Here is a 72,089-nt window from a genome sequence, read left to right as displayed (position 1 = left end):
AATCTGTCGCTGCGGGTGTGCGCGATTTTGGCGCCGTTTAGAGGGGGGCGGGTTTAAAACGCGATTTTCTCTAGGCTGTTCCAATCGAAGATGTTCAGCCTAGATAATTATTAACGAAAAATCGCTGGAAGACCCCGTCGCAAAAGCTATTATTAGTTTTAAAGGCCTTGTATAATAGTTATAATAGTTTAAAAATCAATCTCTAAACCCGCGACCACCGGCAGCTGTCAGGGTCTCATAGAGCAAACAATTGAAGGTATGCTGCTTATTTTTACATTAAAAAGGGCTTCTTAAGATCCCTTTATACAAAGTTTAATATTGCGAGTAGCTCATTTTGGGCCCCATTATATCCCGCAGTATTTTTCTGGGCATTTGAGGGCACAAATCTACCGCAATGTGAACGTTCTAAACCAGCGCGTTCACAGGATCCCACTAGAAAGCTGATTTAAAATGGACTTTAATTTGCAGCAATTGAACACTAAATTCCTTCCATTTGGCCTATAAATTAATGTAAATGAGATTTTAAAATCATGTTTTATTGTGAATTATTTATGAATATTATTTGGACACTTAGGCTATTTAAAAATGTTAATCATTTATTAAGAAATGGATAGATGTTTAGATCTAGTCATTGAAGTTTGAAATTAGCTACACTTGGGTAACTAACTAATTATATGCTTTAATTTCAGGTAATCCAAGTAAGATTATTTTATATTTGTTTCAGAATGGTTCAATCTACGATAACTGAAAATTTCATTCAGTTCTCTTAATTTTTAAGAAGGTTATGGGCTTTTGACTGTCCACGATCACAGCTTTTTTGTTATGTCCATAGAAAATCAATAGGGAACAAGATGCTAATTTCCGAGTATGAAAATGGCCATAACTTTTTAAATACTTGAGATATGAAAGTGAATTAGGTGTCAAATTAAACTTATTTTTATGCTTTATCTGATGGGATAAATTACAGACTTGATTTTTTTAATCTCAAAATTTTGTGACATTGCTAATCTAATCCTCTCATGATATTATACACCTCTATAAGATCACCATTTATCCTCCTGTGCCTCAAGGAATAAAGTCCTAGCCTGCTCAACCTCTCCATTAACCATGTTGCTGCCAACGTTGGAGGGCTTTAGTTATGAGGAGAGAATGGTTAGGCAGGGTTTCATTCCCCTGAAGTGAAGAAAACTGAGTGGTGCCCTGATAGTGGCGTATAAAATGACGAGGCATCGATGAAGAAGATAGTCAGAATTGTTTTACCATGAGAAGGGTATCAAAAACAGGAGGCCATAGGTTTAAGATAGGAGGACATAGTTTTAAAAGTGATGTGAGAAGAAACTTTTGTACAAAGCGAATGGTTAACATCTGGAATGTGGTGCTAAAGAGGTTCATAAGTGATAGTAGCAAAATCTATCTATCTATCTATCTATCTATCTATCTATCTATCTATCTATCTATCTATCTATCTATCTATCTATCTATCTAACAATAATCTACTATCATCTATCTATCTATCTATCTAACAATAATCTACTATCATCTATCTATCTATCTAACAATAACCTACTATCATCTATCTATCTAATAAGAATTTATCTATCTCTACCTTAAACATATTCACTGACTTGGCCTCAGCCTTGTGTGGCAATGAGTCCCAAAGATTCACTCTGACTAAGAAATTCCTCTTCATCTCCTTCCTGAAGGTCTGTCCTTTGATTTTGAGGCTATGAGGTGGTGAAATCCGATCCAATCACTTAAAATGTCTGGCTCCCTCCTGTTCTCTGGATGTTACCAGCCTTGTGTGTTTAAACTTCTTCCTGGGTGGACTATCCTCCAGACTTCCACAAAATCAATGCTGGAAGTGCTATCATCTCCAGGTTCCCCCTTCAAACGTGGAAGTAATATTCTTTATATTGCTGAATCAAAAACCTTGTAAGCCAGTTGCCTGTCAGCACACTGGAAATACCTGCAGTGCTGACTTTTAGTTGTCCAATTAGACTGCTCAACGTTACCTTATTAAGAGCAACTAGAGATGGGGAATAAATGATACCTCAGTCACTGCTGCCAATAGCCCGAGAATAAACAGAGACGTGATTACACCTGGGAAATAAATAACTTGCAGTATAATACACCTTCGTTCATGACTTGGGGGCATTCTAATTCTTGACAGGCAATGAAGCACACATGAAGCGTAGACTGTCTAATGTAGGAAACACTGCAACCAATTTGTGCAAACTGTCCCACGGACAGCAGTGTGATGATGGCAGATAATCTGTTTCAGTGACATTAGTTGAAGGTAATTATTGGCCAGGCACCAGGGATAATCTCCCACCCCATGATTTGCTGCTCATTCAACTATTGTGTGCAATGTTACATTTGGAGCTCTTAAAATTAGGAAAGTTCCATTCTCCAGCAGTGTGTTATTGCTTCTAAAAAAGTACTTTAAAAAAAAAAGATAGCTGTAAGGCATCGACTCAAGATTTTCTTTCTTAATTAGCTGCTGTCAGAAAGGATTAATTCTATCTGCAACGCAATGTCCTGTAAAAGATCATCCTATTGGAAAGTGGATTAATGCTGTGAGTGAGTAGGTACCCCAGCTGATCTCAGGATAGTATTAATGGAATTTCCACAGATAGTGCAAGCACCTCTTATATGAATAGCTTAAGGGGATAACTTTTCCACTTCTGTTGCTGCTTGCAGTTAATCATGGATTTTACTGAGAGCACTCAAGTGGTTCTACTGATTTAAAGGGAAAGACTGATGAATCCAGCCATTGCAATGTCTCCCAAAGCGTGATGAAGTTATTAATATATGAGAAAAATAGAATGAACTAATTTTGAAGATGACTTGTATGTTTGAGTTTGCAAGTGACAGATTTATAACACGATGAGGTAATGTGTGTAGGTATACTCAGTTAAAATCATTTCCCGCGTTCTCTGCTGTTTGTGCACATGAGAGTGGTTTAGTTATTTATTTTGCTCTCCTATATTTTAATTGTTTTTTCTCTATCTACATACAGTACATCTGTTCTGTGCTGACCGAACCAAAAACACTTTCCTTAGTAGACATGGTAGCTTGGGTGGCCTTACATGTAGCTAATCACACTCCACAGATAGCACCATATACTTCTCCATCACAGTCATATACAGATACTAAAGAAATCTGGCAGGTCAAAATTGGGCACTCAGGAGGAGCTATTGACCATCAAAGTGGCTGAAATATGCAGCAGCACATCTGTAACTGCACAGATCGGCATAGGCCTCACCCATTCGATGATAAAAAGCCATGGGACCAACCATGAGGCTCAATGAGGAGTGCTGAATGGCATACAGGAACCTACAGATGAGGTGCCAGGTTGGCACCTAATGCCCCTGTCCCACTTAGGAAACCTGAATGGAAACCTCTGGAGACTTTGCGCCCCACCCAAGGTTTCCGTGCGGTTCCCGGAGGTTCCCGGAGATTTTTGTCAGTCTCCCTAATGGTCGAAAGTGGTTTCCGCTGCTTCTATGTTCCGGCGATTATTTCAAAAAATTCAAAACCGTCCGCGACTAAAAATAGGTTGCCGTTTTAAAAATCGGTAATTTTTTAGTCGAAGCCGGTTGCGATGCTAGTTGAAGGTGGTTACCGGAGGTTGCAGGTGGTGGAAGGTAAGACCTTTTTTTCACCCAGTTTTATTCCACCTTCTTACCTTCCACTACCTACAACATCCGGCAACCACCTTCAACTAGCATCGCAACCGGCTTCGACTAAAAAATTACCGATTTTTAAAACGGCAACTTATTTTTAGTCGCGGCCGGTTTTGAATTTTTTGAAATAATCGCCGGAATATAGAAGAAGCGGAAACCACTTTCGACCATTAGGGAGACTGACAAAAACCTCCGGGAACCACACGGAAACCTTGGGTGGGGCGCAAAGTCTCCAGATGTTTCCGTTCAGGTTTCCTAAGTGGGACAGGGGCATAAGCACCTACATCCTAAGCAGCAAGAACAGCATGTAATTTACAGAGCTTAGCAATCTAGTAACTGCTCCCCATCGCATCTGAACAATAAGTATGATAACTCCATACAGACAGCAGATGGCAGACCGTGGAGAAGCCTATCTGGGTCGGTGGACATCGTGGTGGACGATAAAGCCTCGGCGGTGGTGGAGCCCCGAGGCCAACAGAGTCTCACGCCAGACGGAGCCTTGCCGCGTCATTGGAACCTCAGCAGCCGATGGAGTCTCGCAGGTCGAACCACAGTCGGCGGTGCAGCGGTCGACGAGGGCGTGGGGGAATAACTGTGAGGAAGGGTGGGGGAGCTGCACGGGATACTTTGTCAGCATTGTTTATGTGGTGATATTTGCATACCTTGGGTACGCAGCAAAGAATATCCTGTGCCTTTTCACCAGTGACAATAAAGTATTCCATTCCATTCCATTCCATGGATCAGATCAAAAATGTTACATTTAGCAGTGGACAGTTAATCAGTTAATGATGTAGTTTTAGTTTAGTTCAGTTTATTGTCACGTGTATCGAGGTACACTGAAAGGCTTTTTTGGTGCATGCTGTCCAGTCAGTGGAGAGACTATATATGATTATTAACAAGCCATCCACATTGAACAGAAACAGGACAAAGGGAATAATTTTTAGTGCAAAATAAAGTCCAGTAAAGTCCGATTTAAAGATAATCCAATGGTTTCCACTGATGTATACCAGACCTAGGAGCTATAGGAGGATGTTGTTCCAAGAACATTCCCATCTTTAACGACAGCAGAGTCCAACATCTGCGTACTTGAAGGCAAGGCTGAAGCATTTGCATCTATGCTCATGCAGAAGTGCCATATGGCCGATCCATCTCTGCTTTCTCCTGAGATCTCCCCCATCATCACATAAGCCAGTCCTCTGCCAATTCTAATCCCTTCAAGTGATATGAAGAAACAGCTGAGGTCACTGGATGCAGGTAAGAATTCAAGGCTTGGCAACATCTTTGTTGTAATACTGAAAACCTGCATCTTAGAATTACAAAAAGCCATTATCTAAGCTCGTTCAATACAATCATAATAATGGCAACTACCCAATGATATGGAAAATTGTCCAGCTCCCAAAATAACAGGACAAATCCAATCTAATTAACTACTGCCCAATCAGCCTACTCTCAATTATCCACAGTGATAGATGATGGTGTTGTTGGTAATGCCATCAATTGGTGCTTACTCGATTATAATCTGCCCACTGATATCTTTTGGGGTTTGCCTGGACCACTTGGCTCCAGATTTCAATGCAGCCTTGGTCTAAATATGGATTGAAACTTGAACTTGAGAGGTGAGGTGAGGTGACTTCCTTGAATTCAACTCGGCATCAAAGAACACTAATAAAACTGAAGCGATTTGCTAGAGTTATATTTTTGCCTGCAAGAAGACAGTTTTGGATGTTTAAAATCGTTAATCCAACATAACATCAAAGCAATTCATCAGAGCAGTGTCCAGAACCCAACCATTTTCAGCTACTTTATCAATAATCTTCTTTCCTTTGAACACCAATTGATAACTGTTCAATTTAAAATTTCATGTGTAACTTCTAAGGAAATGAAGCAGTCTATGATTCATCAAGATTGAGAGAGAATTCTGACAGGATCCGATAAGTGGCAAGTAGCTTTCACCATCTACAACTGGAAATTGTTTAATTACCTTACCCTTAACATTCCATTTCATTACCATTATTACTGAGTTATTCGCCACCAATTTACAGTGAACCTTAATTTTAACAGACTCCTTTTTAATGGATTTTGATTATAGCGGACCGACCCCCGACTCCTAACACCACTTAAATTGCAGGCTTCCAGGGGTCCCTGTCCTGACTTGCTAGGTGCATCAGTGAGCCCTTCTTCACTCACTGCACAGACCATTGCCATTGGCTGTTGTTGTGGCCCACATTGTAGCTTTTGGGGACAGCGCTTTCTTCAGGCCGCTGACACTGACGGGACATGCCCAGTCACCTTGGGGCTCCACACTTTGTGTCCATGTGTGTATTATCATTATCTGCCATTCTTTGTTTCAACTACATACAATGATAATACCTTAAGGGCCTGTCCCGCTTAGGCGACTTTTTAGGCAAGTGCAGGAGACTGCACTCGCCTCATGATCGCCACATGGTTGCCACATGTTCGCTGGTGGTCTATGGTGAGTCTCCTTCATGGTTGCGAGGAATTCCCGCATTCTGGGAAATAGTCGCGGAATCATATGGTCGCCGCAAATGTTTCAACATGTCAAAAAAATTTCTGCGACCAAAAATTGATGACCATGGAAAAAATCGATAATCCTATGGTCGTAGGTGCAGTTGTAGTGTGGTCGCCATGTAGTTATGGGTGTTCGAGGTAGTCGTAGGTAGTTTTAGTTAATCGCCTTTGCTGACCGGGCATTTTCATTGGTTCATTGGCGGGAAAAAACGTAAGCACGAGTTTTCAGAACCAAGAATGCCTGCCAAACTTCACAACTGTTTATCTCTGGCTTATTAAAAGTTGTCTGGCTTCTTAAAAATGTCTCACTCTCCTCGTGGCAACATGCTGTAAAGGTTGCAAATTCATTTGCTCCCTTAACTTTTAACCTTTACTTACCACTCTTTCAATGTTACATGTTATTACTTGACTTCAAGGCACGGTCTAACTTTTCATAAAGTGTTGATAACACTTTTATACGCCTTAATCGTGAAAAGGATGGAGACAAGAGGGAAAGGAGGCTCCCCAAGGAAGGAACGTGGGAAAGCCACAGCTTCTGACTCTAGTTTATAGAAGCAATATCGAAAATGAACGATGAACTTAAAAATGAAATGAAAACAAGATTTTGCAGTTTGGAAGAAATGGTGAAAGGGGTTTCGAGCAAATTGAAGGAAGTTCAAGATAAGCTGATTGTGTTACAAGATGAATCTCGTGAATAGAAGGAACAAACTGATAACTTGCGAACCCTGGGCCAGGAGAGAGATTTGAAGAATGAAAAACTGAAACGGAGAATGAATGAAAATACTTGAGCACTCCAGCAATACAAGATCAAAAATATGGATCTGAAAAACAGAAGCCGTCGACTGAATTTGCGAATTGTTGGTTTGCCGGAAGGTCAAGAAGGATATAATGTTATAAAATATGCTTCTAAAATGATAAATGAGAATTTAAAAATTGAGCACTATGAAAATCTTCCAGTTTTGGATAACGCACACAGGATTGGGAAGAAATCTGGTAATAAACCGAGACATTTGATTGTTCAGTTTCACTTCCTGCAAATGAAGGAGAATATTCTCCAGGCAGCAAAAAAGTTGGGCGTGGATGAATATGAAGGATGCAAGTTTTGGTTTGTTCCTGATTATAGTTACGAGCTTTTGGAAATAAGAAAATCTTTCCATAATCTAATGTCTGATTTGTTTAAGAAAAAGTTGCGCCCAGCCTTACTTTATCCAGTTAGACTGCGTATACGACTTTTTAATGGTAAGCTTCAGCTCCACTGCCAACATGGCCTTTTTTTTTCAAACCACAACATTGACTGTGTTTTGACTATTGAGTGGCAAATATGCTTTTCTTTTACGCTGGGTGCTGTTGTTAGAAGAGACGGGGATAGGGAAGGGACTGCCTGTCTATTGGTCAGTTTTGGGCTTTACATGGGTGGGTGGGTGGGTGGTGGGGGGGGGGGGGGTCTTTTGTTTCTTACTTAGTGTTTTTCATTTGTGCAGAATCTGAACTACAAAAATGTCTGAAATGTCGTAACTTCTGGCTCCACCCTAGATTTTTCTTCTTCCAGTATCATGAACTATTAGGCTATTACAAACAATATGGATAAAGTTATTAACTTCCTTTCATGGAATGTGAATGGCTTGAACCATCCCATTAAGAGGATTTAAAAAATAAAGTTCTTTGTAGACTAAATGCTCAGATTATTTTTGTTCAAGAAACTCATGTAAGGCAAGATGACAATCAACGATTTTTCAAGTTTTGAAGAGGACAGCAGTTTCATTCAAATTCACAGGCTAGAGTGAAAGGAGTCTCTATTTTTATTGACTCCTCAATTCCGTTTGTTCATTATGAAACAATTTCTGATCCATATGGTAGATTTTTGGTGATTACTGGTGTTCTTTATAACCAAAATGTTGCTATGGTGAATGTTTATGCACCAAATATTGATCACCCTGAGTTTTTTAATCAGTTAATTGCATCCTTACCTAATTTAAATGAACACTTTTTAATAATGGGTGGAGATTTCAACTGTTGTTTGAACCCCTTGATTGACAGATCTACATCTGATCATGTGCTTCCAAATAAATCAGCTAGTTTTATCAATTCAGTTTACTTGACTGGAATGTTAGAAGTTTGGAGATTCTTACACCCAAATGACAAAGAATTTTCTTTTTTTTTCTTGTGTATATCATAGTTATTCTAGGATTGACTACTTTATAATAGATTCTCGGCTAGCTTCTTCGGTCACTGCATGTGAGTATGATGCAATTGCTATTTCTGATCACGCACCATTGAAACTATCAATCAAACTACCTGATTCCAAGTTTAGTGCTAAACAATGGCGATTTAGTGCTACTTTGCTTCAAGATTTAAATTTTGTTAATTTTATTAAAGATCAGATTGCTTTCTTCTTCTTGGCAAACTCTACTGAAGAAATATCCAATGGTGTAGTCTGGGATGCTTTTAAGGAATATATTGGTGGACAAATTTATTCATACTCTGCGGGATTAAAAAAAACAAACTCAAAAAGAAATACGTATATTGGCTGACGAGATCAAAGAAATTGATTAAAAATATTCAAAAGCTCCTAGTTTAGAGCTCTATGAGAATAGTTGAACTTCAATTGAGATATGATTTGTTATTAGTATCATAGATTGAGAACCAGCTACTTAAAACCAAAAGTTATTTTTGTATACATGGCGAAAAATCTGGTAAATTACTCGCTAATCAGTTGAAAGCGGTGTCGGCCAAACGTCAGATTACTAAAGTGAGTAAACGGGATAGAAACATAGAAACATAGAAAATAGGTGCAGGAGTGGGCCATTCGGCCCTTCATGGCTGATCATATTGAATGGCACTAACTGTAGACCATGACAAAATTAATAAATCCTTTCAGGAATTTTAATCCTCCCTATACTAATCAGAATTTCCTACTGATTCCAATATGCATGAGTTTTTAAAGAAACTGAACTTGCCAAATTTACCACATAATGAGTCTCTGTTGATAGATGAACCCATCACGGAGGAAGAAATACAGAAAGCAATCCTTTCAATGAATTCTGGTAAAGCTCCAGGTTTAGATGGGTTTACATTAGAATTTTTAAAGTATTTTTCAAGTTTATTGTCTCCCTGGCTATGCAAGGTTTTTAAAGAAGGCTTTTTAAGGAATAGATTACCACAATCCTTTTATGAAGCATCTATTTCTTTAATTCTTAAAAAAGATAAAGACCCTACTGAAGTGACATCATATAGACTTATATCACTGTTAAATGTAGATTCCAAAATTATTTCCAAAATATTAGCTATGAGATTGGAAAATATTTTACTACAAATTATTTCTGAAGATCAGACAGGTTTTATTAAAAATCGTTACTCATACTTTAACGTTAGGAGATTAATGAATATCGTATATACAGCGTCAAATAAAACCCCAGAATGTGTCATTTCACTTAATGCCGAGAAGGCGTTTGATAGAGTAGTTTGGGAATACTTATTCAATACACGTGAAAATTTTAAGTTTGGTCCAAAATGTATTTATTGGATCAAGTTGATATATCATATACCTCAGGCTTCTGTACTTACCAATAATCAGAGATCCCCCTTTTTCAAACTCTTTCGAGGTACTAGACAGGGCTGTCCTTTAAGTCCTTTACTGTTTAATATTGCTTTGGAACGTTTGGCCACCGCTATTAGGGAATCCCCTAATATTTTTGGTATTGTCCGCGGGAATAAGACACATAAGCTATCTCTTTATGCAGATGATCTGTTATTATTCATTTCTAACCCTGAGAAATCTACTCTGGCAATAGTAGCACTACTTAATTCTAGTGGATAACAAGGGAAATCAGGGATAGTATCAAAGCGAAGGATGATGCGTACAAATTAGCCAGAAAAAGCAGCATACCGGAGGACTGGGAGAAATTCAGAGACCAGCAGAGGAGGACAAAGGGCTTAATTAGGAAAGGAAAAATAGATTATGAAAGAAAACTGGCAGGGAACATAAAAACTGACTGCAAAAGTTTTTATAGATATGTGAAAAGAAAGAGATTAGTTAAAACAAATGTAGGTCCCTTGCAGTCAGAAACAGGTGAGTTGATCATGGGGAACAAGGATATGGCGGACCAATTGAATAACTACTTTGGTTCCGTCTTCACTAAGGAAGACATAAATAATCTGCCGGAAATAGCAGGGGATCGCGGGTCAAAGGAGTTGGAGGAATTGAGTGAAATCCCGGTTAGCCGGGAAGTGGTGTTGGGTAAATTAAATGGATTAAAGGCCGATAAATCCCCAGAGCCAGATAGGCTGCATCCCAGAGTACTTAAGGAAGTAGCTCCAGAAATAGTGGATGCATTAGTAATAATCTTTCAAAACTCTTTAGATTCTGGAGTAGTTCCTGAGGATTGGCGGGTAGCAAACGTAACCCCACTTTTTAAGAAGGGAGGGAGAGAGAAAACGGGGAATTACAGACCAGTTAGTCTAACATTGGTAGTGGGGAAACTGCTAGAGTCAGTAATTAAAGATGGGATAGCAGCACATTTGGAAAGTGGTGAAATCATTGGACAAAGTCAGCATGGATTTACAAAAGGTAAATCATGTCTGACGAATCTTATAGAATTTTTCGAGGATGTAACTAGTAGCGTGGATAGGGGAGAACCAGTGGATGTGGTACATCTGGACTTCCAGAAGGCTTTCGACAAGGTCCCACATAAGAGATTAGTTTACAAACTTAAAGCACATGGCATTGGGGGTTCAGTATTGATGTGGATGGAGAACTGGCTGGCAAACAGGAAGCAAAGAGTAGGAGTAAACGGGTCCTTTTCACAATGGCAGGCAGTGACTAGTGGGGTACCGCAAGGCTCAGTGCTGGGACCCCAGCTATTTACAATATATATTAATGATCTGGATGAGGGAATTGAAGGCAATATCTCCAAGTTTGCGGATGACACTAAGCTGGGGGGCAGTGTTAGCTGTGAGGAGGATGCTAGGAGACTGCAAGGTGACTTGGATAGGCTGGGTGAGTGGGCAAATGTTTGGCAGATGCAGTATAATGTGGATAAATGTGAGGTTCTCCATTTTGGTGGCAAAAACAGGAAAGCAGACTATTATCTAAATGGTGGCCGACTAGGAAAAGGGGAGATGCAGCGAGACCTGGGTGTCATGGTACACCAGTCATTGAAAGTGGGCATGCAGGTGCAGCAGGCAGTGAAGAAAGCGAATGGTATGTTAGCTTTCATAGCAAAAGGATTTGAGTATAGGAGCAGGGAGGTTCTACTGCAGTTGTACAGGGTCTTGGTGAGACCACACCTGGAGTATTGCGTACAGTTTTGGTCTCCAAATCTGAGGAAGGACATTATTGCCATAGAGGGAGTGCAGAGAAGGTTCACCAGACTGATTCCTGGGATGTCAGGACTGTCTTATGAAGAAAGACTGGATAGACTTGGTTTATACTCTCTAGAATTTAGGAGATTGAGAGGGGATCTTATAGAAACTTACAAAATTCTTAAGGGGTTGGACAGGCTAGATGCAGGAAGATTGCTCCCGATGTTGGGGAAGTCCAGGACAAGGGGTCACAGCTTAAGGATAAGGGGGAAATCCTTTAAAACCGAGATGAGAAGAACTTTTTTCACACAAAGAGTGGTGAATCTCTGGAACTCCCTGCCACAGAGGGTAGTCGAGGCCAGTTCATTGGCTGTATTTAAGAGGGAGTTAGATGTGGCCCTTGTGGCTAAGGGGATCAGAGGGTATGGAGAGAAGGCAGGTACGGGATACTGCGTTGGATGATCAGCCATGATCATATTGAATGGCGGTGCAGGCTCGAAGGGCCGAATGGCCTACTCCTGCACCTAATTTCTATGTTTCTATGTTTCTATGTTTAATCAATTTAGTAGTTTCTCTGGTTATAAACTAAATCTTAGTAAGAGTGAGCTTTTTCCATTAAACAATCTAGTTTCGAATTATGGACAGTTTATAGATTGACTACCGAATGTTTTACTTATTTAGGTATTAAGATTACCAAGAAACAAGGATTTATTTAAAGCTAATTTTACGCCTTTAATTGACCATATCAAACAACAGTTTACTAAATGGTCACAAATGTCCTTATCTTTAATCGGCTGAATCAATGCAATTAAAATGTTTATCTTACCTAAATTTTAGTATTTATTTCAGGCGATACCAATTTTTATTGCCAACTCTTTCTTTGATATTATTGATTCCAAAATTTCTTCATATATCTGGCTGAATAAAAATTCCAGACCAAGTAAAAAATACTTACAGAAATCAAAAAAAGACAGTGGTTTGGCACTGCCGAACCTTAGATTCGACTATTGGGCAGTTAATGTTCGTAATTTAACGTTTTGGACAAAAGATTTAGAAGATACCCAATGCCCAGGATGGATAAATCTTGAACGTATTCTAGGGGCCTCGTTACCTTTAACAATTACGAGATTGAATAAATATACGACTAACCCAATAATAAGACATACATTTCAAATATGGTTTCAATTTCATAGGTTTTTTGGACTGAATGATTTTATCTTATCGAGTTCTATCATACCTAATTTTCTCTTCCAACCTTCTAGTACTGATCAAGCCTTTCTGTTATGGAAGAGGAAGGGATTAGTAGTTTTTCGTGATTTGTTTTTGGATGGTTGTTTTATGTCTTTCGAACAACTCTCCAATAAATATAATTTAACTAATTCACACTTTTTTAGATATTTACAAATTAGACATTTTTTGAAGGCTATACCCTTTTTTCCGCTACCACATCAAACCAAAATCTTGGGGAAAAAATTACATTTGAACCCTTATTAGAAAGGATTAATAACGACAATTTATGAGTTGATTTTGAAATTACAAATAGATATATTTGAAAAAATTAAGAATGACTGGGAAAGAGAACTCCAAATTGCTCTATCTATAGAGAAATGGGAGAGGATTCCGCAATTAGTTAATACTTCCTCAATGTGTGCAAGACACGCTCTGATACAATTCAAGGTGGTTCACAGAGTTCATATGTCAAAAGATGTTAGCTCATTTTTATGGTCATATAAATCCTACCTGTGAGAGATGTAATTCTGAAGTGGCCTCACTGACCCATATGTTTTGGTCCTGCCCACTTTTGGAAAAATATTGGAAATAATTTTTTGATACTATTTCTGTAGTTTTAGGTATTGATTTACAACCTCATCCTATTACTGCAATTTTTGGGCTACCAATGTTAGATTCTATTCATTTGTCCCGTCCCGCCCATCGGCTGACTGCTTTTACCACATTAATCGCCAGAAGATCTATTTCATTTAAATGGAAAGACTCTAACACTCCGACCACGCTTCATTGGTACTCTGAAACGATATAATGTTTAAATTTAGAAAAAATCAGGAGTGACATTGTTGAACACTTGGTTAAATTTAATAAGACTTGGGGAAGGTTTATTCAACATTTTCACACAACATAAATTTCTCCCTCTCCAACCTTTATAAAAATTATTTAACCTTTTTATGGTGGAACGGACTTGACGACAAACAGGGACATAAATTGTTGGAATTCTCAGCTCAGATTCTGTTTTGCTTTTTTTTTCTAGTTTAGGGGGGTTTTGTTTCTTCCTTTTTTCTCTTTTTTTCTTTTTTTTTTCTTTTTTATTTGTTTTATTTCTACATATAAGTTTTCTTTTAAACATTTAACTATATTTACCTAGAGACCGGGAGGTCTATATTCAATGTGTATTTTGATACTGGACTCATATTTGGGTTATACTTGTTATTATGTAATCCTGATCCCTATGTATCAATATCATTGTTATGTTTATCATTATTCTTTTTGTTTTGTTTTTTTGTTTTGTTATTGTTTTTTGGAAAAAAACCGAATAATTAAGATTTATTATTTTAAGTGTCTCCACTCCTTCTCCCCCCTTCTTTCCCTCCCCCCCCTCCCCCCTCTTTTAAAGGAGTTACCGTACACTGTGCTAGCTGTCTTAACCTTCCTATTCATCGGTGTGTGTGTGTGTGTGTGCGTGTGTGCGTGTGTGCGCGTGTGCACGTGTGTGCGTGTGTGCGTGTGTGTGCGTGTGTCCGTGCCCGTGTCTGTCCGTCCGTCCCGGTTTTAGTAAGCGAGTGGCCCAAACTTGACAGTAGCCGCCAGTCGCCTAACAAATCGTGTTGACTCGGTTGTAATGGACAATCGGCAATAACGAACAGCATTCTTCCCCCCCCCCCCCCCCCAGTTGGACTGGATCCCTAAATGTCATTAAGTTGCCCAAGGACAGACGAATGACTTGATGCCGTTGAGTTTTCTCAGTTATTGTCAGAAAAAAAGGTGGCTTGATGAGGTTGATGCCTCAACTCTAAGGAATATTGACTGTTCAATTATTTGAGGAATAGGGATGTTAAACTCAAGGTCCTGGTGATAAGAGATCCAAGAAAACAGAATATACAACTGTCACTTTTCCACCGATAGTTCAGGCGTTGGGGCCGGACTGCTCGGAGCCTAGTTTCAGAGATGCGATGTCTGTTCTATCTAATCTCTTTTATCTTGTTGAGACCAGATTTTGATTTTAAGAATCTAATCTCAGGAGTGTCGACACAAGACCAATGTCACATTGTGATGAGTACAGATATATCTTCAAAAGTTTACATGATACACTACTTCAAAAGTTGCTTTGTGTTTGAAATGCAAATACTTACTCAGATGCTGCACCAACAGGATCTTGCAGTTCAATATACAATGCCAATTCCTCTAGTATTCCTTTTTATCTGCAACTGCCCTATCAATGCTGATCACGAGGTACCAAAAAATCTCTTTAGCCGTAAACTGTACACCTAAATGTCACTTCCATTTTAGTGTCTCCCAAATCCCTCCAACTGGTGCAGTTAGGCAAGTAATTAGGCTCCCTGTGTCACTGCTTTAATAAAGTGAAATCCTTCTGAAGAAGGGTCCCAACCTAATGTCACCCACCCATGTTCTCCAGGGATGCTGCCTGACCAGCTGAGTTACTCTAGCACTTTGTGCCTTTCAATGTAAAACGCACACTATACAGTCACATTAACCTTTCTTGAATGAATGAATACTTTATTGTATACTTTTATTATAGTCTTGCATACCCAAGGCATGCAAATAGTCGCCACATAGAGGGCGCTTACAAAGCTACAAAGTGCCCTTGCAACAGATCCCCCTTTCCTGAAGGCCGACCCGGCACTTCCAGCTGTGGGCAGGCGGACTTCATAATTGCTGAGCCTGCGATCCTTTGCCAAAGATCGCCTGTGAAGATCTCCAACCAGGGGGCTTTAACACCATGAAGCCTGCGATGTCCGGTAAGAGGCTGACTCGGGAGCTCCATGCCGCGGAGTGTTCCAATCCGTCCCGACGCCAGAGTTTTGATCATCCCGATGCGAGAGCTTTGGACATCGGACCGTCTGCAGCGACGACTGCGGAAGGTTCAACAGCTCCGGCCATGGTTGAACATGCGAGGAAGATGATTGAACGTTTTACCTTCTATCACAGTGAGGAATGTGGATTCTGCTGTGGTGGATGTTTATGTTACATTTCATTTTATGTGGCTGTGTGTCTTGTTACTTTTTACTTAGTATGGCTGTATGGTAACTCAAATATCACTGTACCTTAATTGATACGTGACAATAAATTCGAACTTGAACTTGAGCAATAGTGCCAATTCTCTGCCCTCTTTCCAGGAGTCTGCAAATGGGCAGCAAAGAGGCCCAGCTGGGGAACTCCAGTGACCTGAGTATAGTGCTATGTATGTGGAGTTTGTACGTTTTTCCTGTGAGTTGACACAAGCATGTAGGTGAGTGTTAGAGTCTGGTGATAATTGATGGCAATGTGGATAAAATATTTTAAAAGGATGAGTGTTGGATGAGTGTAAATTGATGCTTGATTAGCTGAAGGACCTTATTTTCATGCTGTAGGACTCTGAGACTCTATGAGATGTTTATGCAGATCCCTTTCAACTTGACAATTAAGTTTGCTTCCACTCCTATGCATAGCGGTGCATTCCAGATCCTAACTACTTGCTACATAAGAATGGCTTTGCACTAGTCACTTTTGTTTATTTTTCCAGTCACTTTCACTCCATGTGCCTTGATTTTTGATCCTTCTATCAACTTGGGGAAAAAATCAGTCTGCTTAAACCTACCTGATCTCCCAGTTGCTAAACACTTTAACTCCGCCTCCCATTCCCACACTGATCTTTCTGTCCTGGGCCTCCTCCATTGTCAGAGTGGGGTCCAGTGCAAACTGGAGGAACAGCACCTTATATCTTGCTTGGTCAGCTTACACCCCAACGGTATGAATATTGACTTATCTAACTTTGAGTAACCCATGCTTTCCCTCTCTCTCTTCCCAGTTCTCTGACCAGTCTGACTGTCCTCAATTACATTTTATCTCTGTTGCTTTGTTCTTACCTTTTCCAAGCTAACAATGATCTATTCTACATTCTCCTTGATCTCCATCCACATCTCGTTTTCACACCTTACGCTATCTTATCGCTGTATCTCCCTTTCCCCTGACTCAGCCTGAAGAAGGGTCTCGACCTGAAACATCATCTATTCCTCCTATCCAGAGATGCTGCCCGTCCCGCTGAGTTACTCCAGCATTTTGGGTCTATCTTGAAAAAAAATGTCTATGTCTACATCTACTGTGTTAATGATTGTAAACACATCTATCAATTTCTCCTGTGTAGGAAGGAACTGCAGATGCTGGTTTAAACTGAAGATAGACACAAAAGGCTGGAGTAAACATTCTTCTACTCAAAACGTTACTACTCCATTCTATCCACATAACTGAACCCTCATATTTTATCAAATGTCCTCTGTGCTATCTCTCAGGGCGTGACATTTTCCCAGGGTGCACAACGCAGATCTGTGCATGAGACTGCATTTGCACCAAACCAGCGATTTATAGAGCTTCATCATGACTTCCTTGCTCTGGCAACTCCTGCCTTTACAAATATAGCTCAAAGTCACATATGCTTTCTTTTAATCAGCCTGCCCTGCCACTTTCAATAATCATTGCCCATGCAGCTCCGGTTCTCTCTATATCTACAGAAATATTCTGGAAATGTGACTTCTGGTTTATACTGCCTTAAAGTAACCAATAACTAGTTGTGTATGCGTGACTTTCCAAGTCTTAGGCCGCATGGTTCATCCAACACAAGCTGTCCCAAAGCTTTGCAGTGATCTTACTTAAAAATCAGTAGGTCTGGAGAGGTTTGTGTCGTTGTCTCCTTGATACTAATGTTTCAGGAATGGACTAGGAATTCCCTACCCAGTGACACTGTGGGAGTGCTTTCACCAGAAACACTGCAGCAGTTCAAGAAGGCAGCTCACTCCAACCTTCTCAAAGGCAATTAAGGCATGGCAATGCCCAGGTCTTGAACATGAATGAGAAAAGCTTGTTAATGCTCCTGAATCTTATTTAATGGCAAGATTTTCCAGCATTTATTTTAAACTTGCTCACTCACATTGCCTTTTTTACAGGCTCAGGAACAACTGTCCACTACATATTTTCATAATCCACGAGCAATAGACAGACCTCTTTTCAAAGAGCTTTGAAGTTAGCATATTAATGAATGTATGCAGTCTAGTTTGTTGTATCTTTATGAATTGCTTGCTTTGAGCATTTTATATTTGCAGAACTTGCCGTCAAATTTTGATCACAACTACATGGACAAATCCCAGGTGAAGCTGCGTTCAGCACAGAGCAGAGTCACACACAAACCCCCCCTGAACTCCCACACAGCTTCAATAGAATAGACAATAGGTGCAGGAGTAGGCCATTCGGCCCTTCGAGCCAGCACTGCCATTCATTGTGATCATGGCTGATCATCCCCAATCTGTACATCGCTCCTGCCTGCTCCCCATATCCCCTGACTCCGCTATCTTTAAGAGCCCTATCTAGCTCTCTCTTGAAAGTATCCAGAGAACCAGCCTCCACCGCCCTCTGAGGCAGAGAATTCCACACTCACAACTCTCTGTGAGTAAAAGTGTTTCCTCGTCTCAGTTCTAAATGGCTTACCCTAATTCTTAAACTGTGACCCCTGGTTCTGGACTCTCCCAACATCGGGAACATGTTTCATGCCTCTAGTGTGTCCAAACCCTTAACAATCAGTCAGAAGAAGGGTTTCGGCCCTAAACGTTGCCTATTTTCTTTACTCCATAGATGCTGCTGCACCCGCATTTCTCCCGCATTTTTGTGTACCTTCGATTTTCCAGCATCTGCAGTTCCTCCTTAACAATCTTATATGTTTCAATTAGATTCCCTCTCATCCTTCTAAACTTCAGAGTGTACAAGCCCAGCCGCTCCATTTTCTTAGCATATGACAGTCCCGCCATCCCGGGAATTAACCTTGTAAACCTACGCTGCACTCCCTCAATAGCAAGAATGTCCTTCCTCAAATTAGGGGACCAAAACTGCACTTCAACATGGGCGCAATCCTGCTCAGGTTATTCAGTGTGGTGCCTCCAAGGTAAAGACCAAGGCCAATTGTCTTTGATCCTGACTCCAGATGCTGTCTGTGGGGAGTTTGCATGTTTTCCCTGTGACCTCTTGGGTTGCCTTCTGGTGCTCCACTTACTCCCCTATCCAAATGATGTACCGGTGCGTAGGTTAATTGGCCTCTGTAAAAAAATATTGTCTCTAATGTGTGGATGAGGATGATAATAGGGATAACATTAGTCTATGATAAAGTGGGATAACATAGAACTTAAATGCACAAGTGATCGTTGGTCAGCGTGGTCTCGGTCGACCGATGGCACCGTTTCTATGCATGCAGACTCCAAATCAAAGGCGGATAGTATCTGATTTTTTTTCTAGTGACCAGAAGCACCTGTTCCAATTGTCCAATTGTCTGGATTTCACCCAGGAACAATCATGCTCCAGTTAAAATCAACTTCTAAACACTTGCAGCCAAAAAAAGTGAAGTGATACAATTTCTGGATGAATGCACCTTCTACTATTTAATGTATTTTTGGGGATGTAGATTTTAGATCTTTGCAAAACTGAAACAAATTATAATTCATTCAAAATAGCTTCAATCGCTTGCATCGGAAGGAACTGCAGATGCTCGTTAACACAGGAGATAGACACAAAATGCTGGAGTAACACAGTGGGACAGGCAGCATCTCTGGAGAAGAGTGGGTGACGTTTTTCTGTTTGAAGAAGGGTCTCAATCCGAAACGCCACCCATTGTTTCTCTCCAGAGATGTTGCCCGTCTCACTGAGTTACTCCAGCATTTTGTGTCTTTCTTCAAGCTTTACTCACTAGGTCTTTTCTGAAGATATAATTCAACTAATGGTCAAATCCATGGGGCTAAAGATATGTTTACTGCTGAAATGAATTACCTTTGAGAAAATATTAAGCTTATTGACACGATTTTTCTACAAATATTTCTTCCCAAGATTTAATGGTATTGTGTTCAGTTCTGGGCACTATGTTATTGGAAAGATATTGTCATGCTTGAAAGGGTTCAGAAAAGTTTTACGAGGATGTTGCAAGGGCTAGAGGGTGTGAGCTATAGGGAGAGGTGGAGTAGGCTGGGTCTCTATTCCTTGGAGCACAGGAGGATGAGGGGTGATCTTATAAAGGTGTATAAAATCATGACAGGAATAAATCGGGTCGATGCACAGAATCTCGCCCAGAGTTAGGGAATTGAGGACCAGAGGACATAGGTTTAAGGTGAAGGGGAAAGGATTTAATAGGAATCTGAGGGGTAACATTTTCACTCAAAGGGTGGTGGGTGTAAAGAACGAGCTGCCAGAGGAGGTAATTGAGGCTGGGACTTTCTCAATGTTTAACAAACAGTTAGACAGTTACATGGATCGGACAAGTTTGGAGGCATATGGACCAAATGCAGGCAGGTGGGACTAGTGTAGCTGGGACATGTTCACCGGTGTGGGCAAGTTGGGCCAAAGGGCCTGTTTCCACACTGTATTACTCTATGTCTCTACGACTCTATGACATGTCTAAGTGTTCATATAATTTGCTTTTCATGCTCAGAATTGAAAGAGGATTGGATTTTTCTTCTAGAAATTCCCATTTTATTAACGATTGCTTAGATTTTTATATTCAGCAGATCGCTCAAAATAACTAAGATAATATAGTTTCACTTGCCACGTGTAGCTCAGTGACATTTTAAGATGTCAAGTGAATTGTCTGTGCTGCCTTGTGAGCAGGATCTCATTTAATATCTTTTGGAGAGATGCTGGAATTTTTGAGAACTCATCTATGTGACTTAGATCTCATGTCTCGCTAAGTAAATCAAATCTTTTTCTTGTTCCGAAGCAGGAGAAGTTTGTACAGATTGAGAGAAAAGACAGAATTTGGATCATATAAATGTCCACCATTACATCACAGGTCATGCAACTTCAAAGGCAATTTGATGGATTCTTGTTTATAAAGTTGTTAGGAAAAGAGATTTTATTATCAGAATACCAATATAACATTGGATACAATTGAGCAATCGGATTATTCTTGCATGTAGCTCTACAAGCTTCAAAATCAAAGAATGGAATTCAGTAATACCAATACAGTTAGTGTCTCTTCATGGATGTATTATACGTCAGGCAATAGTTACCCGGACGTGGCACCGACGGACGAGAAGCCAAAGCAAAGAGTTCGAAGCCAAAGAACCGAATGGAAAGGAGGCCGAAACGCCAAATAACTGAAAGAATATAAAGCCGAAATGCCAACAAACCGAAAGGATGGGACGCCTAAATGCAAACTAACCGAAAGGGCGGAACGCCTAACAGCTAACTAACTGAAAAGTTGCGTCGCCTAAAAGCAAACTCACCGAATGGCCGCTCTGTCGAAATGCCACCTACCCGAAAGGTGGCGTCGCCTACAAGCCAACGAACCGAATGCCGCTCAACAGAAAAGTCAAATAAAGGACATGAAGTTGCCAGGGTGCGGGACTTATCAGAGATTGGTCCAGACCCCCACGTCCTTCACATCACTGTGCAGGGATGGACATTGTCCCACGCCTCCGCTCCACCCGACCCACAGCCCTTGGAGGGTGGCCGTGGGAGAGTGGGGGCTGTCCTGAGGGATGCGCACCTTCGGCTGCTTACTACTTGGTGCTTGGGGTCAGATTGCCCAGTCACCTATGGCTTGTGTGAAAAAATGACCCCCACACTCCAGTCTCCCCCTTCTCTTTCTCCCCTCTCTCTCTCTCTCTCCCCCCTCTCTCTCTCCCTTCTCTCTCTCCCCTGGTGATGGACGCGGGGGTCTGGACCAATCGCTGAAAAGTCCCGCCCCCGGAGATGTCAAGTCCATTATTTGACTTTTCTGTTGAGCGGCATTCGGATCGTTGGCTTGTAGGCGACGCTGCTTTTCGGGTCGGTGGTGTTTCAACAGATCGGCCATTCGGTGAGTTTGCTTTTAGGCGATGCAGCCTTTCAGTTAGTTTGCATTTAGGCATCCCATCCTTTAGGTTAGTTGGCGTTTCGGCTTCGTACTCTTTCGGTTATTTGACGTTTCGACCTCGTTTCCATTCGATTCTTTGGCTTCGACTTCTTTGCTTCGGCTTCTCGTCCGCCGGCACCATGTCCGCACACGCAGGCAATATATGTATATATATATGTGTGTGTGTGCGCGCATGTGTATACACACACACACACACACACACACACACACACACACACACACACACACACACACACACACACACACACACACACACACACACACACACACACACACACACACACACACGTATAAAAGTCCATAATATAAACAGATAAGGCTGGAAACACCCTACATGACTAATGGGATCAATCTCATTCTCTCTCTTTCTTCATCTGTGATGGTGTGATCTCCAAGATCTTTATATATTGCACTCATATGTCCATTTCCAACTATTGGCGATGGGAATGATCTTATTATCAGAAATGATCATTGCTAATACCTGTATGAGGCAAAATTAATTGCTCCAATCCGAAGCAAGCCTGAATGTCATTCATGTCTTGCCAGGTGCACAGTGTGTTACCATCACTTTTTTGGGGGATAGGCTTTTTTGATTTGCCAGTCAGGAGTGGTAGCAAGGCTGGCCTGGAGTCGAAAATGTTTATGACATTGACAAAACCACTGCTGAGGAGGTCTTTAAAGTGTTCCCTCCAGATGGCATTGACTGCCTTTGAATCCCTGATCTGTTCACACCACATTCTTGACTCTCTGTTGGGATGGGGTGTTGGGTGTTTTGGGCATGGATGGCTTGGTGTGATCTCGGTGAGTGAGAAACAGGTTATTGATCCTTTGAATCACTCCTCCTTCTCCTTGTGCTTCTCTCTTCTTAAGCACCAGCACACTGTTGGGAATAGGCAGGAACAACCTCCAGGTGGAGTGCTTAGCCTTATTGCCCTGATGAAACCGACCAAGGATCTGACTTCATTGCATGTTGGCCGATGCTAAAAATGGCTGTCTAATGTGCTAGCCCAATTTTAATACAGCAATTAAGCTTCCAGGAGCTGAGAGGCCTGGGAATTGTTCAGAGGCATGTAAGTCTGCTGGGAACGTGTCCTTTGCCAGTTCTAACTCTCCTTCACCATCCACCCCGCTGGTGCTAATTAGTCAGTTGCCTTAAAAGTGGCAAGAAGTTCCTCGGCCTTGAGTGCAGGGGCAAGCCATGGATCACTCATGTAGAAGTTAACATCGAGCCCTAACTCTGCCAGCTTCAGGCATAAACAACATTTTGGCCCTGGGTAAACACCATTTGTCTCTGACAGGATGAATGGAGACTTTCGTTCCTCATGAATGACAAAATGTTTGCTGAACAACTGAATATGATTAGGAATAGAATAGAATTTGCTGAAGCAGTGCCTTCTCTACTTTACTGCAGTAACCTAATCTTTCAAGTCATGGTTTTAGTCATCATATTAATCTACTCCAAAACAGAGCAATTCTTGGAATTAATGTTTCTTTTTTTTTTTTTGCCTTTTGCACAGGAACCACTGCCTCTCTGTTTCACTACCAATGCACTTGCAGGGGAGCTTGTTGTTTCATAGATTGCATGACCTTGTGCAGAATCAATGCAAAGTTGTCCATTTGATATACAACAGAATGCTTGTACAAATATGTGGTTAGGAAAGGAGAGTATAAACTTATTGCTGGAATGCCATTTTGGTTCAGAAATTCAATTTACCAGCTACTTACTATGATAAATTAAATCCCTCATTGACAGATATTTTTGGACCAGTAATACATTTATAAATTCTAAAATTATGCATTAGACTTTCTCAGTTCAATAATGATCATTAATATGATTGACAGGTTCAGGTAAATAGTATGATAACATAAGGGAAGATATTTATATAAAATGGATAATACGAATCGCAAAAGATATCAATGATTTGAGTTGGCACAATCACCGTGATCTGTGAGTCTGCATGATGGCTTTTAATGAAGTTAAGTGTATTGCAAGTGGTATTTTTATTAGGTCTTTCTTTCCATTGACTTTGAATAAAAATCCACTGCTTGTTCAATAGCCCCAGCAAAAAAAACAAAAAACAATTTAATTATATTCCTTCCCAGAAAATAATTAAAACAATGAATTTCCTTTCATTGAGAGATACAATTGTAATTGATTAAATTACAAAAAATGGTTAGAACAATATAAAATAGAAAATCAACATGACTGCTTCTCCAAATTATCTATTCCTCTTCAAGCTATTCCTCTGGTCTATAAACCTACAGCATATATTAAACTCCATTCAGATATAATTTAATTGTTTGCATTCAGAACAAAACAATCAAACAAGTCCTCTTTGTGACTGAGAACAGTGGTGGAATTAATACAAAGAAAAATATATATTTCCTGCTGCAAAATCACAATGAAGAGACAGGGCTGAGATTGTTTTCCCCTTTTTTTTCCAAGCTAATGCAGCATGCAATTCAGCTCTGGCTGAAAATCTTGATTCTATTCAGTGGAGTGCTGTTATGTTGCCTAATTATCTCTGCTTGGTTTAAGTCCTTTCCCATTGATACATCAAGATAATCTAACTGGAGCGGAAGAAGTGGTGGCGTCATTCTGTTTCACAAGATTAACAAGGCCATTTGCTGTGTCATTGCTAAGAGATGCTCCCTCTCAAGAAACAGGAGAAAGTGGCTCAAAGGCCATTACAGAAATCAGTGATCCATTTGTGTTCAACGTCTGTGGTCCACCCTCAATTTATTATCTTGGCAGTGCCACATTAATATTGACCCAGCCCCTGTGCGATAGTACATCACTGAAATAAGGCAAAAGGAGAGAAGATCCTTAACTGCATGTAGTAAAATTGCTTGCATTCCTGTAGATTTGCATGGTGCAAGCGATTTATCTTTGCTTTCTTGAGGTGCATTTGCACTGCATTACTACTACGAACATCAGTAAACCTACGGATTTCAAAAATGTTTACCTAATAATGTATGCATGCCTAAGGATTATTAGACACTGATGAACAAAACGTGTAGGATTTCAGCTTCTTATTCCCATTGACGCAGTGAATGAAAGCACTAAGCTGGAAAGTAGCAAATCTTGAAAGGCTGAGGCTTAGCATCAGTTTGGTTGTAATTTAGTGATGTCATCTGCAATGCAAGTGTGTACATGGCAGCTCTAAAAGCTAAAGGGGTTTAGGGATTGATAAGCAATTATTTCCATTTGTGTGTAGTGCCCAGTAGCTCCTGCTTTCACTGTATGTGCATTTATGTGCCTACGATGCCTGTGGTGATTAAGTTGCCATCTATATAACTAAAAGTCTCATCTTGACCACTCCCTGTCTGTGGTGTATATTGATTTTAGAAAAAACATTACCATATATCGCTATGATTTTTGACCATCTTACTCACAGTCCTCCTCCGCCAAGGCAGCCCTGAGGATTTTTCTGATCAATGAAAAATAAAAAAGTTATGAATGTTTAAAAAATCTTGATCAGCTGATTGTCCTCTCGCCTGTCAATCACCATGATGAATGTAACGCCCCTTCGGGGGGGGGGGGCAGGACGTGACTCAGTCACTCTGGAAGATCGCGAGGGAGAAGACACAACTGTGATTCTGCTGTGAGTCTACTGAACTGTGAGTCTACTGAACTGTGCGTCTACCATTTATGTGCTTTATGTGGGTTATGTGGTTATGTGCTTTATGTGGTTATGTGCTTCATGTGGTTAACCCTTTACATGCTTGCAATGAATGATGATTTGTTAACCCTTAATGTTCTTGCAATGAATGATTTGTTAGCCAGAAATGTGCTTGCAATGAATGATTTGTTAACCGTTAATGTGCTTGTAATAAATTTTGTTAGCCAGTAATGTGCTTACAATGAATGATGATTTGTTAACCCTTAATGTGCTTGCAATAAATGATTTGTGAGCCAGCAATGTGCTAGCAATGAATGATTTGTTAACCCTTAATGTGCTTGCAATAAATGATTTGTTAGCCCTTAATGAAATGACATGAGTTGTTTGGCCTGCCCTGTGCTTTAAATTGAAATGGAAATTGAAATGAAATGATATGATTTGTTTGGCCTGCCCTGTGCTTTTGCTTTTGCTTTGTCTTTGCTTTGCTTGACCTCACCTGAAATGAAAGCAAATGGATTGTATTGTTGGCTGGCACCGCCTACCCTGTGCTTTTGCTTTTGCTTTGCCTTTGCTTTGCTTGAGCACACCTGAAATGAAAGCAAATGGAATGAATTATTGGCTGGCCCCACCTACCCTGTGCTTTAGCTTTTGCTTTGCTTTTGATTTGCTTGACCTCACCTGAAATGAAAGCAAATTGATTGTATTGACGACTGGCCCCTCCTGCCCTGTGCTTTTGCTTTTGCTTTGCCTTTGCTTTGGTTGACCTCACCTGAAATGAAAGCAAATGGATTGTATTGTTGGCTGGACCCACGTGCCCTGTGCTTGACATGAATTGACTTGACTTGAAATGGATTGACGTGATATGAAATGGATTGAAATGGATTGTTGGCCCTGCACTCACTATGCTTGACTTGACTTGACCCACAACACCCATGCTAGTGCTCCAAAACTCCCCCACTGGTCACTAATATTGGAATTGGTGGAGAGGTGCATTGGGGGACCAGCCCTTTCGTGTGAACCTGGGACCCAATGGGTCCCACGTCTAGTAATTGATTATGAGCTTTCAGCGGAAAATATTCCCTCTGGGAGACACATTGGAGACTGTCAATACCTGTGAAATGATTCCTTAACGTCACTCCCTGCCTTCAGAAAAGGCGAGGAGGAAAGTACACAAGATTGAAAAGGGGGTGAATGAAAATCAAAGAACTGCAGCTGCCAGAAATCTGAAAGAAACACAGAGAATGCTGGAAAAACTCAACTGGGAAGACAGCATATGTGGAATAAGAAGCAGTTAATGCTTGAGATCTGAGGCTGCTTGCCTCAGTGATGGGGATATCTGCATTTTGCTATTTATACATCCAGGCACCCAGTGATGCTAAGTGAAAATAAGAAGCCATTTTTGCCTATAGAACATCTAGTGCCCAAAATAAATAGGCCAGTTCTGCTGACCATACAAGTTATGCCTAGACCCCATGAATGGGGAAAACACAAAAATCTTCTGTACTTTCGATAACAATACTTGCCATTATTTTTCAATGAAATCGCTGTAAACCAATATAGGTTTTAAAGTTTGAAGCTGAAGAGTATAAACAAGATGGCACAAGGCATCTACAGATATCACTGAAGTTTGAATAGGCATGCCTTTTCTAAACACATCCATATTTATAGGCACTGGAACATGGTACCAGTGATACCAAGGTGGCTTCACCAGATCTTACGTCAATACAGATTGTCATCTAGTTGTGTGACCTCTTGTAGCCAAGGGTGAGCACCTGCCCCAATTTGATCTGGATTGTACTGATTTATAACAATCATAGAAACATAGAAACATAGAAAATAGGTGCAGGAGTAGGCCATTCGGCCCTTCGAGCCTGCACCGCCATTCAATATGATCATGGCTGATCATCCAACTCAGTATCCTGTACCTGCTTTCTCTCCATACCCCCTGATCCCTTTAGCCAAAAGGGCCACATCTAACTCCCTCTTAAATATAGCCAATGAACTGGCCTCAACTACATTCTGTGGCAGAGAATTCCAGAGATTCACCACTCTCTGTGTGAAAAATGTTTTTCTCATCTCGGTCCTAAAAGATTTCCCCCTTATCCTTAAACTGTGACCCCTTGTTCTGGACTTCCCCAACATCAGGAACAATCTTCCTGCATCTAGCCTGTCCAACCCCTTAAGAATTTTGTAAGTTTCTATAAGATCCCCCCTCAATCTTCTAAATTCTAGCAAGTACAAGCCGAGTCTATCCAGTCTTTCTTCATATGAAAGTCCTGACATCCCAGGAATCAGTCTGGCGAACCTTCTCTGTACTCCCTCTACGGCAAGAATGTCTTTCCTTAAATTAGGAGACCAAAACTCTACGCAATACTCCAGGTGTGGTCTCACCAAGACCCTGTACAACTGCAATAGAACCTCCCTGCTCCTATACTCAAATCCTTTTGCTATGAATGCTAACATACCATTCGCTTTCTTCACTACCTGCTGCACCTGCATGCCTACTTCACTGCTTGCTGCACCTGCATGCCTAATCAAGTCATATGGTAACATTATAGCCTTTGTCCTACTGTTTCCCCATGCCCTTATATGTAGGGCTTTCAATTCTGCCTCGGAGTAGTCAATGTTCAGTGGGGGGAATCTCCAGAGACAGCAGAGGGGGAACTCTTTGCCATCAATAGCAGTGGCAAAGAAGCAGGATCCTACCAGCACTGGCATTGCACTTTCCTACACTACAGATCCTGTGGTGTATGTATTGTAAGTATGCAACATAAGTATGCACTTGCTGATTAGTTTATGTAAGTGGATTTGCATGAGGTGGTTTTGCATGTTTTAGCAGTTCTCCATGTCTGTTAGTGATTATTTATATCTCTCCAACTCTCCACTCTGCTCCGGACGACTTGGACAACAAAATCTCATATGTCAGGCTGTTATTCATTGATTACAGCTCGGCATTTGATACAATCATCCCCTCCAAGCTGGTCATCAAACTCGCAGAACTGGGTCTCCGCGCATCCCTCTGCAATTGGATCCTAGACTTCCTCATTCACAGACCACAGGCTATTCGAATTGGTGGAAAGGTGTCAGCCTCAATAACAATCAGCACAGGAGCACCTCAAGGCTGCGTGCTCAGCCCCCTGCTGTACTCACGACTGCGTAGCCGGTCATAGTGCGAACACGTTGTGGGACGTATCACTGATGGGGACGAGTCAGAGTATAGAAGAGAGATCGACTGACTGACCAAATGGTGCCAGCACAATAACCTGGCCCTCAACACCAGCAAAACCAAGGAACTGATTGTGGACTTTGGAAGGGGTAGAATGGGGACCCACAGTCCCGTTTATATCAACGGGTCGATGGTGGAAAGGGTCAAGAGCTTCAAATTCCTGCGCGTGCACATCTCTGAAGATCTCTCCTGGTCCGAGAACACTGATGCAATTATAAAGAAAGCTCATCAGCGCCTCTACTTCCTGAGAAGATTACCGAGAGTCGGTCTGTCAAGGAGGACTCTCTCTAACTTCTACAGGTGCACAGTAGAGAGCATGCTGACCGGTTGCATCGTGGCTTGGTTCGGCAACTTGAGTGCCCTGGAGCCGAAAAGACCACTAAAAGTAGTAAACTGCCCAGTCCATCATCGGCTCTGACCTCCCTACCATCGAGGGGGTCTATCGCAGTTGCTGCCTCAAAAAGGCTGGCAGCATCATCAAGGACCCACACCATCCTGGCCACACAATCATCTCCTTCAGGTAGAAGGTACAGGAACCTGAAGACTGCTACAACGAGGTTCAGGAATAGCTACTTCCCCACAGCCATCAGGCTATTGAACTCAACTCAAACAAAACTCTGAACATTAATAGCCCATTATCTGTTTATTTGCACTTTATCTGTTTATTTATTCATGTGTGTATATATTTATATAATGTTATATGGACACACTGATCTGTTCTGTATTCATGCCTACCATATTCTGTTGTGTTGAAGCAAAGCAAGAATTTAATTGTCCGAATCACCACCAGCATTGTTAACAACTAACTCTGACTGTAACCCTTGAGTTTTTGCATGTACTTTTTTTCCATGTGTGGGTATGGGAACAGATTGCAGGCAAAGACTCCATGTTTACAGAGTGGCCAGCAGAATGTTTGCATGTGTATGCATGCTAGAGTAAGAGAGCTCTTGATGAACATCTTGCTGGTGCGGTACATTGGAGCAATGGTAGAGTTGATGCCCAGAGACTCAGGTTCGATCCTAACTATGTGTGCTGTCTGTGTGGAGTTTGTATGTTCTCCTGTGACCGCGTGGGATTTCTCCGGGTTCTCTGCTTTCTCCCACATTCCAAACATGTGCAGTTTTGTAATTGGCTTCTGTAAATTTTCCCTAGTGTGCAGGATGCGAAAGTGCGATCACATAGAACTAGTGTAAATGGGTGATCAATGGTCGGCATGGACTTGGTGGGCCAAGTGGGCCTGTTTCAAAGCTGTATTTTTAAACAATACTGAGACAATAGTAAGAGGCTTGTTTTGTTTATAGGTTTAGGATTAAAGATTTTGAAGAGCTATCAGGTAAACATACTCTTTTGCAAAATAAAGCCATGAGAGTTGATACTAGTAAACAAGACCTTTCCATTGATCATTGTCAGCAGGGGATTGATAACTTTTTATTCTATTTGATAGTCATGTTAAATGGATTGGATGAAATATGTTGCCGATTGTACTTCGAAAGAATTTTGTTGTAGTACAGAATAATACAGAATAGAATAATTTATTGACATCCATGTTGCATGGCCTACCAAAAGAGATGGTCTCAGGTAACGGTTCTCATGTTTGTTCATTTCTATTGGAATTCTTGAGAAAACAAATTGGTATTAAACGTGCAATTATGTTTGTCAGTTTGTTATCCATCATAAATGGTGTCACTGAGAGGTCAGTATGACTCGTCAAAGAAGCACTAAAGAAATAAGTTGATCAGGGTGCTCCAGTTTAATAACAAAACTTTGATCAACAAAAGTTTTGCTGAAGTACCAAACAATATCGCATCTCAACAATGGATTATTATTCTTGTTGTCACGAACACACAGAAACATCAGCAAAATCTTGAAGGAAGAGCAGAAGAGAGCTATTTGAAACAGTGAAATTATGAAACACGGAAGGTAGCCATTTTTAAACACACTATAGATTTTCTCTGCAAATATAGCTTTAGGGCCTGTCCCACTGTACGAGATAATTCAAGAGTTCTCCCGTGTTTCCCCTGATTCGAAATCGGAGAATTCCGGTAATAGCCACTCGTAGGTAATCGGGTCTCTCGTGGACATTTTTCAACATGTTGAAAAAACTTCACGAGCTTACCGCGTTTCCCGAGTACCTGCCGTTAGCGTTACGTGCCGCTAAGAGACATCCCGAGCTCCGACGTACCCGCTATGTACATTCTACGTACTTACTACGAGTTTGATTTTGAGCTCTTGAGTAAACTCGTATAGTGGGACAGGCCCTTTAAGGTGAAAGGGGCAATGCTTTAAGGAGATGTACAGGGCAACAGGAGTGCTGTTGAGGCAGATATTATATGACAAAATAGAATTTTAGATTGGCACATGGAAATGCAGAGAATGGGGGGACATGATCATGCACAGGCAGATGAGATTACTTTATCTCAGTATCATGTTCGGCATAGTCATTGTGGGCTGAAGGGCCTGTGCGTTTTATTGTTCTATCATCTATGTTACCACTACCTGCCAAACCTGACAATCAGACGTGGGATTTTGCAATGTCAGCTATCTGGTGAAAATAGGAGATGAAATTATAATTGTACATGTGAATCATTCAATCCCTTCGGGTGATAGATACAAGGGAATATAAGAGTTCAGTGGTCATTGAGCAACAGAAGCTGATCCAGTGGAAAAGAGAGAAAAAAAGACACTAGCTATTGAATTGAATCAAGCAAAGGCACCTTTCTCAAATCCAGAAATGGATACAGGGCCAACAACAGAAGTTGCTTTGAGCAGATTAAAGAGACTCAGAAAACCCATGAATACATTAAATGTGGAAAGGCTGTGAATAATTGAATTGATCTTTTTTAGAAAAGCGTATTCAGTACAGTCTATGTAAATGGCTACCATGTAATTGGGGAGCTGGGAATAAACGAAACGCATATGTTTGAACAGTTCTCCTTCCCTTTTTGTCATTCATTGTAGTCCTAGAATGACATACGGTCAGAATAAGAATTCACACATAAGCATTACAATCCCAGTAGCTTCACAAATGCAGATAGTTCTCAGTCCGAGATGTGGCACGAGAACCATTGGCATGAGGCGGCCAGAGGGGAACATATCTGAGAATCAGAATTAAATGGGTTAGGTGCCAGTGGCGACAACAGTGGGAGCAGGGACTAGGAGGCACGTGGAGTGGGATCCTGGATATAATAGCAGTGGTGCCAATGAAGAGAACAGTCCTAGAGAAAGCATTGGGCCAAAAGAATGATCTCCATTGATCTCACACTGTTTGAGTTCTTTTAGCGCTTTGAGTTGTGATTTAAAAAAATCCTGCTGCTTAAACGTACCAAATGTTGCTGTGCAGGAAATTCCACGATATTGATTGAGCACAATGAAAGAACATTGATATATCTCCAATCGATAGTGGTGATTGGGATTTGGAAAGAGAATTAGAAGATGGGAATGTTTGGAGGTATTATATATTCTGTAAGTTGCAGCCTCAAAAGATTCTAACATAATGACCTTTCCATAAATTCCTGTTGGATCTGCCCAATCCTATCACATTTCCCTCAAATGTCTTATGACTACTTCATTCTGGGAGGAGACCGGATCATCTGGAGAAAACAAATGCTGTCACATAATGACACATAATTGAAGAAAACAAGAGTCACGGTAGCGCAGTGGTAGAGTTGCTGCCTTACAGCGAATGCAGCGCCAGAGACCCAGGTTCGATCCCGGCTATGGGCGCTGTCTGTATGGAGTTTGTAAGTTCTCCCCATGATCTGCGTGGGTTTTCTCTGAGATCTTCGGTTTCCTCCCACATTCCAAAAGACGTACATGTTTGTAGGTTAATTGGCTTGATTAAGTGGCTTGATAAATGTAAAAATTGTCCAGTATAAAATTGTCCAACTTCGGAAGGGAGCTGTGACGCAGCAGTATGATATATTGTGCCACTCATCAGCCAATAAATCACGAGATTTGGATTTTCAATAGCGCTCTGTTGGTTCTTTGATGTTTCATTATTCACCCATTTCAGGGCACAAGTTTTGACTTGTACAAGTCAATAAAGTACAATCGTATAAGGGCAGCACAATGCACAGGATGACACTGTGCAGGAAAGCACAGCAGCATAGCTGGTAGAGCTGCTATCTCACAGCGCCAGAGACCTGGGTTCGATCCTGACTTCGGGTGCTGTCTGTGTGGAGTTTGTACGATGTGAAAATGGGATAACGTAGAACTCATGTGAACAGGTAATCAATGGTCGGCATGAACTTGGTGGCCGAAGGCCCAATCAAAATATCAGTTATAGTAACAAATATTGATGAAAGCAAAAGTGATATTTTGTTTTATTGTAATCTGGTGAGAGTTTTAAAACACATTTACCTAACAAACCTTGGATCCAGTTCATTCTTTAAGTCATTTGCAAGTGGAATTTTCAGCCCCATTTAGTCTTGACAGAAGACTGAAGAGCAGATTAGGAAAATTCAGATTAATAAGAGAAGAACTCATTACTAAGAATGGGGTTCATTATCAAATAGAACATAGTTACCCTAGGGTCTAAAATTTATTAAAAGCTTTTTAAATGGTACATCAATCATTGATGCTTGTAGAAATTGGGATTGGCAACTGTCATCATTTACAATACTCCATCAGGGATTTTAGACCAGCTACTATGATTAGGGGCTCAAGATTGACAGAAATACCATGTAACATTTTAAGAGCTGTCAAGCAGTTAAACACCCCTTGTTGTTTTGTACTAACAGCAAAGACGGAATATCATCAAAGCAACTTTGCTATTTGCCATATTGTTTATGTATATGTTGAACGTACAATCAAAGGCAGAAAACAAAAAATCCAAAAGCCTATTCTACTGCTTTTCCTGGCAACATGCCACTTCCGCTTTCCTGACAAGTTAACAGAGCCTGTTAATATTATATGAATTACAATAGACCGAAGTAGAAGCTATATTTAGTTGGTATATTTTCTGTGAATTAATGTGCTGCAAAAGTGAATGTTTGTAATAAGTTTCTATACAGTCTTTAGTTTTGCTTTTAGCTGTAGGGACTATCCTGACTCACTTTCTGACAACTATATATAATTTAGTGCAAGATAAAGTCAGTAAAGTCCAATCTAAGATATTCAAAGGGTTACCAATGAGGCAGATAGTGGTTCAGGACTGCTATCTAGTAGGGTTAGCACTCCTGAACTATTATTTATCTCACTGGTGACCCTCGGACTATCTTTGATCAGACCTTACTGGCTTTATCTTGCGCCAAATGTTATTCCCTTAACATGCATCTGTATACTGTGAATGGCTCGATAGTAATCATGTATTGTCTTTCCGCTGATTGGTTAGCGAGCAACAAAGGCGTTTCAACGTACCTGGATACACTTAACAATAAACAAAACAACTGAACTGATATCATGAGTAAATGCTTGCTGGATTGTTGGGATAGTCTAAATGGAACAGCTAATTCCTTCCTACTAATCTCCTAAAAGGGTGGCATTGTGCACTCGTGACCTACTTTTGGGATGAGGATGACAATGTTAGAGCTCAGGAGTACAATATGTATGAGATAAAAATGTGAGGGGAGACGGCTGGAATGTTTGCAAAGGTATATAATTACTGGCAGGGACTGATGACAATAGCCTCAATCTTTCCGATAATTAGATCATGAAAATCGGGAATCATGCAGGGATGGATGTTGGGACAAGCACACCCAGGCTGTAGAGGTGTTGGCAGAGTTGATGAAAATGTAGAGCTGTTGTTATCAGCATCCATTTGGAATCTTCATCATACAGCCTCCAAGGAGCCATCAACTGGAATTAGCAAATATGCTTATTTACATACGTTTCATTTACGCTTTCCCTTCTCCTCTCAGTCACTTTCCCTGCTGTATTTCTTTGCAAGTTGACAGCTGTGGAAACTGCTAATGTTTTCTTTTTGCTTTTTGTCACTGGAGAATAGAAAGAAAGTCAAAGATAGGTGTGGGGAGGCAACTGCGCCATTATCCGCGCTGAAGTTGACAAGGTGACGATTTTAATGAGGGAGTATCTCCATGTCTGCATGCGCTCAATATTCAGTGTGAAGAAACAAGAAAAAGGCTAGAAGTATGGGGGCATTGTGATGATGGCAATCACTGCTGTTAGTTTATTTTCTTCTGTGGGTTCCCGCATTCAAGATGAAAATGCAGTATACAGAGTTATGAATTATTTAAGCTGCTATTTTACATATTATTGCAACACAATAATTTTGATCAATGGGAGTGCTGATAGGGCAGTAATAAAGCCTTCAGGAGAAATAATGTTTCTGTTGTCAAAATGTCATGGTGTTATAAATTGCAATTATTGACATTGGTGGTAATGTCCAGTGATGTATCAGTGTTCCCTAAGGTAAAACTAAAGTTTATAATATTTGTTTCATGTCAGCAGTAAGATATGCAATCTCTATCATTTTTAGCATTAAACTATGCGTTTAATAATATTCAACCAACTCCATTTGTAGTGGACTCAGAGGAAGACTCACAGAGGACAAAAAACCTCAGATATGTTGTGAGCACTTTGGTCAAGATGGCCTCTCTGAAACTCTCCATCAACATAGTTGAAGTCCAGCGAGCAGTTCCTCGTTCCTCAAACTAATTCCTGGGATGTTGGGGTTGTTATATCAGCAGGAGAAGCAGGGCTGGCCCACACTCTCTTGGCTTTAGAAGAATGAGAAGTGATCTCATTGAAACATGCATCATTTTTATGGGTTTGATAGGTTAAGGCGTCTAGAAGGAGAAGTCAACGTTGCAGAATAATGGTTAGCCATTCAATACAGAGATGAGAAGATTTTTTTTTTCACCCAGAAGGAAGCAAATCTTGGGAATTCTCCCCCAAGATCACCATGGAAATGTAATCATCAAGTCTGGTCAAGGCAGAGGTTGATACATTTTTGGATATAAAGCAATCAAATATTATGGGGTTAGTGCAGGAAAATGGTCTTCTAAACTGTTCCTATCCAAATATCTGTCCAAACACCTTTTGAAATTTGTATTTGTATCCCCTTCTGTTGTTTCTTCTGGCAGCTCATTCCAAATATCCCCAATCCTCTGCGTGTGAGTTATCCCTGAGGTCCCTCTTAAACCTGTTCCTCTCACCTTATGCCCTCCAGTTTTAGAATACACTACCCTGGTAAATAGATTATGTGCATTCAATTTATCCATGCCTCTCTCGATCTTATAAACTACAATACATTAACCATTTTGATGACACTGTAAGAGTTAATGCGCTAGCCGCCATTTTATTTAGCTTATATTAGCTATAACCTCCATTTTAAGTTAAAGATGTTAGCATATAGTAAAACAGGCTTTTGCAGTCATCCGGCAGATAAGAGCCGTTCTCGTCCTTGTGACATTCCATTCTAATGGTAACATCTGGTACTCTGTGTGTTATCAAACAATGGGGCCTTTTGCTATAGCAGCTGCCCATACTCCCTAATTACTCTCATGCCTCCCTAACCTGTCTAAGGAACTTCAATATGTATCTCTTCTTTTAACTGAGTTCCTTTGTTCACAACCATGTGCCTCGAGCTGCTTTATCTGTATAAGCACACTGTATTTCGCTTGTATGCTCAGAAGGAGACAGGGGCAGCCTCTTGTATGGACTGTGTCCATGTAAGTTACTGTCCTCTTATCACCTGGGTGACTTCCAGTAAAGACTCGTTCACTGAGACTTGTGTTTTGAGTTATTTTACACTGTAAGTTCGGCAGACTTTCACAATACTGTGGTTAATATTGTTAGTAAATTTGCAAATTACACCAAAATCGTGGCATAGTGGAAATTGAGGAAGGACATCCAGTTTTACCACAGGATCTAGATCATTTGGGAAGATGCAAGCTTTTGTTTTTCTAATCCAAATTCTCAGCTGTTTTCTTTTTAAAAATAGAATCTCCATTTACTTAAGAGGCAATTTCCCCCATTATTTTTACTTTGTTCCTTTATTCATAGCTTGGTAATATTACTGGAAACATCAATACTTACTGTTAGTCCCTGATTGAACAAGAGAAGAAAGTGAAATACTCTCTTCAGTCTGAAGAAGGATCCCAACCCGAAACGTTGCCTGTCCATTCCTTCCACAGTTGCGGCCTGACCCGTTGAGACCCTTTAGCAATTTGAGTTTTGATTTTAAAGAATTCCGATGTTTAAGAGGTAAAGATGTTCCATCAATGCTGCTGTGCAAAGAATTCCAGGATTTTGATGCAGCATAATGAAAGACCATTGATATACTTCCAATCAAGAATAGTGAAGGAATTTGGAAAGAGAAATTGAAGATGGGAATGTGTAGGAAGGAACTGCAGATGCTGATTTACTCAGCGGGACAGGCAGCATCACTAAAGAAAAGGAATGGGTGACGTTTTGTGGTCGAGACCCTTCTTCAGACTGGTTAGGGATAAGGGAAACAGATATAGACAATGATGAAGAGATAAAGAACAATGAATGAAAGATATGCAAAAAAGTAACAATGATGAAGGAAACAGGCCATTGTTAGCTGTTTGTTTGGTAAAAATTAGAAGCTAGTGTGACTTGGGTGGGGGAGGGATAGAGAGAGAAGGAATGCCGGGGTTACTTGAAGTTAGATAAATCAATACTCATACCACTGGGCTATAAGCTGCCCAAGTGAAATGTGAGATGCTGTTCCTCCAATTTGCATTTAGCCTCACTCTAACAATGGAGGAGACCTAGGACACAAAGGTCTGTGTGGGAATGGGAAGGAGAATGGGAAGATGGGAATGTTCTTTTGTGCCAGCTGTCTCTTCCATTGCAAGCAGTAATGTGTTGGGTACTTTTGGAGAAGTCTTGGCAAAATGCTACAGTGCTTATTGTGGCTGATGCATGTCAGTAATAACGCACATGAATACTAAAGGTGATGGGTGAGGTGTTAAACAACAAAGCTGCTTTGTCTTAGATGCTACATTCATCAAGGCACATGAACAATATTTCACCACATCACTAACTGTTCCTCATAGAAGGTGGAAAATATCTGAGGATTCAGAAGTTCAATCAATCAAATAAAATATGTAGGTAGACAAAAATGCTGGAGAAACTCAGCAGGTGAGGCAGCATCTATGGAGCGAAGGAAATAGGCAACGTTTTGGGTCAAAACCCTTCTTCAGACTGATATGAGGGTGGGGGGTGGGGGGTGGGAAGAAGGAAGGAAGGTGGAGCCAGTGGGCTGAAGGAGAGCTGAGAAGGGGAGGAGAAAGTAGGGACTGCCTGAAATGAGAGAAATCAATGTTCATACTGCTGGGGTGCAAACTGCCCAAGCGAAATATGAGGTGCTGCTCCTCCAATTTACGGTGATCCTCACTCTGGCCATGGAGGAGGTCCAGGACAGAAAGGTCAGATTCAGAATGGGAGGGGGAGTTGAAGTGCTGAGCCACCAGGAGATCAGGTTAGTTATTGTGAACCAAGCGGAGGTGTTCGGCGAAGCGATCGCCAAGCCTAAGTTTGGTCTCACCGATGTAGAGCAGCTGACATCTAGAGCAGCGGAAGCAATAGATAGATAGATAGATAGATATAATAGATAGATAGATAGATACAATAGATGGGATTGGAGGAGGTGCAGGTGAACCTCTGCTGCACCTCTGCAGCACCTGGGGGAGGTTCATTCTCAACCCGCACCCCTAACCTCACATCAGTATGAAGAAGGGTTTCGACCCGAAACGCTGCCTATTTCTTTCGCTCCATAGATGCTGCCTCACCCGCTGAGTTTCTCCAGCATTTTTGTCTCCCTTCGATTTTCCAGCATTTGCAGTTCCTTCTTAAAGAAATAAAATATGTACCCAGTTTTTCAACTATTTTTGCAGCCTTATGTGAGTGATTCAGTTAGGTGTCTAATCAATATTGAAAGTGAGAATTTTCATGAAAATATTACTATTAATTGCCAAGAAGGTTTTCTGTAATTTTATAGATGGTTCTGGTTTGGTGTGATTACTATGTATCAGTTATCTGCTTAGATCTGGATGTGGTCTACAGTCCTTGTTGTTTGTGGCATGGAAAGTTTAATTAACTGACAAAGTAAGCATGCGGTCCAGATGTGGTCTTACCAGAGCCCTATACAACTGCAGAAGAACCTATACTGAAATCCTCTTGTTATGAAGGCCAACATTCCATTAGCTCTCTTCACTGCCTGCTGTACCTGCACGCCAACTTTCAGTGACTGGGGTACAAGGACACCCAGGTCTCGCAGCACATCCCCCTTACCTAGCCTAACCCATTGAGATAATAATCTGCCCCCTTGTTTTTTGCCGCTAAGTGGATAACCTCACATTTATCTATATTATACTGCATCTGCCCACTTACTCAACATGTCCAGGTCAACCTGCAACCTCCTAACATCCTCTTCACAATTCACACTGCCACCCAGCCTTGTGTCATCCGCAAACTTGCTAGTGTTGCTCCTAATTCCCTCTTCCAAATCATTAACATATGGTAAACAGTTGCAGCCCCAACACCGAGCCTTGCGGCTCTCCACTCACCACTGCCTGCCATTCTGAAAAGGACCCGTTCACTCCTACTCTTTGCTTCCTGTCTGCCAAGCAATTTTCTATCCATGTCAACGCCCTACCCCCAATACCATGTGCTCTAATTTTAGTCACCAGTCTCCCGTGCAGGACCTTATCAAAGGCCTTTTGAAAGTCTAGATACACTACATCCACTGGCACCCCCTCATCCATTTTACTTGTCACATCCTCAAAAAATTCCAGAAGATTAGTCAAGCATGATTTCCCTTTCATAAATCCATGTTGATTTGGACTAATCCTTTTACTGCTATCCAAATGCCCCATTATTACCTCTTTAATAATTGACTCCAGCATCTTTCCCACCATCGAAGTCAGGCTAACTAGTCTGTAATTCCCCGTTTTCTCTTTCGCTCCTTTCTTGAAAAGTGGGAATACATTAGCTATCCTCCAATCCACAGGAACTGATCCTGAATCTATTGAACATTGGAAAATGATCACCAATGCGTCCACTACATCAAGAGCCACCTCCCTGAGGACCTTGGGATGCAGACCATCCGGCCCAGGGGATTTTTCATCCTTCAGCCCCATTAGCCTACCCAATACTATTTCTTGCCTAATGAAAATTTCTTTCAATTCCTCTACCACCTTGGATCTTCTGTCCTCCAGTACATCTGGGAGATTGTTTGTGTCTTCCTCAAGGGCCTGTCCCACTTACGTGTCCTTGGCACACTAATTACGCGACCTCGTGATCACGTTGAGGCGCGACGGTCCCGCGAAGGTCGGGCGCGACTTCATTCGACTGCACAGCCGTCTGGTGCATGTGATGTCCTTTGAAGATGGACGCAAAATGCAGGAGTAACTCAGCAGGACCAGCAGCATCTCTGGAGAGTCTCTTCTTCAGTCTGAAAGAAGGGTCTTGACCCGAAACATCACCCATTGCTTCTCTCCAGAGATGCTGCCGGTCCTGCTGAGTTACTCCAGCATTTTGTGTCCATCTTCAATTTTCTTGGCCCCGCTCTGGGAGTAGAACGCTCCTTTACCTCGAGTTCTCTTATTAAATCTGGTTCATTAGGCAACACTAAATCCAGAATTGCCTTTTCTCTGGTCGGCTCCATTACAAGCTGCTCTAAGTAGGTATGTTGCAAAGCCTACCTGAAGCGTCTTTGAAAATCTGCCGCTGCCCGTGTGCGCGATTTTGGCGCCGTTTAGAGGGGGCGGGTTTAAAACGCGATTTTCTCTAGGCTGTTCAAATCGAAGATGTTCAGCCTAGTTAATTATTAACGAAAAATCGCTGAAAGACCCCGTCGCAAAAGCTATTATTAGTTTTAAAGGCCTCGTATAATAGTTATAGTAGTTTAAAAATCAATCTCTAAACCCGCGACCGCCACCAACCGCTGGGTCTCATAAAGCAAATAGCAGAAGGTGGGTTGTATATTTTTACATTAAAAAGGGCTTCTAAAGGTCCCTTTATACAAAGTTTAATATTGCGAGTAGCTCAATTTGGGCCCATTATATCGCGCAGTATTTTTCTCGGCATTTGGGGCACAAATCTACCGCAATGTGAACGTTCTAAACCAGCGCGTTCCACGGGGACCCACTGGAAAGCTGATTTAAATGGGCATTTATTTACAGCAATTGAACACTAAATTCCTTCCATTTGGTCTATAAATTAATGTAAATGAGATTTAAAAATCATGTTTTATTGTGAATTATTTGTGAATATTATTTGGACATTTAGGCTATTTAAAAATGTTAATCATTTATTAAGAAATGGATAGATGTTTAGATCTAGTAATTGAAGTCTGAAATTAGCTACCATTAGGTAACTAACTAATTATATGCTTTAATTTCAGGTCATCCAAGTAAGATTATTTTATATTTGTTTCAGAATGCTTCAATCTATGATAACTGAAAATTTCACTCAGTTCTCTTAATTTTTAAGAAAGTTATGGGCTTTTGACTGTTCACGATCACAGCTTTTTTGATATATCCATAGAAAATCAATAGGGAACAAGATGCTCATTTCCCAGTATGAAAATGGCCATAACTTTTTAAATACTTGAGATATGAAAGTGAATTAGGTGTCAAATTAAACTTATTGTTATGCTTTATCTGATGGGATAAATTGCAGACTTGATTTTTAAAATCTCAAAATTTTGTAACATTGCTACTCTAAGAATCCATCTCGGAGGCACTCTACCAACTCTCTTTCTTGCGGTCCTGAACCAACCTGATTTTCCCAGTCTACCTGCATATTGAAATCCCCCATCACCCCAGTGGCATTACCTTTGTTACATGCCAGTTTTAACTCCTGCTGCAACTTACACCCTACATCCGGGCTACTATTTGGGGGTCTGTACATAACATCAATTAGTGTCTTCCTGCCTTTACAATTCCTCAACTCAATCCACAGTAACTCTACCTCGTCAGTCCCTATGTCTTCCTTCGCAAGGGACTGAATTCCATCCCTCACCAGCTGAGCTACCCACCCTCCTCTGCCCACCTGCCTGTCCTTTTCTATAGGATGTATAACCCTGAATATTAAGTTCCCAGGCTCGATCCTCCTGCAGCCAGTAATCCCCACAATGTCATATCTATCAACCTCTAACTGAGACTCAAGCTCATCTACTTTACTTCTTATACGCCACACATTCATATACAATACTTTTAATTCCTTACCTTTCACATCGATCCCTATTACACTTGGCCATACTGTCCTATCCCTTTGTGAGCTTTCTTTCCCGTTAATTCTGGGGTCATTAACTATCCCTTTACTCTCTTTCCCTTTAACTCCATCCTTGACTATCCCAATTGACACCACCCCCCCCCCTCCCCCTTATTGAAACATATAAGATTATTAAGGGTTTGGACACGTTAGAGGCAGGAAACATGTTCCTGATGTTGGGGGAGTCCAGAACCAGGGGCCACAGTTTAAGAATGAGGGATTAGCCATTTAGAACAGAGATGAGGAAAAACTTTTTCACACAGAGGGTTGTGAATCTTTGGAATTCTCTGCCTCAGAAGGCAGTGGGGGCCAATTCTCTGGATGCTGTCAAGAGAGAGTTAGACAGACCTCTTAAAGATAGCGGAGTCAGGGGATATGGGGAGAAGGCAGGAACGGGGTACTGATTGTGGATGATCAGCCATGATCACAGTGAATGGTGGTGCTGGCTTGAAGGGCCGAATGGCCTACTCTTACACCTATTGTCTATTGTCTAACAATAACCCTGCGCATTCCATAGAGCAGCCCCATTTCTAAACTTATGGTTTGCGGTACGTCCTTTGTAGAGTGACTGAATATCATTGGGCCCAGGACACCGCCCTGGAGAACTTGTGAAATTGAAATGGTTGGACTTCAAACATTACAGCCATGTACCTTGGTGCCTTGGAGCAAAAGGTACCTTATGAGGACAGGTTGGACAGGCTAAGGCGGAGTCCACTGGAGTTTAGAAGAATGAGAGATCATGATAGAAACACATAAAATGCTGGAGGTCTTAGGGTGGAAATGGGGCACAAATTTCCTCTGATGTGGGAGGCTGTTTAAATGTAAACGGTTGCCCTCTTAAAACAGAGATGAGGCAAAAAATATAATTTCTCAGAGGGTCACGCATCTTTGCAACCCTCTTCCTCAATGGCTTTTGGAAGTCGAGTATTTGAATACTTTTGAGGGTAGGGGTGAATATTGATAACTAAAGGATGGAAGGTAATGGGGATAGGCAGGAATCCAGAGTTGAGGTTGGAATCCAATTCAGCAATGATCTTGTCAAGCAATGGAGAAGGCTTGAGAAAATGAATGGCTTATTCCTGCTCCCAATTCATATGCTTGTATGAATTCAACCACAACGAGGAATCTAAATTTAAAAGTGTACACTGTCTTTGCATTTCCTTATACATCAGTCAAAGCAAAGTAAATGGTTGCCACTGAGCTATTCATCAATTGACCCAAAAGATGTTCAGTGTGACAGAATGACCAACACTTCTGTATTTTAGCATTAACTAATTCCGTAATGAATTGGCTCTGTCACTAGGTTTGTCACAGTATAATAAGTTACTTTATCAGTATTTAAAAGCCCTTTTAATCCTCCAACAATCCAGAATGTCTAAGACAGGTATTCATTTGTTATGCAGATGGTACTCAATATTTCAAATTAGACTGCTGTACTTAGTACAACATAATCAAATCAGTACACATCTATTTCAATTAAAAGTAAGAAATGATGGAAATACTTTACGCACCTGGCAGCAACTGTCAGGAGAGGAAGTTTCCATTAATGCTACATGACTTGTTTGTATTTCCAGTAATTTCTCTTTTTTATTTTGGACTTGCTGCGTAAGCAAATCAGGTTTGCCGTTTAAAAAAAAAACTTTTCCTCCACTCCTTAGACTAGTATTATGGTGAAAACTAGGATAAGAACCAAGGAGATCCAAGAGATTGCAGAGGGTGGAATCTTGAGCAAAAAACACTGAAGATGGTCTTGATCTAAAATGTTACCCATTCCTTCTCTCAAGTGATGCGGCCTGTCCCGCTGAGTTACTCCAGCATTTTGTGTCCAACTTCAGGTGTAAACCAGCATCTACATTTCCTTCCTACACCTGAAAAATTCAGCAGGTCAGTCACCATCTGTGGAGGGAAATGGAAAAGGAGAGATCACTTATTGTGTCGGGACCTTATTTAGACTGATGGAATCATGTTCTGTAATGCAGGACACCAAACAGAGAAATAACGAGGCAAATGGGGAAATAGTAAATAGTTAATTGGATGGATTATTTAAAAAAAATTTCATGCAGGCATAAAACAAATGAAGAAAAAGAAGAGAGTTGAAGTTCTTCTTTAGCTATGAGTGTTAAACATTGAGTGCATCAGGCGTTGGTCTGAACGTACGCAGAATCTACGCATACTGGTAGCTTACTCTCTCGTACTTGCCCAAAACCAGTGACCAAAGATAGTGTGTTCAAAAGGGAACTGCAGATGCTGGAATATCGAAGGTACACAAAATTGCTGGGGAAACTCAGCGGGTGCAGCAGCATCTATGGAGCGAAGGAAATAGGCGACATTTCGGGCCGAAACCCTTCTTCAGACTTAATGTCCAAATACCAAAGATAGTGTTCTTTCCCATATTTAAATAATATCAACCTCCTAAGATTCTGAATGCAATTAATATTATACAGTTAGTCTTAAGGCAAAGCAATGCAGTAGCTTCTATCTTTGGAATCTGAAATAGGGTAAAGTGCAACCAAAAATCACAATTTTTCCCATGATCCAGATATGACTATGATTATACAAATAATTATATTATGATTGGATATTGGTAAGTGTGTTTTTCTCTAAGTTGATAACCAATGTGCACCTTCACATCATTGCGCTGGTGAATACTAATCTCTAATATTCTATTTTGTTGTATCTGTGAAACAGCACTAAATTGCTAATCCATTCATCCACTAAGGTTGGGCAAACAATCATGTTCCTCAAAATCATGCAGTGCTCTAAAACATCTAAAGGTTACATCTTTAACAATGGCTTCAGTAACAAACATGATGATATGTTATTCAGAGCATTCTCAGATGACATATAATGTAAGAAAATGTCTTGAAATAATGTTGTGCAATATTAGTGCCGCAATGTTCCCAAAATCACCTTGTCACTATTTCGAACATGACAGCAAATTTATTTAAAATGCAATCTTATTTATTAATACAGCAGAGAAATAAAATACGATATTCTACATTATAAATGTTCAAGGCGAAAACCTTTTTACTTTTGGTCCATTAATGTTCAGTCAATTTTAACAGGGGAAGAAAACAGAATAGCTGGTTGGATCAACTGTTGCACCGACTGAGTGTAAAGGAAACCAGGCAAGAAATACATTTCTCATGGAAGAGTTAATATACTTTTTCTTAAAATTCATGTTGCACGATATTGGCATCACTAGCAAGGCGAACGTTTATTGCCCGCCACTAATTGCTCTTGAGAACTTGGTGCTGACCCAGTCTCTTGAACTGCTACTTCCTTTCTCATGAAGATGTTTTCACGGTGTTGTTGTGTGGGCCTTTCCAGGATGTAGATTCAGTATTGAGACTATGGAAATATATCTCCAGGTCAGATGGTGCTTAATTTTGAGTGGAACTTGCTAATGATAGTGTTGCAAGGTGCCTTCTGTCCTCCTCTGTTGCTGTAAAGCCATGTCACGACCAGCTGCATTAATAGAAACATAGAAAATAGGTGCAGGAGTAGGCCATTCGGCCCTTCGAACCTGCACCGCCATTCGATATGATCATGGCTGATCATCCAACTCAGTATCCCATCCCTGCCTTCTCTCTGTACCCCCTGATCCCTTTAGCCACAAGGGCCATATCTAACTCCCTCTTAAATATAGCCAATGAACTGGCCTCAGCTACCTTCTGTGGCAGAGAATTCCACAGATTCACCACTCTCTGTGTAAAAAATGATTTTCTCATCTCAGTCCTAAAATACTTCCCTATTATCCTTAAACTGTGACCCCTAGTTCTGGACTTCCCCAACATCGGGAATAATTTTCCTGCATCGAGCCTGTCCAACCCCTTAAGAATTTTGTAAGTTTCTATAAGATCCCCCCTCAATCTTCTAAATTCTAGCGTATACAAGCCGAGTCTATCCAGTCTTTCTTCATATGAAAGTCCTGCCATCCCAGGAATCAGTCTGGTGAACCTTCGCTGAACTCCCTCTATGGCAAGAATGTCTTTCCTCAAATTAGGAGACCAAAACCACTGGAGAATAAAGACCACTGAGCTCTGTAAAGAATATGAAGGGAAAATTTGTCCTTAATTTCTAGCACTAACACTAACAGGCAGATAAGAATTGGTTTTGGTATCATGTTCAGCACAGATATTGTGGGCTGAAGGGACTGATTTGGTGCTGTACTGTTCTACATTATGTTCTTCATAATTTACAGTGCATTCAGGAAGTATTCAGGCCCCTTCACCTTTTCCACATTTTGTTACGTTACAGCCTTATTCTAAAATGGATTAAATTATTTTTGTTTTATCATCAATCTACACACAATACCCCATAATAAAAAAGCGAAAACAGGTGTTTGGAAATTTTTGCAAAGTAATTAAAAAGAAATAACTGAAATATCACATTTACATAAGTATTCAAACCCTTTACTCAGTACTTTGTTGAGGCACCTTTGGCAGCGATTACAGCCTCCAGTCTTCTTGTGTATGACGCTACAAGTTTGGCACACCTGTATTTGGGTAATTTCTCCCATTCTTCTCTGCAGATCCTCTCAAGCTCTGTCAGGTTGGATGGGGAGCGTCGATGCACAGCTGTTTTCAGGTCCCTCCAGAGATGTTCGATTGGGTTCAAGTCCGGGCTCTAGCTGGGCCACTTGAGGACATTCACAGACTTGTCACAAAGCCACTCCTGCATTGTCTTGGCTGTGTGCTTAGGGTTGTTGTCCTGTTGGAAGGTGAACTATCCTTAATAATGAACCATCCTTTGGAAGGAACGCACTGTAATTGCATCATCCATTTATTCTCATTCAATTGTGCTGCCTACCCTTCTGAAACTGCTCTGAGCTACTTTCCCCAGTCAAATTAGTCTGAACTCTCTGCAATAAAGCACTAGAAGCTGGAAAGGTTGCAGAGGAGATTTACGAGGATGTTGCTGGAACTCGAGGGCTTGAGATATAAGGAGAGGTTGATCAGCACACTTTATTCCTTTGAGCACAGGAGGTTGAGGGGGGCAGGGGGATGAGGATGATAGGGTAAATGCCCAGTCTTTTACCCTGAGATTGGGAATCAAGAACAAAGGACATAGGTTTAAGGAGGGGGGGAGATTTAATAGGAATCTGAGGGGCAACTTTTTTTATACAAAGGTTACAGAGTATATGGAATGAGCTGCCAGAGGAGGTAGTTGATGTAGGTACTATCACAACGTTTAAGAGGTATTTGGACAGGCACAGAGATAGGATAGGATTCGAAAGATATGGGCCAAATGCAGGCAGGTGGAACTAGCGTAGAAAGGGCAAACACGATGTGTAGGAAGGAACTGCAGATGCTGGTTTAAACCAAAGATAGACACAAAAAGCTGGAGTAGCTCAGCGGGTCAGACAGCATCTCAAGTCAAGTCAGGTTTATTTGTCACATACACTTACAAGAAATGCAGTGAAATGAAAGTGGCAATGCCTGCAGTTTGTGCAAAGAACTACAGAACAGAATAGAACAGAATCAGTAATTACATATTAGAAAAAAACTCTGCAATTTTTAAGAAGACACAACATAACAGTAAATTAGTACAGTAAATGAGTCCCTGGTGAGATAAGAGTTTACAGTCCTAATGGCCTGTGGGAAGAAACTCCGTCTCATCCTCTCTGTTTTCACAGCATGACAGCGGAGGCGTTTGCCTGACCGTAGCAGCTGGAACAGACCATTGCTGGGGTGATAGGGGTCTCCCATAATGTTGCTGGCTCTGGTGTATAGGTCCTGCAGGAGGGCGAGTGTAGTTCCCATAGTGCGTTCGGCCGAACACATTACTCCCTGCAAATCCTTCTTGTCTTGGGCAGAGCAGTTCCCAAACCAGATGGAGAAAAGGAATAAGTGACTTTTCCGATCGGGACTCTTCTTCCGACTGAAATCTCCATATCATAGGGAGAGCGGCGAACTCCATACAGATAGGATGGAGGATGGAGGATGGAGCCCAGGTCTCCGCTGCTGTGAGGCAGCTGCTCTAGCAGCTCGCCACTGTGCCACCCCTATTTTCTTCATGAATAAACATTTACGAAGAACACTGATCACCAGATCAGTTTGAGATCCTTTCGCACTTCAAGGAAATTACATCAGGGAGAAACTGGCTCATAATAAAAGTTAAACATTTTATAAGAAGCTCCATGTGACCTTTGTATATATTAAGACAAGCTGAAGCACTTATTGTCCTTTGTTGAACTTCCATTGATCACTATCATCAAAATTAAATAGTATTTCACAGTTGAGGTGGTTACATATGGGAGAGTAGAGACACAAGGAACTGTAGATGCTGGAATCTTCAGCAAACCGCAAAGTGCTGGAGTAACTCAGCATGGCGTGATCACGTTGAAGGTGGTAGAAATGTCAGAGAATACTGGGATGACGTAGAAGATGACAGAAATGTTGGACAATAGTGGGGTCTCCTTGAAAGTGGTGGAAATGTCAGAGAATGGTGGGATCATATTGAACATATGTGAGTCTGAAGTAGTGTTCCAACCCAACACATTGTCCATTCATTCCTTCCACAGATGCTGTCTGACCCACGGAGTTACTCCAGCACTTTGTGTTTTGCTCAATGTATGGGCGATTGTAGCTGATAATTACGATGATAAATTATTAAAAAAGACAACAGTAAACAGTTTTAAGAATTCAGATGATTAATACTGGGTTTAGGATAATCATCTTCCCTTTAGAACAGGAAAGGTTATATTGGAGGTAGAGGGTACAAAGGTGATGCAGTGGCACAGCGGTAGAGTTGCTGCCTTACAGTGCCAGACCTGGGTTCGATCCTGACTATGAGTGTTGTCTGTCTGGAGTTTGTATGTTCTCCTTGTGACTGCGTGGGTTTGCTCTGGGTGCTCCAAGTTTCTTCCCACACTCCAAATACGTTCAGGTTTGTAGGTCAATTGGCTTCAGTAAAGATTGTAAATTGTCCCTTGTGTATAGGATAGTGTTAGCGTACAGGGTGATTGCTGGAGGGCGCAGACTCAGTGGGTTGAAGGGCCTGTTTCCGCACTTTATCTCTAAAAAAAAAGAGTGCCGTATCTGAACAGTTTTGCTAATGTAAATAAGAAGGAATTATCACCCTAGGTGTGTATGGCAAGAAAACACAGATTTAAGTCACAGGATTCACCTGGAAACCTTTTGCACAGTTAGGTGTGATCATCTGGAATGCATTGCCAGAAGAGAGAGTGAAAGAAAATCACTACAATCTTGACAAAGGGAGTTTGGTTGTTATTGGAAATAACAACACTTAAAGATAAGGGGAGAGAATATAGGAGTGGTGCTGTATTGACTGACCTGATGACACAAGATTGATAATGGTCTGATTCTTAAATGCCTCATTCTTTGATTCTATGGTTTTAAAATTAAAAGTGGCAGAAATGCTGTTCCTTGCTCACAAATTCTTACCTAAAAGTTACTCAACCACAGCTGGAGTTTGAGGAGGTTTCTCCCATCCTTGAAGAAATAACTTCTGTACAGAACATGTATATTAATGAAAAGGCACAAAGTGCTGAAGGAACTCAGTGAGTCCGGCAGCTTCCCTGAAGAACATGAACATATAATGTTTCAGATCAGGACCTTTAGTCAGACTCTAAAGAAAGGTCCAGCCCCCAAACTTCATCTGTCCATGTTCTCCAGATTTGCTGCATGTCTGAAGAAGGGTCTCGACCCGAAACGTCACCTATTCCTTCTATCCAGAGATGCTGCCTGTTCTGCTGAGTTACTCCAGCATTTTGATTCTATCTTTGGTGTAAATCAGCATCTGCAGTTCCTTCCTAGAGTTGCTGCCTGACCCACTGTGTTACTCTAGAACGTTGTGCCTATTTTGTAAGCCAGCATCTGCAGTTCCTTGTATCTACAAGTCTATCAGTGAAATTAATTACAGATCAAACATTATGGAACCATGGAGTCTCCCTTACAAAAAGAATGGAATAACATGCTCTATAATTCATAATTTTGTAGGAAAAGAATGATTCTTTAACCCCCCCCCCCCCCCCCAGTTTGCCCTCCTACGTCTAAACTAACACTTGTTATTTTGATTCATTCTTTCGTGACTATGACTGCTTTCCTCAAGCTTCCGTTCTCCGCCGTTTGCACACGTGGGAGCAAATGTCCTTTCATGCCCTCCAGTTCAATTAAACTCGGCTCTTGTGCTGCATTTGGACTTTTATCTTTAGCTGGGATTTTCATCATTGGAGTTAGGATGATCTAATTAGAAATATATACTGCAAAAGTAATGGAATTGTCAAGTCTTCTAATGTTTTTGCAGTTTCCCCGCTTGAAAGGGATTTGATTTATCTACCCCGAAATGATGAACTGGATTCACTCAGACCAAACACTTCTTTTCCACCTTTTTTATTTTCTCCTTCTTTTATTTTGGCAGATTAGTCCTTAGCAGTTTTTAGCAGTTTTAGTCTTTACCATTTTTGGTCTTTATCAGTTTTGGTCTTTAACAGTTTTGGTCTTTAACAGGTGAAAAGCCGGCTGCCAATCGGGTCTGTAGAAAATCAGTCCTGCTTGCCTTTTCTGGCTCTCGCGGCAGTCTTTTCGGACAGTCCTTTTGATTTACTGTTCAAGTTCTCTGCTCGTAAGTCTCTTGTCTCTCCTTCACTGGCTTCTGGTGCTCTGTGCCCTTTTGACCCCCAGGCAGAACTCGGCAGGCTGGGGTTCCGCCCACTTTAATCACTGTCTCGTGATTTCAATTGTGGCATTTCTCTGCACCTGTTCTTTCATTTCAGTTTGACTTGACAGGAATAGTATAAAAATGTACACTGCTAATATTTTTAGAAAAGCATTAGCTCAGTTTATAGGCATTTTCAACTGTTCCAATATTCCAATATATTGCTAGGATAATAAAATAAATTACTTCTCTGAGATGGGTGCAACATGGACCAAAATGGCATCAGGAATATTGTTTGCCAAACAGCTATGGATTATAACTATGTCACCAGAATATACTCTAGTTTCTATTAATAGTCAAATATCAGTGTTCGAATTAGTTAGTCCAGTCATAGAATGTTCATTTTTATAGAGAATCTGAAATGCAATTCATATTGCGACTTTAATTGTTTCAGAACATCAAAGATCTTTTCAATAAACGATGGGGGTGAGCTCAAATAAAAGCTTGATTATTTTTTATCTTTCATTTATCTATGTAAAGCCATCCAAATCCATCAGTAAATCTATATTGTTTATACATTATTATCTGATCCGGTTTATAATGCATGCATTAATTGAATAGGTTAATAAAATATTGAGGCAAAACTGAAAAGTTTTACCTCAATATGAGTCTGAATAAGAGTCACGACCAGAAACATCACCTACCCATGTTCTTCAGAGATGCTGCCTGATTAGTTGAGTTACTCCAGCACTTTGTCATTTTTTTTTGTAGTGTCTGAACGAGGGTCCTGAGCTAAAACTTCACATATAATTTTCTCCAGAGATGCTGCCTGATCCATTGAGTTACTCCAGCACTTCATGTCTTTTTTTTTTGTTGTAGACCAGCATCTGAAGTTCCTTGTTTCTACATTACGGAAAGTTTGAAGTTGACCATTGACTTGCGCTGATAAATTCTGTCCAATTTGTAATACTAGGTTTGAATGTGGCTGGGGGAATGGGAAAGCTAAGGAGTTTCTCCAGAGATATTTCTGAATGCAATAGAGCAACATATACAATAATTATACAAAGCTGAAAATCACTCTGAAAAACTATCAAAACCCCATGCTGTTGTACGGGTATTGCTGGTCGGTGCAGACTCGGTGGCCAAAGGGCCTGTTTTCAAGCTGTATCTCTAAACTAAACAATTCTAAACACTCAAAGTTCAGGCAAAACCTGAAGAAAGAGAAGAGAATAGTGTAGGAAGGAACTGCAGATGCAGGTTTAAACCGAAGATAGACACAAAATGCTGGAGTAACTCAGCGGGACAGGCAGCATCTTTGGAGAGAAGGAATGGGTGGCTTTTTGGGTCGAGACCTTTCTTCAGACTAAAGAAGGATCTCGACCCGAAACATCGCCCATACCTTCTCTCCAGAGATGCTGCATATCCCGCTGAGTTACTCCAGCATTTTGTGTCTATCTTCGAAAGAGAAGCGGAGTCAGCCATTTAGGTCAAATAAGTTTTGTTAGAACTGGGAAGGAGAGGAAACAAATTAATTTTAAGTTGCAGGGATGGAGGGGAAGGGATAGTGAGGAAGAAAGTGAATGACTCAAATAGGCTGAGGCTAAGGTTGCTGTGGAGAAAGAGTGTAAATGAGGTAACTTGGACGATTTATTAATGAGAGAAAATGAACAAATCAAATTCAAATTCAAATTCACATTCATTGTCACATGCACCAATTAAGGTACAGTGATATTTGAGTTACCATGCAGCCATGCAATTAAAAGAACACAACACAATTAAAAGAACAAAAGAACTTAACATAAACATTCAGCACAGCGATCACTGTGATGGAAGGCAATAAAAGCTGGACAATGTGGGTAGTTAGAGAGGCGAACTGAGAAATGAGCTGAAATGTAGAGCAACTCGACACGTCTGGCTTCAATCTAATAGTGAGAGGGAAACGTCACAGATGAATGACCTACAGCAGAAGAGGGCATTTCTGATCGAGGGAGAGATGTGATTTAGCTGCTGCTGGAGAATTTGATTTTGATTCTCTAAGATTGCAATGTCACTAGTGCTTAATTGTCATATGTACCGACAAAAAAACAATGAAATTCTTACTTGCCCAGCTGAAAGAAGAGCTGCTGTTCCTCAAGCTTACAGTGGGAGTGAGATAGAGCCTAAAAGTAGCATGGAACAGAGAGATGGCCATATGATCTTGTCTATAACTTATACCCTGGCCTCATCCTGTCTGAGACATTCCCTTTGTCCTATTTATCCCTCCCATATCCTCTCTGCAACTTAAAATGTCTTTCCCAGTTCTGACAATGGATCCTTGGGCTTGAACCATTCACTATACAGTATATTTCTATTTCCATTGATGCTGTCTGACCCCATTGTCTGTTTTTGTGTTGGTTTCTATAACTGTTCAGTTCTTTTAATTCTTTTTGGATACACTGGGAGGATAGCAATGAAAGCAAAAGGAAGAAATATGATAGGATCCCTGCCACGAACACGTTATGCTATCACGTTATGCATCACCTTGGTTCTGGTGACATCATGCCTGGCCTTGAATGCAAATGATCCAAATCTGGAGGACATACATGTTCTAAAGCTCTATTATTCCAAAATACTTATCAGTTTTCCCAGTGTTCTGGCCATCAATCCTCTCTTTCTAGGCTGATTCATAAATCTTTCAAGCAAAATGATTGTTGTATTTTGCGACACAACAAGAATTAATATATTTAAGTAACATTCATCAGGCGCTTATGGAGGACGTGATATTGTGTTTTCACTACTTAGGCCTCCTAAATTCTGAGTGAGCGCATTCTGATTTTTGAGATATACTATGTGTAACACAACAGATGTGAACTGCAGGCCAGTGGATATGATTAGGTGGTGATTGAATATGCAGAGGCAATAGAGTATATGGGGAAGGTGAATGTGCAGGCAATGCAAGAAATAATGGTGTCCGGGAACGGGAAAGGGATAGAAAGAACAGTGGAGAGGAGTAGCAAGGTAGGAGTGGTGGTGAATGTGTTGGGAAACAGAGCTTGATCTAGGGAATAGAAAAATGAAGGTCAGGCTTGGGGAAAGGGCATTGCAATTGAGAATTAGTAGGTACTGAAAGGATGATGATCCAGGTTTGGTGACCACAGTTGGGTCTGAATATTCAGTGATCCGTGAGCATTTATAATTGTGGCTTGGATATTTGTGGGAATCAAAATCCTGATTCTAGAAAGGTTATAGAGTAGGTTTAGGTTTACTATTGTCAAGTTTAATGAGGTACAGTAAAAAGCTTTGTTTTGTATCCTGTCTAATCAAATCAGATAGTACTGTACATACAATATAATCAAGCCAAACTCAAGTACAATAGTATATTGTATATAAATATAGTCGTGCAAAGAGAAAGATACAGAGTGCAGAATATAGTTCTCAGCATTGCAGCACAACAGTTCCAGAAACAAAGTGTAATATCTGCAATAGGGTAGAAGAGAATTGAACAGTAACCTAGTTTATGGAAGGGGATTCAGAATCCTGATAACAGAGGGGGGGGCGCTGTTAGTGAGTCTGGTGGGTGCGCGTTCAAGATTCAGTGTCTTCTGCCCAAAGGAATTGGGGAGAAGAAGGATTGACAAGGGAGGGAAAGGTCTTTGATTAATTTGGCTGGTTTCCCGAAGCAGTGTGAAGTGCAGATCGGGTCAATGGTGGGGAATCTGGTCTGTGTGATGGACTGGGCTACATCCACAACTCTGCAATTACTTGCAGTCTTGGGCAGAGCTGTTTCCAAACCAAGATGTCCTGCAACTTGACAGTAGGCTTTCCATGGTGCTTCTGTTGATGTTTGTAAGAGTCATTGGAAATTGAGGTATTGGCATGTTTTCTTGACTGTTGGTTGATCTATGAGAGCTCGTTGGTGATATTAATGCCAAGTATCTTGAAGCTTTCAACCATTTCCAATTCAGCGCCGTTGAAGCTGATTGGGGCATGGACTCCACCATGATTCCTGATAACTAGCTCCTTCATCTTACTGACACTGAGGGAGAGATTCCTCTTCCTTCTAGCAAGTTGCAGAACATTAAGCACTTGATATTAACAAACCACCATCTCTTCATTTTATCTTGCTTTCTTCCTTTTAGTTTCCTGCAAATTGATATCGTTTACCATCATGCTGTCCTCCCCTCTCTGTTTGTAGTGATACTAAAGTAAGGGACTCCGATGAACTATTTTTCTTCCTGGTGATAATATCATATACAGAATTAATCAAGAGAAACTTTAAAGAGGATAAATAATGTTTCACCTATTTTTCCTATTTGCAGGATGCGATTGTGCAGCACAGCCAATTGATATTTAGTGAGGCACAGTCAATATTATGCAGCAAAATTAATCTGGTTTTTATAGTTAAATTAGAGAGGTTATAAAAATGCAGTGTTTATCTTAATTCTTTCATGTAGCAGCACTATTTCAGAGGAAATCAATTTCAATGCAATGGGTGGTATTATTCAGGCTCAAAAGTGGTCAAATTCTAAATTCAATAGTAATGAGCCATGAGAATCTTCTATCATCGCATCCTCTATTTCTGTCATCTGTCTTGCTCAAGGGATCAAAGGAAAGCCAGCTGACATGGCAAGCTTTACTGAAACATAACATAAAGTTATGTTATACAAGTGTATACAAGACTACATGACCAAGCACTTCTTCCCTGTCTCTTACATTTTACTCCAAGCTGTAACGACTATTTAAATTAGGTGCTATAAAAGAACAGTCATTATTTTTTATTTTCTTCAGAATTGTCATGGTGAAAAAGTGATGACAGTTTCCTTTTTTGAAAGCAACATATATTTCTTTGATTTTGCAATCTCGAGTTCTGCTACATGTAGATTAGGTATAACATGGATACCTTGCAATTTGCCTTTCCATTACATTGTCCCAACAATGTAATTAAGACCAATAGCAAATAATTATCTTTCCCCAATTACTCCACTGGCATTTGGATGATTTTGAGACTTATTTATCTCACTGTTTTCACAGTCACACGAGGGAGAGCTAATTGACAATAAATTGGACATATGGGCTTATTCAGCATTTGTCATTCATTCAGTAACCAGAAATGTAACCTTGAAAATGTGTCTAGATTTGGATGGTACTTTAAAAAATTTTTATTTCAAAATAGACTTTATTCAAATAATAAATATATACAATACGTGAACCGTGCGAAAAAATTCATCCAACATTTTCGGAGGCTATACAAATTGTTCAATACAGTCTATACATTTCTGTCCCCCACCCGTGCCACTCTGTGGCCCCTGTCCAAGTAATAAATATATACAATGTGTGTACAGTTTGAAAATTCCATCCGACATTTTTGTAGGCTATAGAGATTGTTCAATACAGTTTATGTCTTTTAAATTCCACAAAAATGTCCCCCACCCGTGCCACTCATGTGGCCCCCTGGTGTGGGATACCTTCCCTTAATTTAATTTGAGAGGCGTCTCCACCATACCGTGCCCCCCATGTCCAGCAGCGGAAGGAGATGGGCAACCGTCTCCTCTCCATCGCAGCCATCCCGAGGGCAGCGTGCGCTGGTAGTGAGGTTCCGAATGTGCAGGAAGGATCTAACTGGGAGGGCTCCCCTCACCGCCAGCCAAGCCAGGTCTTGGTGCTTGTTGGTCAGTTCTGGCGATGAGGCATTTTGCCAGACAAGCTGGGCAGTCTGCTCTGGGAACCACGCCACCGGATCCATCGAGTCCTTTCCCTGCAGTGCCTGCAGGACGTTCCGTGCTGACCACTGCCCGATGGACTTGTGGTCAAAGGTGTTGGTCCGGAAGAACCTTTCCACAGACGACAGATGGTGCGGCAATGTCCAGCTGACTGGCACATTGCGTGGCATCTGCGCCAGGCCCATCCTTCGTAACACCGGGGACAGGTAGAACCTCAGCAGGTAGTGACACTTAGTGCCCACGTGCCTTGGCTCTACACTCCGCCTGATGCAGCCACACACAAAGGTGGCCATCAGGGTGAGGGCGACGTTGGGCATGCTTTTACCCCCGTTGTCTGCCGACTTGTACATTGTGGCCCGTCGCACCCGGTCCATCCTCGACCCCCAGATGAACTGGAAGACAGCCCGGGTGATCCCCGTGGCGTAGGAGGGAGGGACAGGCCACACTTGTGCCAAGTACAGCAGCCCCGAGAGCACCTCACACCTGATGACCATATTTTTCCCGGTTATGGAGAGGGAGTGCTGCCTCCACAGCTCCAGCTTCCTCCCCACCTTGGCTATCCGCTCCAGCCAATTCTTGTTACTCGCCTCAGCCCCCCTGAACCAGATCCCCAGCACCTTCAAGAAGCCAGGCTTGATGGTGAAGGGGACGGAAGATCGGTCGGGCCAGTTGCCAAAGAGCATGGCCTCGCTCTTTCTGCGGTTCACCCTGGCTCCCGTGGCCGACTCAAACTGGTCGCAGATGCTGATCAATCTGCGGACCGACCTTGGATCCGAGCAGAAGACGGCAAAATCGTCCATGTACAGGGAGGTCTTGACTTGAATGCCCCCACTGACTGGCAATGTCACTCCTCTTATGCTCGCATCCTTCCTGATGGACTCGGCAAAAGGTTCAATACAACAGACAAACAAGACAGGAGAGAGAGGGCAACCCTGCCTGACTCCAGACCTTACAGGGAAACTGTCTGATTCCCACCCATTGATTTGGACTGCACTACGGATATTGGTGTAGAGCAGTTTGATCCAATTTCGGATTCCCTCCCCAAAACCCATTTTGGAGAGCACGTCCCTCATGTACGTGTGCGATATCCTGTCGAAGGCCTTCTCCTGGTCCAAGCTGACTAGGCAGGAATCCACCCACCTGTCCTGCACGTAGGCGATGGTATCTCTCAGCAGCGCTAGGCTGTCTGAGATTTTCCTGCCAGGTACAGCACAGGTTTGGTCCGGGTGGATCACCTGTCCCAGAGCAGACTTGACCCGGTTGGCGATGGCCTTAGACAGGATCTTGTAATCTACATTCAACAATGTTATGGGTCTCCAATTCTTTATATCCTTCATCTCCCCCTTCTGCTTGTAGATTAGGGTGATGCTGCCCTTCCTCATGGAGTGTGACATGCTGCCGGCTAGAAGCATGTCGTTGTACACTTCCAGCAGGTCCGGGCCCACCCAGTCCCACAGAGCCGAATACAACTCGGCCGGTAAGCCATCGCTTCCGGGAGTTTTACTCGAGTCAAAGGAGCGGATGGAGCCAGTCAGCTCCTCTAGGGTCAGTGGTTGGTCCAGACTCTCCCGCTTACTGTCCTCCAAGACCTCCGTGATAGAGGACAGGAAGTTCTGGGAGGCGGTGCTGTCTGTGGCCTTTCTGTCATACAATTCCGTGTAAAAGGATTTGCAGACCCGCAGCATGTCTGTCTGCGAGGATGCTACCGAGCTGTCCTCCTCCCTAAGGCTGTTGATCACAGAGCTCCCCCTGTGAACCTTATGGAAGAAGAAACGTGAGCACGTCTCATCCTGCTCCACATGGCGGACCCTGGATCGGAAGATGATCTTGGAGGATTCAGAGGTAAAGAGCCGAGCTTGCCGGTCCTTCACCTCTCTAAGTTCCTCCCTCACATCCACCCCCCTCGACTGCAGAAGGAGCAGTTGTTGCGAATCTGTCTGGAGTTGGCACAATTCCCTCTGACTGTCTTGCTCTCTGAACCCCTTTGACTATGAAGAACCTCTTAATGTTCTCCTTGGTTGCTTCCCACCAGAGTGTCGGGGAGTCAAAGAGGGGCCTCACCGTTCTCCAGCGTGCGTAGTCCCTCTTTAGCTCCTCAACGTTCTCTGGGGTCAACAGCTTCACGTTTAACTTCCACGTCCCTCTGCCTGCCTTCCGGTCCTCCTGTAGGTGACAGGAAGCCTGAAGGAGGTAGTGGTCAGAGAAGAACACCGGCGTGAGGTCGGTGTGTCTCACCGTGACGGCCTTCGTCGTGAAGACGAAGTCTATCCGGGATCGGGCTGAACCGTCCGATCTCGACCAGGTGAACCGCGGCTGGGACCCGCCTGCAGGGTCGCTGAAGGCGTCGTGCAGCTTTGCGTCTGTTACCATTTCCATCAGGAACTCGGACGTGCTGTCCAGTCTGTTGTCGACACTGCCGGATCGTCCAGCCGCATGGAGGGTAGAATTTTAAGGTTCTGAAGGTGGATGCTTGTGAATGCACTCAAATGAAACTTGGAGCAATGTGAGGCTACTATCTTTAAAGCCATGCTGACTTAGACTGCTAATTACCACAGACTAATTTCCACAGCTGTAAAGAGTGCTGAAGTATCACTAAAACTAAACCAACCATAATGACCTTCTTGTTCAATATTTCTCTACAGATTTAGATAACCCAAAGTTCACACGAGATCCTTGGACCTATTAGGAAGCTGGGGACTGCCCACGATTTTTACCTATGCACACCACAGGGTGGCACGGTGGCGCAGCGGTAGATTTGCTGCCATGTAGCGCCAGAGACCCGGGTTCGATCCTGACTACAGGTACTGTATGTACGGAGTTTGTACATTCTCCCCGTGACCTGCATGGTTTTCTCAGGGAGCTCCGGTTTCCTCCCACACTGCAAAGCCTACAGGTTAGTATGCTAATCGGCTTGGTATAATTGTAAATTGCCCCTTGTGTGTTAATGAATGGGGAATCGCTGGTCAGCACAGACTCAGTGGGCTGAAGGGCCTGCTTCTGCGCTGTATTTCTAAACTAAACTAAAACCTTGAACTAAAGGGATGCTGTGCAGTGTTGCATATGACTTCTCTTTTGTTTGGCCTGGCAGGGAATTGAGTACATCCTTATCTATTGCCGATGGTGCTGAAGTAAAATGATTTAAATGAACAGTTGTGTTATAATTATCTGCAGTGTCAGTCATGTGGAATGATGCTAAATTTACTGTGCAGTCTGGTCAATGATTTTCTCTTTGTGTGACATGCAAGCAGTTTGTTCGTTTTCACGTGTTAAACTTAATAGATCATATGCATCGTAAGCTCCCTGTTTCCTTGTTTCAGTTGAATTTTGGTCCTCTTACGCACTCCAAAAATAATTTTGTAATTGAAAGCTTCAGGAAGTTTGGAGTTTAGCTTTATTATTTTGCTGATTCAATCTCACATCACTTAAAATTCTTGAAGTTGTTTGCTCACCATCAGGACATAGTATCGTGCAGGAGGACCAAGTTGTCACACCAACCCATTCATCAACTGTGTATTATTGAACATTAGGGTCCTCAAAGTAATCCTTGACACATATCTCTTTGAAAATCTACCCAGTAGCTCAGAAAGATTCAATAGAAGCACCTCCACTTGAGAGTAATTTAAAAACAATCCCAGCCACTTGTAGTAGATCAATGCCTCATAAACACATGTGACTTGTAGGACACAGTGAAGAGATACAAACAAAGTGCATCAACAGGATTGGGGAACTTCTTAAACCTGATCGAGAGCTCTCATCTCTGCTCGTTCTCTCTAATAGGGAACCATGTTCATGCACCTACTTTGAATTCCACTTGTGCTGCTATTTATAGCTTGTGTCTATCCCCAGTCCCAGGGTAAAACCGTCAACTTCTTCACCATTGACATTGACTATGCTGATTAGTTTACTGGCCACACTTAACATTGGCACAGACTCCAACAAAATAGGGGGCTGATTTAAGGTCATGAGGTTATAAGTGATAGGAGCAGAATTAGGCCATTCAGCCCAGCAAGTCTACTCCACCATTCAATCTTGGCTGACCTATCTCTCCCTCCTAACCCATTCTCCTGCCTTCTCTTGTATCTGCCTATATATTTTTTCTGCCTACTTTACACTTGGCTTCTTCTGCGAGTGGGGTAGGGTTGCTGTTCTGATAAGCACAGAACTTCTACAGCGTACTTTTTATCTTCTTGGTCACTATCACCACATTAAAATATTATCAGTGAACTTCCTGATCAAGTCGGCGGGTCTGAATATGAATATACACACATGTGGCAATTTTAGCTCCAGAAATGGAAGGCATAATTCTAGAGTTAGCTACATAACAACAACAAGACAGAATATGGAAAGCTAACAAACCACTTGCTGAATTGTTTGCTGGTGCGGACACCCAGCAAAACCAACGGCAATGTGTCGACCCAGTCTGAGTCCTTGAGCCGAGCCGTCAGGGCATCCTTGAATTGCCAGTGGAAATGCTCCACCAGGCCGTTCGCCTGCGGGTGATACGCCGTGGTGCGGTGCAGGTTAACTCCGAGGAGGCGGGCCATGGCCGACCACAGTTCAGAGGCCCCAGTCGAACGTAATGTCCAGCGGCAGTCCGAATCGGGCAATCCAGTGTGCTGCCAAAGCATGAGCACACGTGGCCGCAGAGGTGTCTGCCAATGGAACCGCTTGTGGCTACCACGTGAAACGGTCGACCACGGTCAGGAGGTGGGGTGAAACCCCGAGAAGGCAGCAGTGGCCCCACGATTTCCACGTGGACATCGTGGGGCCACTGCTGGGACGCGGAACTCCTGGACCAATGTCCGCACATGCCGCTGTACCTTGGCAGTTTGGCACGGGATGCAGGTACGTGCCCAATGTCCAACCTGCTTGCGCAACAAGTGGCACATGAAACAGGAAGCCACGAGGGCCGTTGTCATCAGAATGGAAGGGTGGGCCAGCCCGTGGAGCACTTCGAACACTCTGCGCCCCAGGCGACGGGGACGCTGACCAGTCGAGATGTTGCACAACAGCCTCCCACTTCCGGGGCCACATGGAACGTCCTCCAACGCAGGCCCGAAACTGCGGTACTTTAGGCGGGCATCTCCTCATCCGTCAGCTGGGCAGCAGCCAGGGCTGAGTAGTCAATGCCATCGGACACCTGCAAAACGGCGTTGACTGCAGGACTAGACAAGGCGTCGGCTACTCAGATGTCTTTGCCCTCGATTAAACAAATGGAGGTAGTGTATTGTGAGACGAACGCCAACTGCCGCTGCTGATGAGCGGACCACGGGTCGGAAACCTTGTGGAGGTGCGGGCTGATCCGACCACCAGCGACCTCTGGTGGCGTCCAAAGGAATTGACGGCAAGCCACACTGGGACGACGTGCCGGCACCTGGGTTCGCAATGGCAGCCGGATCCCACCGCGGAGGGCGTTTAGGAGCGGTGGAGATCCGGTCGATTGAAACCCCGACCTGCTGTGCAGCCCCCTGTGCCGACGGGGGGGATCTTCAACGCATCCAGGGCCTGCTGACGGGCCATCCAAACTTGATCGGCATGCTCGCCCACCAACTGCATGTCGGTGAAGGGATCACTGATAAGCTGCGGGCGGATATCTGATGGGAGCTGCTGCAGGTAGGCATGCTTAAAAAGAAAACAGGGCTCGTGGTCGCCCATAAGGGCCAGCATATCGCCCAGCAGGGCCGAGGGCCAGTCATCCGCAGGATTTGGGTCACCCGCTCGGCCTCGCTGAGGGCAAACCTATGAACAAGTAGGGCCTTAAGGGACTCATACTTGTTAGCCACCAGGGGGGCGCAGAGAAAAGGCTTAACCCATCGTGCAGAGCCCTGGTCGAGGGCGCTGATAACATAATGGGTACTTAGTGGTATCTGCCATCACGCGCCGCAGTGCAAACTGCGCCTCAGCCTGGTCAAACCATATTTCGAGCTCGTCGGTCCACAGGGTAGGCAGCTTCAGCGCGACAGTGTGGAGATTGGCGGGGCCAGCCAGGGCCAAAGGCGGTTGACCAGGTTGTGCGTCCTGAAGCATATTCAGGTCCATCGCGGCTTGCGACGAAATGTCGAGGGTCACCAGTGTAGCGGGTGCGTGGAAAGCCCGGAATGAAGAGCCAGGTGAATTCTGTAAAGGCTTTAATTAGTACAGCACCCTACTCTCTGCTTCAGTGGGAGACTGAAGACTAACTGCCACTCCTCTTACACTTGTAGCTGTGACCCGCCCCCGGACCTGTCCATTAAGTGCTGAGGGGGGTGAATCAGGGAGTAGCCTACTTCCCAGGAACCGCCACAATACTCTCTTCATTTAAAAAAAATAGTTCTTTGCCTTTCATCTGCCATTTACCATCTGCTCATCCAAGCATTTTTTTTTTTAACCCAATGCAAACATGACCTCAAACTTAGCAAAGATTAATTTTGGCTGGGCAGGATTGACAGAATTTCATTAGACTTACATTTCCATTCATTGTTTACTGGAAAACTGACATTCTTGAGATTGTCATTTCATTAAAGTGACAAGTTGAAATTGCACCAGAGAAAATTGTTTTGACCTAATGCTTTTACTGAGAAGAACACAGCATTTGAAATAAAACAATAATGAAAAATGCTTGCACATTTTAGAATTATTTTCCCCAAATGAAAAATGAAAAACATCTAAACCAATTAAATTGTCTCAATTTGTCATTTTAGCTGCTGCTCAGGACATTTATAGTTCTTTAAGGGTTAATTTTCAGCAGTCTTTGATACATTATCTTGCTAAATATTTACATGCATGTTACACTAAAACATCCATTAGGCACAAGGCAGAGAGGGTGTCAAAAACTCTATTAAGATGTACTCAGCAACACTGAACTTGAAATTGAATATTTTGCCTGGGGAGTTATCTTTATACCTTGATAATCCATCATACAAGCTGTCATCTTATTTCATCTGAACAAAACCATTACAGTCCAATAATGGAAAGTGCATCTGGATTTGGTCAAGTGCAGGGTAAATACCTTCAGGTCTCCAAAGACTGTTAATATAGCTGATTAGGAGTTTTTATTTTCAAAATAACATTCTTTGTGTATATTTTCTCAATTACTGAGAATATCTATTACTCTGGGAAGTGAGGCAGGAAAGTTGAAGCATTACATTAGTTTACAATGCAGGAATTTGGGAATTAGCTAACCAGACTAAACCCGTAATACTGAGGAAGCTTCCGCTGCCATCTAATTGTTTTCAAAGATCTCTGACATTGACTGCAGGCCAATTCTAATTATTCTTAATGCTTCTAAAATAAAATTTGTGGGAAATAAAATGCCACAAAATCTAAAATCTATCCGAGTCTTCATCATTTATAAGTCTATTTCATGTATTATACATTAAAATTGAGTTCTTTACAATTAGTTTAGTTTAGAGATACAGCATGGTAAAAGGCCCTTCGGCCCACCAAGTTCGTGCCGACCAGCGATCCCCATACACTAGTTTAGTTTACTTTAGAGATACAGCATGGAATCAGGCCCTTCGGCCCACTGAGTCCACGACAACCAGTAATCCTCGCAGACTTAACACTATCCTGCACACTAGGGACAATTTGCAATTTTACTAAGCCGATTAACCTACAAACCTGTACGTCTTTAGGATGTGGGAGGAAACCAGAATTCCCGGCGAAAACACACATGGTCAAAGGGAGAAAGTACTAACTTGGTACATACAGCACCTGTAGTCAGGATCGAACCTGGGTGTCTAGAGCTATAAGGCAGCAACTCTACTGTGCCGCCCAATTTTAGAGTGTATTTGTCTCTAAAATGTGTCACTTGGTTACGCAACAGCTTTACCTATGGTGTAAGTATCAGAATTCACTGGCGTAGTGTATACAATCAGGCATCGTGGTACAAAGCCATCGATACGGCATTTTCACCGTTTTGAAATAACATGATTTTACAGACAAAAAATGTGGTTCTTGGTGCATTACCCTTGTCACTTTTAACACAAACACTTTAAGAAAATAGGAAAAGAATGACATGATATGTAATGGTATGAGTATTGTAGGTTGCATTTGTCAGATTGAAATGTGAATAGAAATGTAATATTTTATCTGTCTGCTCTTAGTCGTAAGTGGCAGGAAGTCAATGTTGTTTTTTGACAGACTTTTGACATGCTTTCATACCAAATGTGCTGCTAATATTTGATTTTTAAATTGCCATTTCTTATTTCCTCATGTCTTGACATAAAAGTAATGGGTTTACTCTTCTCTTTCTGCTTAATGGGTTTTTGTTTGGTACATCACGTGGTTCAGTTGTCCTGCATTTTGTGGGGCTTCAGGGACCGAAAGTCCCTATTGGTATTGAATCATTCAGTTTGCATTAATAAAGTGATCATTCCATGCTTCTTAATTAGTTTTCATTCGATAATTACAAAAATAATTGAAGTGCATTGATTGTATAATTGAGTTGGCATATACCTAACCAAACTGATCCCATCTGTCTCGGCCCTTCCAGTGAGTCAGTAAGCAGGAGAGAGAGTGCCGTAATACACTTGCTATTGCATCATTGTACCATTTGAGGCTTGGCAGCAATTGAGTGGTGAGGCTACTAAGCCTTCAGTTCATCCCCAACCAAAGGCTAGTGGTATGATTGAGGCACAAGAGACTGCGGATGCTGGGACTGTAGCAAGAAAAAGAAAGTGGCTGGAGGAACTGAATGGGTCATGCAGCACCTGTGGAGGAAACAAACAGTAGAAGTTTCAGTTCAAGACCACTCTTCATCTAGACTGAGTGCCCAATATAAAGAGGTGGGGGAGGGTGGAGTACGAGCTACAAGCTATCGATGGATGCGCAAGAGACTGCTGATGCTGAAATCTTGGTGAAAAAACACAAAGTGCTGGAGGAGCCTAACACATCAGGCAGCATTGGACAGATGGCGTTTTGGGTTGGGACCTTTTTTCAGACCAAAAACACTTTCTGTCCACTTACCTCTACAGATGCTAACTGGCCTCTGAGTTCCTCAGCACAGTTTTGATTGGCTCAAGCAATAGGTAGATACAAGTGACGAGGGGTTGATTGGCAGATAAATGATGGGTGGGGGAGGTAAGGATGGAGATAACAATAGAGGTTGAGAGGTGAGAAGTGGTGAACAAAAGACTGAAGATTGTGGAACCTGATAGGAAAGGAAGGTATTCAAAAAGGAACTGCAGATGCTGGAATATCGAAGGTACACAAAATTGCTGGGGAAACTCAGCGGGTGCAGCAGCATCTATGTATGCTTTACCCTCTGCTTGTTACTTGTATTATAAAGAGTCAGTTTGTTAAATTAGTTATCAGTTTGTGATCATCACTCACTGTATTAGAATAAAGACCACTGTGCTCCAAGTAAAGATAAGATAGATAAGATAAGATGACCTTTAATGTCATTCAGACCGAAGTCTGAACGAAATTGAAGCAGTCATACATACAATACAATACAATAAAAAACAACAATAAACACATATTAACATCCACCACAGTGAGTCCACCCAACATCTCCTCACTGTGATGGAGGCAAAAGTCTTAGGTCTCCAGTCTCTTCCCTCCTCTTCTCCCTCTGCGCTGAGGCGATACCCCCCGGGCGATGTTAAAACCTGTCCCGCGGCTCAAACACCGCGGCCCGGGGTGGTCGAAGCTGCCGCCCACCAGTCCTGCTGACGCAGCCGCTGGCCCGCGGCCGAACCCCGGACTCAGGCCACCACCGCCAGAACACTGTCCAAGCCACCGGAGCACCGTTCCAGCCCCGAGCCGGATCGCCCTCACGTGAGCAATGCCACCGTCTCAGCTTCGCGCCAGGCCGCCCCGACCGGGCGCCGCTCCTCCCTCGGGCTGGGCCGCCCCGACTGGGCGCCGCTCCTCCCTCGGGCTGGGCCGCCCCGACTGGGCACCGCTCCTCCCTCGGGCTGGGCCACCCCGACTGGGCACCGCTTCTCCCTCGGGCTGGGAACGCCGTACCTCCCCGGCCGTCCACACGGGAGCGTCACAGTCCCTCACGGAAGCCCTGTTCCAGCCCCGAGCCGGGCCGCCCTCACGAGAGCGAGCTCAGGGCGAGTCCTGGCGGGCTCTGCCTCCTGAGCCTTGAGGTCGCCAGCTCCGCCATTAGGCCTCAGCGCAGACGGAGGCAGAGAAGGGGAATACGACAAAAAGTCGCATTCCCCCGCAGGGAGAGACAGCAAGCCCCGTTTCAAACCCCCCCCCCCCCCAAAACAGAAACTAAAAACCAAAACTAGACTAACCAAAACGAAAATAAACAACACAAAAAACACAAAACAAACAGGACTGCCGGAGAGCCGCTGCAGCCAGAGCCGCGCCGCCACTAAGAATATGAAGGGAAATGTTAATTCCTAGCACTAGCAGGCAGATAAGAATTTGTCTTGGTATCATGTTCAGCACAGATATTGTGGGCTGAAGGGACTAATTTGGTGCTGCACTGTTCTACATTATGTTCTTCATAATTTACAGTGCATTCAGAAAGTATTCAGACCCCTTCACCTTTTCCACATTTTGTTATGTTACAGCCTTATTCTAAAATGGATTAAATTATTTTTGTTTTATCATCAATCTACACACAGTACCCCATAATAAAAAAGCAAAAACAGGTGTTTGGAAATTTTTGCAAAGTAATTAAAAAGAAATAACTGAAATATCACATTTACATAAGTATTCAAACCCTTTACTCAGTACTTTGTTGAGGCACCTTTGACAGCGATTACAGCCTCCAGTCTTCTTGTGTATGACGCTACAAGCTTGGCACACCTGTATTTGGGTAATTTCTCCCATTCTTCTCTGCAGAACCTCTCAAGCTCTGTCAGGTTGGATGGGGAGTGTCGATGCACAGCTATTTGCTGGTCCCTCCAGAGATTTTCGATCGGGTTCAAGTCCGGGCTCTAGCTGGGCCACTCAAGGACATTCACAGACTTGTCACAAAGCCACTCCTGCATTGGAGTGTCTTGGCTGTGTTGTTGTCCTGTTGGAAGGTGAACCTCTGGCCCAGTCTGAGGTCCAGAACGCTCTGGAGCAGGTTTTCATCAAGGATCTCTCTGTACTTTGCTCCGTTCATCTTTCCTTCAATCCTGACAAGTCTCCCAGTTCCTGCTGCTGACAAATGTCCCCACAGCATGATGCTGCCACCACCATGCTTCACCATAGGTATGGCATTGGCCAGGTAATGAGCGGTGCCTGGTTTCCTCCAGATGTGACGCTTGGCATTCAGGCCAAAGAGTTCAATCTTGGTTTCATCAGACCAGAGAATCTTGTTTCTCATGCCTTTTGGCAAACTCCAAGTGGGCTGTCATGTGCCTTTTACTGAGGAGTGGCTTCTGTCTGGCCACGCTATCATAAAGGCCTGATTGATGGAGTGCTGCAGATAGAGTTGTCCTTTTGGAAGTTTCTCCCATCTCCACAGAGGAACTCTGGAGCTCTGTCAGAGTTACCATCAGGTTCTTAGTCACCTCCCTGACCAAGGCCCTCATTCCCCGATTGCTCAGTTTGGCTGGTCAGCCAGATCTATGAAGAGTCCCGGTGGTTCCAAAGTTCCTCCATTTAAGAATGACGGGGCCACTGTGCTCTTTGGGACCTGCAATGCTGCAGAAATTGTTTTATAGCTTTCCAAGAACCAAGAATCCATTTGTCAATCTAAGTGTGTCCTTAAATACCATAGTAATATCTGCCTCCAGCACCACTCCCGGCAATTCGTTCAATGCACCAACCACCTTCTGCGTAAAAAACTTGCCACGCACATCTTCTTTAAACTATACCCCTTAATCCTTTAAGTTAAAGCCTCTGGAAGCAGTTAGTTGGAATCTACAGGTTTTCTTCTGAAGAGAAGTTGGATGGGCTAACTTTATATTCACTGGAGTTCAGAAAAGTGAGTGGAACTTGACTGACTGAAACACTTAAGATTGTGTAGAGTTTTGAAAGGATGGATATGTAATGATATTCCCCCTTCCATGATAATCTATAACAAGGGACTACCTGAATAAGAATAACAATCATCCATTTAAGATAAAGACAAAGTGAATTATCTTTTCTCTCAGAGGATTGTGAGACTTTGGGCAGAGAAAATCCAGCACTTCCATGTTTTAAAGTGTATGTTTGTTGACGTTTGATCCAAGTGCTGAGTGCTAATGATTCTAATCAGATCGATACTCGCCTTCACATATATTATTACCAACAACTGAGACAAAAACAACTCTCTCTATCTTAACAGATTAGAGACTGTTCTCTCAATAACGCATGCCAGCTGGAAAAGAAACCTGGTATTTCATGTAACCATAGCTGAGAGTATAAATACATTCCGCATGTGAAAAACAGCCGATCAACAGGTTAAAGTTTTTTACCTGTCCGTCCAAGTTTTAATTCACACATCTCCATGATGGTCTATAATCAGAAACCTGCTACATGTGTCACAGGCAGAATGTGTTATGGAGAAGCTTATGTATCAGGCAACTATTACTTACCCGTGACCCATCAATCACGTCCAATCAACATCAGTGCAGTTGTGCTCTTCATGTGTCATTTACTGTCCTTGGACGATTCTTTGAATGCAACCATTGCCGATTGACCTATTTTGTGTAAATCTCCCCGAGTGAGTCAGAGAAACAGTAATTATTTTCTTTCTTGCTGGGTATTACATCATGAAAACTGAACAGCTTCAGCACTATCAATCTACGAAAACATGTTGACTGATAGGCAACCCAGGACTACTCTTCACTGTATCCATAGCAACATGTTTCAAATCTTAGATCTGATGTGTTAGCGTATATTATGATATGTATAAAAATAGGGACCTACATTGTTTAGAAGCCAATCTTCATTTATGTGGACAGCATGTAATTATGGAAATATGCAATTTTATGCTTACTATGTTGATTTAATTATTCAACAATAAGATCAACTTTTGATTAAGATTTACATGTTGGATATAGAGATGTGAATAATTGCTAACTGGCTTGCTAAGTTTATGTGAGAGTTGGTGGAGGAGGAGGAAAATATGGTCATTTAAATATTGATAAGATAATGAATTAGAATTTATTAAATATAATTGTTTACTGTTTTTCATTCAACATCTCCCTACTACAAACACCACCATTTTCACATAACAACATCTAACTGAACCATTCTCCCACCAGAAAGTTCCAGTTAATGAATATTTCTGATTTAATCTAACTTTCAATATCTTGAATCCATCATGTTTTATAATCTGAGGAGAAACTATTGCTTCAGCTGCTCTTTCTCTAGCTTTGGTATCTTCCTATCTTCTGGATGAGTCTGTGTAGATTTTGCAGTCGTCCACCTGATAGAACTTCTCCTCGCACTCTGCAACCTTTCTTTTAAATTCCTCTTCATACTTCAAATCAAAGGTAACGCTATAGGCATTCGCATGGGTTTGAGGTTATGTCTGTGTTTTTGTTGGTCTCGGTGAACACTTTTTGTTCCAAACTAACCCCAGTAACACACCCCAACTCTTCTCTAGTACATCACTGCTGCTTACACCTATGCACAAGTCATTGATATCATCAACTTCAGCACCAACTCCCACCTACCCCTTAAATTCACTAGGACTCTCTCTGACACCCTTTCCCCATTCTTGATATCTCCATTTCAGGAGAACGACTATATACAGATAACTGCCACAAAATGTTCACTCTATTAGGTTTATAAATGTCTTAAATTATCCAGTATAAGATAACCACCCCTCTCCTTCTCATCTACCCAACACCCCCACCCATCCCCCAATGGATACCTTTCTTTCCACTCCCTCTGCCAACATCACTCAGTTCCTTTCTACCATCCACGGTGAACTTACCCCTCCCTATGGTCCTCTATTTTTTTCCTTTCCCCTCTGTCCCAACATTTCACTGCCCACCTTTCTTTCATATCAGATTCCTCCATCCTTCTATCTTCTTAATTTATCACCATTCTTGATTACTAGCACCACCCTTCTCTCCCGCACACAGCTTATCTGGCTATCAACTCCTTAGCTGGATCCACCTCTTTTGCCAGCTCTCTCCCCCACCTCTTCCCCTCATCTCTTTCTATCAGTTATCTCCCCTCTAGTCCATCAATCTGGAGAATGGCACCGAACCAAATTGTTGCTTTTATAATACTCCCCATAGATGCTGTCTAGCCCATTGTGTTCCTCCAGCAGTTTGTTCAAGATTCCAGCATCTGCAGTCCCTAGTATCTCTTGCTTATAAAAACAATCTATATCATTCTGACACACATCACTATCGTAGATGGGACATCTTAGTTGGCATGGGCATTGGGCTGAAGGGCCTGTTTCCATGCTATTTGACACTATCACTCAATCATTCTTATTCCTTCCAACACTGTTTCTAGGATATAGCAATCATATTGTGGATACAACAGCTTGTTTAATGACAAGGTATAGCTTCAATATGAATGTTGGCCATTGGAACTCAGTTGTGTTAACAGTACCTATTATAGTCCTTCAGAATGGCAGGCAATGGCGGGTGGAGTGCCGCAAGGCTCGGTGTTGGGGCCGCAACTGTTTACCATATATATTAATGATTTGGAAGAGGGAATTAGGAGCAACACTAGCAAGTTTGCGGATGACACAAAGCTGGGTGGCAGTGTGAACTGTGAAGAGGATGTTAGGAGGTTGCAGGGTGACCTGGACAGATTGAGTGAGCGGGCAGATGCGTGGCGGATGCAGTATAATATAGATAAATGTGAGATTATCCACTTTGGCGGCAAAAACAAGGGGGCAGATTATTATCTCAATGGGGTTAGGTTACGTAAGGGGGAGGTTCAGCGAAACCTGGACGTCCTTGCACACCAGTCACTGGAAGTTGGCGTGCAGGTACAGCAGACATTGAAGAAAGCTAATGGAATGTTGGCCTTCATAACAAGAGGATTTCAATGTAGGAGTAAAGAGGTTCTTCTGCAGTTGTATAGGGGTCTGGTGAGACTACATCGGGAGTATTGTGTACAGTTTTGGTCTCCTAATCTGAGGAAGGACATTCTTGTGATTGAGGCAGTGCAGCATAGGTTCACGAGATTGATCCCTGGGATGGCGGGACTGTCATATGAGGAAAGATTGAAAAGACTAGGCTTGTATTCACTGGAGTTTGGAAGGATGAGGGGGAAATCTTATAGAAACATATAAAATTATAAAAGGACTGGACAGGCTAGATGCAGGAAAAATGTTCCCAATGTTGGGCGAGTCCTGGGGCCACAGTCTTAGACTAAAGGGGAAACCATTTACGTCTGAGGTGAGAAAAAACCTTTTCACCCAGAGAGTTGTGAATTTGTGGAATTCCCTGCCACAGATGGCAGTGGAGGCCGTCACTGGATGGATTTAAGAGAGAGTTAGATAGAGCTCTAGGGGCTAGTGGAGTCAAAGGATATGGGGAGAAGGCAGGCACGAGTTATGATTGGGGACGATCAGCCATGATCACAATGAATGGCGGTGCTGGTTCGAAGGGCCGAATGGCCTCCTCCTGCACCTATTTTCTTTGTTTCTATGTCTATGTGTCCTTATTGTTCTCTTACATTTTTTGTGGTTGATAAGTAATGCTTCAGCCATCATCATTGGTTTTCTTTCAACAGGTTTTGCTCCACACAGGAGGGAAATTTAAGGGCCTGTTCCACTTAGGCGACTTTTTAGGCGAGTGCAGGAGACTCTGCACTTGCCACATGGTCGCCACATGGTCGCCACATGTTCGCTGGTGGTCTCTGGTGAGTCTCCTTCATGGTCGCGAGGAGTTCCTGCATTCTGAGAACTAGTCCCAACCTCAGTATCGTCGCCTCAAATTTTTCAACATGTTGAACATTTTTCTGCGACCAAAAAATTGGTCGCCATGGCGAAAACCGATACTTTTGTAGTCGTAGGTGCAGTTGTAGTGGGGTCGCCATTACAACAGTCGAGCTAGTCGTAGGTAGTTTTAGTTAATCGCCTTTGGTGACCGGGCATTTTCATTAGCTCATTGGGGGGGAATAAAATGTAAGCACGAGTTTTCAGAAAAAAGGAGAACCGACCGGTAATGTTAAATGCCCGCCAAACTTCACAGCTGTGTATCTCTGGCTTATTAAAAGTTGTCTGGCTTCTTAAAAGTGTCTCCA

This window comes from Amblyraja radiata, chromosome 13 (genome assembly GCF_010909765.2).
Source record: "Amblyraja radiata isolate CabotCenter1 chromosome 13, sAmbRad1.1.pri, whole genome shotgun sequence".
In the NCBI taxonomy this organism is placed as follows: Eukaryota; Metazoa; Chordata; class Chondrichthyes; order Rajiformes; family Rajidae; genus Amblyraja; species Amblyraja radiata.
The sequence above is the reverse complement of the archived record's forward strand: the minus strand, read 5'-3'. Positions refer to the sequence as shown.